Source organism: Drosophila subpulchrella, unplaced genomic scaffold (genome assembly GCF_014743375.2).
Source record: "Drosophila subpulchrella strain 33 F10 #4 breed RU33 unplaced genomic scaffold, RU_Dsub_v1.1 Primary Assembly Seq422, whole genome shotgun sequence".
Taxonomy (NCBI): Eukaryota; Metazoa; Arthropoda; class Insecta; order Diptera; family Drosophilidae; genus Drosophila; species Drosophila subpulchrella.
The window spans coordinates 345,004-417,092 of record NW_023665638.1 but is presented as its reverse complement, the minus strand read 5'-3'; the positions used below and the strand labels follow the sequence as shown (position 1 = coordinate 417,092).

Below are 72,089 nucleotides of genomic sequence, written 5' to 3'. Positions count from 1 at the left end.
ACAACGGACATTAGATATGTCCCTTCCCTGGCTGACAGCCATCTTCCACGGCTGCCTTGCTCTAAACCATATTCCAACAAGGTGGCTGGACGTTAAGGTAATTTTTATACCGAAAGCCGGCAAGCCCTCCCACACCAACCCAAAGGACTTCCGCCCGATCAGTCTCTCTTCCTTCTTGTTGAAGACCCTGGAAAGGCTAATTGACACCCATATCAGACTAACCATCGACCATAGCCTACTCTCTGACGCACAGCATGCGTACCGTAAGGGTAGATCAACCGATACCGCCCTCCACTCTCTAGTGTACAGTATAGAACGAGGCTTCCACAATAAGGAATACTCTCTTGCAGCGTTTCTAGACATAGAAGGCGCCTTCAACAACGTCACCCCAACGGCGATTACTGGTGCTCTGACTGAACTGGGCATTGAGCGGCCCATAGTGGGACTCATACACACCATGCTAACCAGCAGGGTAGTGCACTCCACTATGGGATCGGCCCTCTCGACCAGGAATGTCAGTAGAGGAACCCCACAAGGGGGCGTACTCTCACCTCTTCTATGGCTTTTGGTGGTCAACAAACTGCTATCACTTCTAGAAGAGGCCGGCACAAAAGTGGTAGCCTACGCGGATGACGTGGTTATCCTACTGCAGGGCAAATTCCCGCAAACCCTTTGTAATCTAATGGAGACAGCCCTATCCACCCTTTCCCGGTGGACGGCTGGCTGTGGACTGGGAGTTAACCCGGAAAAGACCGAACTAGTTCTCTTTACAAGGAAGTACAAGGTACCAATTCTAGTTCCCCCAAAACTACACCAAACGCGCCTAACCTTTAGCAACCAAGCAAAGTACCTAGGTGTCATCCTTGACAAAAAGCTCCTCTGGACTGATAACATCCTAGATCGCACACGCAAAGCGGCCATAGCCCTCTTCGCTTGTAAAAAAGCCATAGGGAGGAAGTGGGGTTTCTCCCCCATGATAGTTCACTGGCTATATACTGCAATAGTCAGGCCCATTCTCCTCTACGGAAACATCGTTTGGTGGCCTTCTCTAGATAAGAACTGCAACCTCCGGATCCTTCACAAGAAGGATCTACTTGCCAAAAGCTGGGCATCTGCAACAGCGCTGGGGCTCCGTGAAGCAGCGGCATGGACAACGGGCTCCACGGGTCACTCCATTATCCTATCAAAACATTCACCCCTACCACGTTATACAGACTACGTCCCACCCATAGTCAACTTCGAAAGAAGATACAAAATTTATATACCCACCCGTTCAGACTGGGACAACCTCCCACATCAATTCGTAAACGCCGTCAACATATACACGGACGGCTCCAAGTTTAACTCCCAAACAGGTGGGGGAGTCTTCTCCCCCGAACTAGACATAAAAGTCTCATTCCGCCTACCAGACCACTGTAGTGTGAAGTGAAGTGATGGCAATTCAGGAAGCCACTACCCACCTGAACACGTCTGCACATAAAGACAGTGATATCTTCATATTCTCGGATAGTCAAGCTGCCCTCAGGGCCCTCGACTCCTACACAACGAGCTCAAAAACAATCTCTGAATGCCGCAAATCTCTTATCGAGATGGCCACTCATCTGAGAATCAACCTCATCTGGGTGCCTGGGCACCGCAACATTGAGGGCAACTGCATAGCAGACGAGCTGGCAAGACGGGGGACAACCGCCGATATCCTTCGTGATAAGGACACGGTAGGGATGCCCATGGCTACCTGCAAGCTCCATCTCAGGCAGAGATTGTATACTCTTTCCAACAACCGTTGGAACTCAATCTCAACATGCCACAATTCTAGACTCACATGGCCAAACTATAACACGAAAAGAACAAAAACTCTCCTACAATGTAGCAGGGAGGACATCTCCACTCTCCTAAATGCCCTCACGGGCCACTGTCTTATAGGGACTCATGCGATAAGGCTGGGTCTAAGTAACCACGACTTCTGCCGCAGCTGAAAAGAGATAGACGAAGAGGAGAGCATCGAACACCTCCTATGCTTCTGCCCAGCGCATAACCTAAAGCGCTTTCAAACCCTAGGTAGCTACACACTTCCGAACCTTGCGGCCATTCAGGACGTAAGCATTCAAAAACTACTATGTTTCTTAAGAAGAACAGAATACTTCGCGAAGGCAGAAAACCCATGAGCTAGGGAAACGGATCTTTCAGAGATCATGTGGTATCACAAGGGGCCCATTGTGGCCTAAGTGAGGGGACTTATATTTAGTCTCCAACCACTCCTACCTAACCTAACATATACAATAAAACATTCGACTTCATATAAATATTCACATCTGTAGTGTTAACGCCTCGCATGATATTTGAATATTCGACAATGATGTTAGCAGTCGAAGCACATGGGTCATCCAGGCTTGGCTGTCCATTGTATAAGTTTGCATGGAACCCAAAGGTGTTACAAGACCGGATGCAATTCTTCAAATCAGCAGTATGAAAGAATGAAATCTAAAACCCGAGCCGCCGAGTGATTGGGGAATGCACCGGACACGAGGCGCTAAGTCATCGGACCCACGCTAGTGCTGTTGACCAAAACGGCCGAGTTATGCATCGGGCTATGCAGCGGGTGCGAAGTACAAGGTCAGCATTCTGCCCATAGCCCTGCCGTCTATTCTGACCGTCGCTGCCGACGTCGGGCCTTCTTCCTGGCTTTCTTATAGAAAACTTAAGTTAGCTTTATGCAGTTCTTAACAGACTCGCAAAGAATCCAAACGGATTCCGGGATAAAATTAATTCAAGCAATAAAAATTTATAATTATCCAAACGGATTTCTAAAGAATAAAGATTATAAATTTAAACGGAAAATAGTCTTGTCTTCACTTATATGTCTTAGTGTTTTAATCGTATAAGTCTATTTTCGTAATACGAACAGGTTCCTTTAAATATATGATCACACCGTTTACATACCTGTTTTTTGTGCACTTGGGAAAAGCCCCTGAAAAAACAAGAAAAAATCAAAGTTTTCAGAAACCAGCAACACTGGAAACTCTCCAGAATAGATTTTTATTTAAAAACATTCTCTGGTCACACTCCCTTAAGAATCACGCCAAAATGGCCCACCAAGAAAATAAATTTCACTTTCCAGTAAGTTATAACAAATAGAATCTGAGCATCCCAGTTCTGTGCTTCACTTAAGTGCAGGACTTTACCTTTGCTTGAAGACAACCATAATTGGTGACCCCGACGTTTCGAATATCTACAATTAAAGCGAACGCATCTCGACTTACTCAAAACCTCATCATAACCTCAAACAATGCCTGTAAACGAAGACTTCGCCGAAGCGCAGGAGCCATTGCAATGGGATTCCTCTAGAATTTAGAATTTATAATTTATCAGTATATATTATCAACTATACAAAAATATTTTCCCAAAGTTTCATTGGCTTACTCCAAATATTTTCAAAGAAAAAGGCCCCAGAACCACTACACTTCATTCCGCGGCTGTATACTTTGTAGACTTTAAAGCTCGTGTTCTCGAAACTAACTTTTTTTATCCGGCCGTCAAAATTACGATTGAATTTTTTAACCGATTTACTTAAAGTAAACCAGCCAGGAAGTTGACGGCCGCAAAAAATGTCAGTCAACGGTATTGTTAATTGTTGATTAATATTTCCGCAATTTTGTTTTTTCTGACTTAAAATCAACTTTGGCGTTGGCCCCGCGTCGAAAAGACGAATGGCGTCCTTGTGGTGATTAACGAGCTCTAAATTCCCAAACCACCCCAGATCTGTATTTTTTACCACACATGAATGCACTCATTTTTTTTCGGGAAGCACGTATTTTCAAAGATCGATCTGAGCCATACATACTATCAAACTCCCATCGAGGTTAAGACGTCCCCAAAATGACCATAAATACTCCTTTTCGATTATTCGAATTCACTCACATGACTTTCGGACTGTGCAACGCTGCACAAACATTTCAACGATTCATGCAATCTGCCTTTTCAGAGACGGATTTTGTCTTCGTTTACGTCAATGACATCGCGCTTGCATCAGTTAATATAGAACAGCACCAACTTCACCTCCCCAATATATTTGAACGACTACGGCAATTCAACCTCACCATAAATCAAGGTAAATGTGGTTTCGGAAAGAATTTTATCGATTTCTTAGGCCATCATATCTTTTCAAACGGCATCAAACCACTGCCAGACAAAGTGAAGGCCATTTCGGATATCCCTCTGCCCAAATTCGCTTAGGAGCTACGCAGGCTCTAGACAATGATTAATACGTACAGATTCTTGCTAAATGCAATTTAACACCAGGCACCGCTAAACCAACTTTTTCCAGGAAACAGGAAGAATAACTCAACTCCAACTACTTGGACTGCCGTTACCGTCAACAAATTCGATGAATGTAAACGAACTCTTTAAGAGGCAACATTACTTGTCCACCCAGCACCCACTGCGCCACTGTCTCTCTGCACAGATGCAAGCGATTTTGCCGCTGGAGCGGTACTACATCATGTCGTCGACGGCCAGTTCCAATCAACAGGATTTTTATGTGTAAAAATATCAGAAACGCTACGCAAGTATAGCACATACGATCGGCGATATGATCGAAAAAACCAGACAAAGCCTCTCCACGGAAACTTCGACAGTTGGATTTCAATAGCCAATTCACTACCTCTATCGTGCATGTGGCTGAATTGAAAACACTACCGCTGATACGCTTCCCGCATTTCAACTTATCGATTAAAACACCTCAGCATCACAAGCAAGTTGCGGAGAGCTTAAACGGCTACTGAACGACAACACCACAGAATTGCACTTAAAGTCAATCAGCATTCCCAACTCTAATTTGTAAAACACTGTATCCCTTCTCAAAAATTGAAGATTTCCCGACACGTTCGCTCGCTGCTGCAGTTTACGCTTCCTACACAGAGATTAGACCTTATTAATTTGGACCTCATCGGACCATTACCCCAATATACAATATAAATACTGCTTAACAATTATTGACCGTTGTACACGTTGGACGAAAGACATCGCAATCGAGGACATGCACGCCAACACGGTAGCCTTAGCACTCGGCTCGGCTCGTGGATTTCAAGATTTGGAGTTGCAGCCCGCACCACAACAGACTAGGGCAGACTGTTCGAGTCCCAATTGTTCCATGAATTGTTACGAATGCTAGGAATATTCTATATTCGAACAACAGCATATCCCCCGCAAGCGAAAGTAATTATCGAATGCTGGCACAGACCAGTAAACTTTAATGACTAAAGGCGGTCATTATGAATAAATTAAATATAAATTGGGCACAGAAACCTTCCCTGATTCTGCTCGGGTTTCGTTAAACATTCAAGCCAGACATCAAAACAACATCAGCACAACTTGTGTACGGCACAACCCTTTGCCTTTCAGGAGACTTTTTCATCAAAGGTTTAATTTCCAACCGATCTAGTCGATCTAGCCATGTCCGTCTGTCTGTATGAACGATGTGATCTCGGAAACTATAAGAGCTTCACTAATTGGTTTAAGCATGCAGATTCTAGAGATTCCTGCGCAGCGCAAGTTTATTTTGTCAGTGTGTCACGCCCACTTGTAGTATCCAGCCTTTCAGCAAGCAGCTTTAAGCAAGGCGTGTTTATTTTTAAGAGAACTATTGTTTTAATCTTTCTCTCCTTGGCCTGTCCTCTTTGTCGTTCAGAAGATAACGCCGACAAGAGACAGCACCGTTCAGAACATTCGAGATCTCGCTGCTAACACGCACGACGATTCAAAGCTTGCAAACATACACACAAGCTGCGGTCGACGAATTTCGGCAACGCCCCGTTAGTATTCTGTTACGCCGAAATCTCGTGGCGAATCGAATGATCTGGTCAGCACCAAATTTTCTCTTGAACGTTGCAGACGTGCGTTTATTATTCTCAGCGACATAAGTACACCAAATCAAGAGAATTACCTATTTGTGAACCGAACAAATTTAAATCATAGTGCCAAGAGAAAAAGAAACCAAATATCTAAGCCGACGGTTAGTCTGGCCGACTCTTTTGATTCTGCCTAAGCGGAGAGCTTTACGATCAAGGTGATTACCAAAATTAAGTCTCTGTGAAGCCGTGGTAATTTTTTATAAAAGTTCCCAGCCAGCCGGCAAGCCAGCTTTGCGCTGCTAACGCGCTGCACTGCCACTGCTGACGCCATTCGTTCGGTGGTGAAGTGTAACGGAAGTGTAACCATTGCTTGGTGCAAAGCCAGACCAAGTACAGGTAACTCCCTCTGAAGTGATAAGAAGCTAATTAGTAGTAACAATTCTTTTATAGTACAGGTGGTACCGCTCACCAGCACTTGTTTTGTTGGGAGATATAAATCAAGCGAAATATCATAGCCCTTTAATTCCTGAGGACGGTGGCACTTACATAACAACCACGTGCGAGTCATAACTGCCTACTGCAGATCGGTCCGAGTTCAGGTTCAGCCTAGCGCGCCCTTCGGTGGCGCTTTCAACACATCCACGTGCGATTTATAACCTACAGCGAGTTTCTTTCTAAATCGGCACCTTTCACCCTTGGTCTGTCTGGACCCAATGAATGAGGATCAGGATAAGTTCTAAAAAACTTATGATTACCACCTAGCTTAATATTTACAAACCATCGCCTTAAGCAAACCGGCAACTAGCCGCGCTTAATTCCCCCTTTTGGTCTAAGCCTAAAACGTCAATGGAGATAATTGATCCGCAAACATTATGCTAATCTAAGTTATATTAATTCATTTAGAATGTAAGATCTATAAAAATAATGCTTTAGTACCCCCTGAAATTCAGCTAGATCAGTGGGCCCAGTCAAAAGTAGCTAGGAAGCAAAGTTAAATTTAGAACAGCAACAATGTGCTTCTACAGGGATTCAACTGAATTATAATGAATTACCATATTATGAAACCTCAGATCGAAAGACTCCATTGTAACTTGGAAGGTTAATAAAATGTAATCTGTCAAAAGTACATCATGCAACAAATGTATCATAACCAATAGTCGGAAAGGGAATTCCTTTGGGCCAATTCGAATAGACTCCAACATTGTCATGGTCAGGAGGGTTTAGAGAAGAATGTGAAAGCGACATCTGATTCACATACTAAACGGCCTGTTCTACCTAACAATCTTTAGAGTCCAACCCTTTTGTTTTTTTTTGTCTAGTCCACCAGTATTTGAGCTTCCCAGTGTGCTTATCTTATTATGCAAGCGTGCTAAGGGAAAAAAGAGATAGAAAACAACCCCGACAATTCCGACGAATCTAACTAATCTAACGCCCATAACGCTTAAATCTGTCTACCGCTCTGTTTGTCTGTCGCTTTGCTTTTTGCATATCTCCATTTCCGTTTGGCCCCTTTAGCTGAGTAACGGGTATCTGATAGTCGAGGTACTCGACTACAGCGTTCATCCTTGTCATATTTATTTTTTCTTAGTCTACGGTAACTTTAGGAACTGGTCAGATCTATTCGATACCTGTAACTTGGGGATCACAGTCTTGCATATAGAGATAACCCAACCGGTAAAGATAGGCCTTAGTATTCTTAGAGTAACTGTACGATTTCCTTATCCACAACAACATTTCGAGTAATGTAGGAGATTGTTTTTTTTTAGTCCTGGAATATACGATTACAATTTCATCAATAGAAACTAGTCGACCGGATACAACTAGAAAATCTACGCTCAAAGAGGATTCAATCTAGTCGTTGTAGGAATTACAGGGTTTAACTTGTAGGTTAAGGTCCTGACCATTTAGGATTGATTGAATAGTGGTTTCAAAATAGTTCAATTAGATTATCAGTAGGAAGTAGAGCGGTCAATCCGCTATTGGTTTGTGATATTGCTAGTGGTTATGCATGGAAAATGACAGATTTTATTTTGATGTTTAAAGTTTAAACAAGGAAGAACGCTATAGTCGAGTACTTCGACTATCAGAAACCAGTTACTCAGCTAAAGGGACCAAAGGAAAATGGAGATATGCAAGCAGCAAAGCGAGATTGAAATGCGCCACCTACCGGCGGTAAACAGATTTAAGCGTTGTGGGCGTTGGAGTGGGCGTGGCAAAGTTTTTTGGATCAATCGATAGGTATTGACGAGACCAATACATTTCAGTTAAAATTTTTTATCTAGCATAAGAATTGTGGGCGCCACAGGCTTGGGCGGCTTGTGGGCGTTAGAGAGGGCGTGGCATATTCGCATAAAAAACTTGCGCTGCGCTCAAGCCTACGGAATCTAAATCTGAAAACCCATTTCTCTATCGTTAATATTTTCCGAGATATCCGCGTTCATACTTACGATTTTTGAAGTTTGTGGGCGTTACAGTGGGCGTTAGAGTGGGCGTTAGAGTGGGCGTGGCACTCTGCTAAAACAAACTTGCGCTGCGTAAGAAGCTCAGGAATCTGCACGACAAATCTCAATAGCCTGGCTCTTATAGTTTCCGAGATCTCAGCGTTCATGCGGACAGACAGACGGACAGACGGACATGGCTAGATCGACTCGTATAGTGATTCTGATCAAGAATATATATACTTTATGGGGTCGGAAGCGCTTCCTTCTGCCTGTTACATACTTTCCGACGAATCTAGTATACCCTTTTACTCTACGAGTAACGGGTATAAAAAGTAAAAAAAAATTATTGAAAACAAGACGCCGGTCGATCACAGCCCACCAAATTCTAACCCAGAATACCCAAGAATTTGCAACATATCAACCAATCAAAACTAGATGTAATCATGTGTTTCATAAGCATTGCTTAGACAATTATCTACAAAGTTCTCACCATTGTTCAACATGTCGTGAAAATACTTACAATATGAGAGAGGGCCAAGATTTAGAAAGCGGACTGAGAGAGGCTGAAGAACACAGAAGTCTAGAGGCAAACCCTTACCGGGATACTGGCAGAAATATTGATTCACCCCCGTGTTCATCCAACAACCAACATTTACCAGTCTCAGGAGAAAATCCACCAATCATAGGAGACCAACATATACCACGAGAAACAGTTCATAGCGGAGTAGTTACTAGATCGATGCAACGTAGAGGTCATAAACAGCAAAAAAATAGGGTTGAAAGACCTAGTTCTCGGCTTACTCAGCAATGGAATCAATCAGAAACACATAACTACATCCAATCCCAGATTCATAGACAAGAAGCTAATATGATACATCAATTAACAACTCATAAAACAAATACTATCCAGACTCAACTAGCTTCGATAAATTTAAGAGAGCACGAAAACTTAGATCAGCGTAATCAAGCAAATCGCAACCGAAGTGCGTCTTCGATTGTTAGTAGAAGCGCACTACTGAATCGCCCAGAGGGTAGTCAAAACTCATGACCACAGGGGAATTCACCAAGTATTTCTCGAGACTTCCGTACTAATGTCCCATCGTTGCCCATAGAGAAAGTGGGAATTATTCAAAACTGGCGTCTGAAGTTTGACGGAGCCAAAGAAGGAATAGCAGCTTCTGAATTTATATACCGAGTCCGTTCCTAAACAGCTCAAGCCTTATCAGGCGATTATCAATTACGGCATTGGCCAGTATCGCAGGCAATTGAGAAAATTATGTTTTCCGAAATAGACAGGATGCTAGATCTTGATATTATAGATGAATCGACAAGTCTGTGGAGTAGCAACGTGGTTTTAGTGAGGAAGGGAGATAAATGAAGACTTTGTCTGGATTAACGCGTAGTTAATAGCGTTACCCTCAAAGACGCTTATCCCCTACCCCACACCGACGGAATCTTGAGTAGACTACTACTCTGGGTGGTACCGTCGTTTTGTTATTAACTATGCTGCGTTAAGCTTCCCTCTGGCCGAACTGTTAAAGAAAAATAAACCTCTAGAATGGAACAAGGCCGCTGAAGCTTCGTTTGAAGAGTTAAAAGCTAAATTGAATTCCGCCCCGCTCCTCAGTACTCCAGATTCCGATGGACCATTTTTGCTAATTTGTGATGCAAGTTCGTATGGTATAGGATTTGTGTGCTGGCACAGACCGACGAAGACGGAAGTGAGTTGCCCGTTGCATACAGAAATTCCGTGCCTACATAGAAGGTCAAAAGCTCGGCGTTATCACAGACCACTCCCCTCTGCAATGGCTCATGCGGCAAAAAGATCTATCTGGTCGTCTTGCCAGGTGGGATATAAAATTGCAAGGGTTTTCGTTTCCCATAACACATAGCAAGGGTACGCAAAACGTTGTTGCAGACACTTTATCCAGAGTAAATGAGCCCGAAGTTAACGAGTTTGATGATTTGGGTCCGATAGTAGATTTAACTGAAAAGGAATTCGAATTCTTGCAGTACACCGATCTTATTGAAAACATACGGAACAATCAACCGTAGAACAGGATATACGCCATATTTTTTAGCTTTTGGCCAAAACATGTTGCTCAACGGGAAAGATTACTAACTTCTGCGTAAATTAGATCTGTTAATTGACGTCACGCATATTGACGATCGAGATGCCTTGAAAGTTGCCAGAAACAAAGCTAAAGAATCGGTGGCGCGGCCGCATGATAATAACGCCAAAGTCTATAATTTGAGAAGCCGATTAGTCCAACTTATAGGAGGAGACCCCGTTTTTGCAAGAAACTTTGTTCAAAGTAACGCAGCTAAGAAGTTTAATGCAAAACTTGCAAAAGCATTTATCAAGACAAAAGTCAATCGTAAACTCGGCTCTACTTATTACGAGATTACGGATGAATCAGGTATTGGGTACATATCATTTGAAGGATCTGAAAATACAAGGGGATTATGAAAATATGAAGAAAAATTAAGAAAAAGGCAGTAAATAACATCCCAGATGGCTCATGCGTTGTGTTAACTGTGGTGTAGTATCCAGCCTCTCACAGCAAGCAGCTTTAAGCAAGCCATGTTTCTTCTTAAGAGAACTATTGTTTTTATCTTCCTCTCCTTGGCCTGTCCTCTTTGTCGTTCAGAAGATAACGCCGACAAGAGATAGCACGGTTCAGAACATTCGGGATCTCGCTGCTAACACGCACGACGATTCAAAGCTTGCAAACATACACACAAGCTGCGGTCACCGAATTTCGGCAACGTCCCGTTAGGATTCTGTTACGCCGAAATCTCGTGGCGAATCGAATGATCTGGTCAGAATCAAATTTTCTCTCGAACGTTGCAGGCGTTTATTGAAGTCACATTTTGTTGGTACAGTCCGCTTATTCTCAGCGACATAAGTACACCAAATCAAGAGAATTATCTATGTGCGAAGAAGAAAAGAAACCAAACATCTAAGCCGACGGTTAGTCTGGCCGACTCTTTTGATTCTGCCTAAGCGGAAAGCTTTACTGTCAAGGTGATTATCAAAATTAAGTTTCTGTGAAGCCGTGGTAATTTGTGCGAGTTATAGAAAAGTTCCCGGCCAGCCGGCAAGCCAGCTTCGCGCTGCTAACGCGCTGCACTGCCACTGCTGACGCCTGGACGCCATGCGTTCGGTGGTGAAGGGTAACGGTTACCACTAGCCGATGTTGCATAACTTGCGAAGCACGAGGTTAGACCCCATTGCTTGGTGCAAAGCCAGCCCAAGTACAGGTAACTCCCCCTGAAGTGATTAGAATCTAATTAGAAGTAACAATTCTTTTATAGTACAGATGATACCGCTCACCAGCACTTGTTTTGTTGGGAGATATAAATCAAGCGAAATATTATAGCCCTTTAAATCCTGAGGACGGTGGCACTTACATAACAACCACGTGCGAGTCATCACTGCCTACTGCAGATCGGTCCGAGTTCAGGTTCAGCCTAGCGCGCCCCTCGGTGGCGCTTTCAACACATTCACGTGCGATTTATAGCCTACAGCGAGTTTCTTTCTAAATCCGCACCTTTCACCCTTGGTCGGTCTGGACCCAATGAGTCAGGATAAGTTCTAAAAAACTTATGATAACCACCTAGCTTAATATTTACAAACCATCGCCTTAAGCAAACCGGCAACTAGCCGCGCTTAATTCCCCCTTTTGGTCTAAGCCTAAAACGTCAATGGAGACCACATTCAGATAATTGATCCGCAAACATTATGCTAATCTAAGTAAAATTAATTCATTTAGAATGTAAGATCTATAAAAATAATGCTTTAGTACCCCCTGAAATTCAGCTAGATCAGTGGGCCCAGTCAAAAGTAGCTAGGAAGCAAAGTTAAATTTAGAACAGCAACAATGTGCTTCTACAGGGATTCAACTGAATTATAATGAATTACCATATTGTGAAACCTCAGATCGAAAGACTCCATTGTAACTTGGAAGGTTAATAAAATGTAATCTGTCAAAAGTACATCATGCAACAAATGTATCATAACCAATAGTCGGAAAGGGAATTCTTTTGGGCCAATTCGAATAGACTCCAACATTGCCATGGTCAGGAGGGTTTAGAGAAGAATGTGAAAGCGACATCTGATTCACATACTAAATTGCCTGTTCTACCTAACAATCTTTAGAGTCCAACCCTTTTGTTTTTTTTGTCTAGTCCACCAGTATTTTAGCTTCCCAGTGTGCACTTATCTTATTATGCAAGCGTGATAAGGGAAAAAAGAGATAGAAAACCACCCCGACAATTCCGACGAATCTAACTAATCTAACGCCCATAACGCTTAAATCTGTCTACCGCTCTGTCTGTCTGTCGCTTTGCTTTTTGCATATCTCCATTTCCGTTTGGCCCCTTTAGCTGAATAACGGGTATCTGATAGTCGAGGTACTCGACTACAGCGTTCATCCTTGTCATATTTTTTTTTTCTTAGTCTACGGTAACTTTAGGAACTGGTCAGATCTATTCGATACCTGTAACTTGGGGATCACAGTCTTGCATATAAAGATAACCCAACCGGTAAAGATAGGCCTTAGTATTCTTAGAGTAACTGTACTATTTCCTTATCCACAACAACATTTCGAGTAATGTAGGAGATTGTTTTTTTTGAGTCCTGGAATATACGATTACAATTTCATCAATAGAAACTAGTCGACCGGATACAACTACAAAATCTACGCTCAAAGAGGATTCAATCTAGTCGTTGATAGGAATTACAGGGTTTAACTTGTAGGTTAAGGTCCTGACCATTTAGGATTGATTGAATAGTGGTTTCAAAATAGTTCAATTAGATTATCAGTAGGAAGTAAAGCGGTCAATCCGCTATTGGTTTGTGATATTGCTAGTGGTTATGCATGGAAAATGACAGATTTTATTTTGATGTTTAAAGTTTAAACAAGGAAGAACGCTATAGTCGAGTACTTCGACTATCAGAAACCAGTTACTCAGCTAAAGGGACCAAAGGAAAATGGAGATATGCAAGCAGCAAAGCGAGATTGAAATGCGCCACCTACCGGCGGTAAACAGATTTAAGCGTTGTGGGCGTTGGAGTGGGCGTGGCAAAGTTTTTTGGATCAATCGATAGGTATTGACGAGACCAATACATTTCAGTTAAAATTTTTTATCTAGCATAAGAATTGTGGGCGCCACAGGCTTGGGCGGCTTGTGGGCGTTAGAGAGGGCGTGGCATATTCGCGTAAAAAACTTGCGCTGCGCTCAAGCCTACGGAATCTAAATCTGAAAACCCATTTCTCTATCGTTGATATTTTCCGAGATATCCGCGTTCATACTTACGATTTTTGAAGTTTGTGGGCGTTACAGTGGGCGTTAGAGTGGGCGTTAGAGTGGGCGTGGCACTCTGATAAAACAAACTTGCGCTGCGTAAGAAGCTCAGGAATCTGCACGACAAATCTCAATAGCCTGGCTCTTATAGTTTCCGAGATCTCAGCGTTCATCCGGACAGACAGACGGAAGACGGACAGACGGACATGGCTAGATCGACTCGTCTAGTGATTCTGATCAAGAATATATATACTTTATGGGGTCGGAAGCGCTTCCTTCTGCCTGTTACATACTTTCCGACGAATCTAGTATACCCTTTTACTCTACGAGTAACGGGTATAAAAAGTAAAAAAAAATTATTGAAAACAAGACGCCGGTCGATCACAGCCCACCAAATTCTAACCCAGAATACCCAAGAATTTGCAACATATCAACCAATCAAAACTAGATGTAATCATGTGTTTCATAAGCATTGCTTAGACAATTATCTACAAAGTTCTCACCATTGTTCAACATGTCGTGAAAATACTTACAATATGAGAGAGGGCCAAGATTTAGAAAGCGGACTGAGAGAGGCTGAAGAACACAGAAGTCTAGAGGCAAACCCTTACCGGGATACTGGCAGAAATATTGATTCACCCCCGTGTTCATCCAACAACCAACATTTACCAGTCTCAGGAGAAAATCCACCAATCATAGGAGACCAACATATACCACGAGAAACAGTTCATAGCGGAGTAGTTACTAGATCGATGCAACGTAGAGGTCATAAACAGCAAAAAAATAGGGTTGAAAGACCTAGTTCTCGGCTTACTCAGCAATGGAATCAATCAGAAACACATAACTACATCCAATCCCAGATTCATAGACAAGAAGCTAATATGATACATCAATTAACAACTCATAAAACAAATACTATCCAGACTCAACTAGCTTCGATATTTATCGAACCCTCTGGGTGATTCAGTAGTGCGCTTCTACTAACAATCGAAGACGCACTTCGGTTGCGATTTGCTTAAATTTTAAGAGAGCACGAAAACTTAGATCAGCGTAATCAAGCAAATCGCAACCGAAGTGCGTCTTCGATTGTTAGTAGAAGCGCACTACTGAATCACCCAGAGGGTAGTCAAAACTCATGACCACAGGGGAATTCACCAAGTATTTCTCGAGACTTCCGTACTAATGTCCCATCGTTGCCCATAGAGAAAGTGGGAATTATTCAAAACTGGCGTCTGAAGTTTGACGGAGCCAAAGAAGGAATAGCAGCTTCTGAATTTATATACCGAGTGCGTTCCTAAACAGCTCAAGCCTTATCAGGCGATTATCAATTACGGCATTGGCCAGTATCGCAGGCAATTGAGAAAATTATGTTTTCCGAAATAGACAGGATGCTAGATCTTGATATTATAGATGAATCGACAAGTCTGTGGAGTAGCAACGTGGTTTTAGTGAGGAAGGGAGATAAATGAAGACTTTGTCTGGATTAACGCGTAGTTAATAGCGTTACCCTCAAAGACGCTTATCCCCTACCCCACACCGACGGAATCTTGAGCAGACTACTACTTTGGGTGGTACCGTCGTTTTGTTATTAACTATGCTGCGTTAAGCTTCCCTCTGACCGAACTGTTAAAGAAAAATAAACCTCTAGAATGGAACAAGGCCGCTGAAGCTTCGTTTGAAGAGTTAAAAGCTAAATTGAATTCAGCCCCGCTCCTCAGTACTCCAGATTCCGATGGACCATTTTTGCTAATTTGTGATGCAAGTTCGTATGGTATAGGATTTGTGTGCTGGCACAGACCGACGAAGACGGAAGTGAGTTGCCCGTTGCATACATGTCAGAAAAATTCTCAAAGGCACATCGAAACTACTCCGTTACAGAGTTGGAATGTCTGGCGGTGATAAAAGGAATAAAGAAATTCCGTGCCTACATAGAAGGTCAAAAGCTCGGCGTTATCACAGACCACTCCCCTCTGCAATGGCTCATGCGGCAAAAAGATCTATCTGGTCGTCTTGCCAGGTGGGATATAAAATTGCAAGGGTTTTCGTTTCCCATAACACATAGCAAGGGTACGCAAAACGTTGTTGCAGACACTTTATCCAGAGTAAATGAGCCCGAAGTTAACGAGTTTGATGATTTGGGTCCGATAGTAGATTTAACTGAAAAGGAATTCGAATTCTTGCAGTACACCGATCTTATTGAAAACATACGGAACAATCAACCGTAGAACAGGATATACGCCATATTTTTTAGCTTTTGGCCAAAACATGTTGCTCAACGGGAAAGATTACTAACTTCTGCGTAAATTAGATCTGTTAATTGACGTCACGCATATTGACGATCGAGATGCCTTGAAAGTTGCCAGAAACAAAGCTAAAGAATCGGTGGCGCGGCCGCATGATAATAACGCCAAAGTCTATAATTTGAGAAGCCGATTAGTCCAACTTATAGGAGGAGACCCCGTTTTTGCAAGAAACTTTGTTCAAAGTAACGCAGCTAAGAAGTTTAATGCAAAACTTGCAAAAGCATTTATCAAGACAAAAGTCAATCGTAAACTCGGCTCTACTTATTACGAGATTACGGATGAATCAGGTATTGGGTACATATCATTTGAAGGATCTGAAAATACAAGGGGATTATGAAAATATGAAGAAAAATTAAGAAAAAGGCAGTAAATAACATCCCAGATGGCTCATGCGTTGTGTTAACTGTGGTGTAGTATCCAGCCTCTCACAGCAAGCAGCTTTAAGCAAGCCATGTTTCTTCTTAAGAGAACTATTGTTTTTATCTTCCTCTCCTTGGCCTGTCCTCTTTGTCGTTCAGAAGATAACGCCGACAAGAGATAGCACGGTTCAGAACATTCGGGATCTCGCTGCTAACACGCACGACGATTCAAAGCTTGCAAACATACACACAAGCTGCGGTCACCGAATTTCGGCAACGTCCCGTTAGGATTCTGTTACGCCGAAATCTCGTGGCGAATCGAATGATCTGGTCAGAATCAAATTTTCTCTCGAACGTTGCAGGCGTTTATTGAAGTCACATTTTGTTGGTACAGTCCGCTTATTCTCAGCGACATAAGTACACCAAATCAAGAGAATTATCTATGTGCCAAGAAGAAAAGAAACCAAACATCTAAGCCGACGGTTAGTCTGGCCGACTCTTTTGATTCTGCCTAAGCGGAAAGCTTTACTGTCAAGGTGATTATCAAAATTAAGTTTCTGTGAAGCCGTGGTAATTTGTGCGAGTTATAGAAAAGTTCCCGGCCAGCCGGCAAGCCAGCTTCGCGCTGCTAACGCGCTGCACTGCCACTGCTGACGCCTGGACGCCATGCGTTCGGTGGTGAAGGGTAACGGTTACCACTAGCCGATGTTGCATAACTTGCGAAGCACGAGGTTAGACCCCATTGCTTGGTGCAAAGCCAGCCCAAGTACAGGTAACTCCCCCTGAAGTGATTAGAATCTAATTAGAAGTAACAATTCTTTTATAGTACAGATGATACCGCTCACCAGCACTTGTTTTGTTGGGAGATATAAATCAAGCGAAATATCATAGCCCTTTAAATCCTGAGGACGGTGGCACTTACATAACAACCACGTGCGAGTCATCACTGCCTACTGCAGATCGGTCCGAGTTCAGGTTCAGCCTAGCGCGCCCCTCGGTGGCGCTTTCAACACATTCACGTGCGATTTATAGCCTACAGCGAGTTTCTTTCTAAATCGGCACCTTTCACCCTTGGTCGGTCTGGACCCAATGAGTCAGGATAAGTTCTAAAAAACTTATGATAACCACCTAGCTTAATATTTACAAACCATCGCCTTAAGCAAACCGGCAACTAGCCGCGCTTAATTCCCCCTTTTGGTCTAAGCCTAAAACGTCAATGGAGACCACATTCAGATAATTGATCCGCAAACATTATGCTAATCTAAGTAAAATTAATTCATTTAGAATGTAAGATCTATAAAAATAATGCTTAGTACCCCCTGAAATTCAGCTAGATCAGTGGGCCCAGTCAAAAGTAGCTAGGAAGCAAAGTTAAATTTAGAACAGCAACAATGTGCTTCTACAGGGATTCAACTGAATTATAATGAATTACCATATTGTGAAACCTCAGATCGAAAGACTCCATTGTAACTTGGAAGGTTAATAAAATGTAATCTGTCAAAAGTACATCATGCAACAAATGTATCATAACCAATAGTCGGAAAGGGAATTCTTTTGGGCCAATTCGAATAGACTCCAACATTGGAGGGTTTAGAGAAGAATGTGAAAGCGACATCTGATTCACATACTAAATTGCCTGTTCTACCTAACAATCTTTAGAGTCCAACCCTTTTGTTTTTTTTGTCTAGTCCACCAGTATTTTAGCTTCCCAGTGTGCACTTATCTTATTATGCAAGCGTGATAAGGGAAAAAAGAGATAGAAAACCACCCCGACAATTCCGACGAATCTAACTAATCTAACGCCCATAACGCTTAAATCTGTCTACCGCTCTGTCTGTCTGTCGCTTTGCTTTTTGCATATCTCCATTTCCGTTTGGCCCCTTTAGCTGAGTAACGGGTATCTGATAGTCGAGGTACTCGACTACAGCGTTCATCCTTGTCATATTTATTTTTTCTTAGTCTACGGTAACTTTAGGAGCTGGTCAGATCTATTCGATACCTGTAACTTGGGGATCACAGTCTTGCATATAAAGATAACCCAACCGGTAAAGATAGGCCTTAGTATTCGACTATAGCGTTCTTCCTTGTTTAAACTTTAAACATCAAAATAAAATCTGTCATTTTCCATGCATAACCACTAGCAATATCACAAACCAATAGCGGATTGACCGCTCTACTTCCTACTGATAATCTAATTGAACTATTTTGAAACCACTATTCAAGAGTAACTGTACTATTTCCTTATCCACAACAACATTTCGAGTAATGTAGGAGATTGTTTTTTTTGAGTCCTGGAATATACGATTACAATTTCATCAATAGAAACTAGTCGACCGGATACAACTACAAAATCTACGCTCAAAGAGGATTCAATCTAGTCGTTGATAGGAATTACAGGGTTTAACTTGTAGGTTAAGGTCCTGACCATTTAGGATTGATTGAATAGTGGTTTCAAAATAGTTTAATTAGATTATCAGTAGGAAGTAGAGCGGTCAATCCGCTATTGGTTTGTGATATTGTTAGTGGTTATGCATGGAAAATGACAGATTTTATTTTGATGTTTAAAGTTTAAACAAGGAAGAACGCTATAGTCGAGTACTTCGACTATCAGAAACCAGTTACTCAGCTAAAGGGACCAAAGGAAAATGGAGATATGCAAGCAGCAAAGCGAGATTGAAATGCGCCACCTACCGGCGGTAAACAGATTTAAGCGTTGTGGGCGTTGGAGTGGGCGTGGCAAAGTTTTTTGGATCAATCGATAGGTATTGACGAGACCAATACATTTCAGTTAAAATTTTTTATCTAGCATAAGAATTGTGGGCGCCACAGGCTTGGGCGGCTTGTGGGCGTTAGAGAGGGCGTGGCATATTCGCGTAAAAAACTTGCGCTGCGCTCAAGCCTACGGAATCTAAATCTGAAAATCCATTTCTCTATCGTTGATATTTTCCGAGATATCCGCGTTCATACTTACGATTTTTGAAGTTTGTGGGCGTTACAGTGGGCGTTAGAGTGGGCGTGGCACTCTGATAAAACAAACTTGCGCTGCGTAAGAAGCTCAGGAATCTGCACGACAAATCTCAATAGCCTGGCTCTTATAGTTTCCGAGATCTCAGCGTTCATCCGGACAGACAGACGGAAGACGGACAGACGGACATGGCTAGATCGACTCGTCTAGTGATTCTGATCAAGAATATATATACTTTATGGGGTCGGAAGCGCTTCCTTCTGCCTGTTACATACTTTCCGACGAATCTAGTATACCCTTTTACTCTACGAGTAACGGGTATAAAAAGTAAAAAAAAATTATTGAAAACAAGACGCCGGTCGATCACAGCCCACCAAATTCTAACCCAGAATACCCAAGAATTTGCAACATATCAACCAATCAAAACTAGATGTAATCATGTGTTTCATAAGCATTGCTTAGACAATTATCTACAAAGTTCTCACCATTGTTCAACATGTCGTGAAAATACTTACAATATGAGAGAGGGCCAAGATTTAGAAAGCGGACTAAGAGAGGCTGAAGAACACAGAAGTCTAGAGGCAAACCCTTACCGGGATACTGGCAGAAATATTGATTCACCCCCGTGTTCATCCAACAACCAACATTTACCAGTCTCAGGAGAAAATCCACCAATCATAGGAGACCAACATATACCACGAGAAACAGTTCATAGCGGAGTAGTTACTAGATCGATGCAACGTAGAGGTCATAAACAGCAAAAAAATAGGGTTGAAAGACCTAGTTCTCGGCTTACTCAGCAATGGAATCAATCAGAAACACATAACTACATCCAATCCCAGATTCATAGACAAGAAGCTAATATGATACATCAATTAACAACTCATAAAACAAATACTATCCAGACTCAACTAGCTTCGATAAATTTAAGAGAGCACGAAAACTTAGATCAGCGTAATCAAGCAAATCGCAACCGAAGTGCGTCTTCGATTGTTAGTAGAAGCGCACTACTGAATCACCCAGAGGGTAGTCAAAACTCATGACCACAGGGGAATTCACCAAGTATTTCTCGAGACTTCCGTACTAATGTCCCATCGTTGCCCATAGAGAAAGTGGGAATTATTCAAAACTGGCGTCTGAAGTTTGACGGAGCCAAAGAAGGAATAGCAGCTTCTGAATTTATATACCGAGTCCGTTCCTAAACAGCTCAAGCCTTATCAGGCGATTATCAATTACGGCATTATGTTTTCCGAAATAGACAGGATGCTAGATCTTGATATTATAGATGAATCGACAAGTCTGTGGAGTAGCAACGTGGTTTTAGTGAGGAAGGGAGATAAATGAAGACTTTGTCTGGATTAACGCGTAGTTAATAGCGTTACCCTCAAAGACGCTTATCCCCTACCCCACACCGACGGAATCTTGAGTAGACTACTACTTTGGGTGGTACCGTCGTTTTGTTATTAACTATGCTGCGTTAAGCTTCCCTCTGACCGAACTGTTAAAGAAAAATAAACCTCTAGAATGGAACAAGGCCGCTGAAGCTTCGTTTGAAGAGTTAAAAGCTAAATTGAATTCCGCCCCGCTCCTCAGTACTCCAGATTCCGATGGACCATTTTTGCTAATTTGTGATGCAAGTTCGTATGGTATAGGATTTGTGTGCTGGCACAGACCGACGAAGACGGAAGTGAGTTGCCCGTTGCATACATGTCAGAAAAATTCTCAAAGGCACATCGAAACTACTCCGTTACAGAGTTGGAATGTCTGGCGGTGATAAAAGGAATAAAGAAATTCCGTGCCTACATAGAAGGTCAAAAGCTCGGCGTTATCACAGACCACTCCCCTCTGCAATGGCTCATGCGGCAAAAAGATCTATCTGGTCGTCTTGCCAGGTGGGATATAAAATTGCAAGGGTTTTCGTTTCCCATAACACATAGCAAGGGTACGCAAAACGTTGTTGCAGACACTTTATCCAGAGTAAATGAGCCCGAAGTTAACGAGTTTGATGATTTGGGTCCGATAGTAGATTTAACTGAAAAGGAATTCGAATTCTTGCAGTACACCGATCTTATTGAAAACATACGGAACAATCAACCGTAGAACAGGATATACGCCATATTTTTTAGCTTTTGGCCAAAACATGTTGCTCAACGGGAAAGATTACTAACTTCTGCGTAAATTAGATCTGTTAATTGACGTCACGCATATTGACGATCGAGATGCCTTGAAAGTTGCCAGAAACAAAGCTAAAGAATCGGTGGCGCGGCCGCATGATAATAACGCCAAAGTCTATAATTTGAGAAGCCGATTAGTCCAACTTATAGGAGGAGACCCCGTTTTTGCAAGAAACTTTGTTCAAAGTAACGCAGCTAAGGAGTTTAATGCAAAACTTGCAAAAGCATTTATCAAGACAAAAGTCAATCGTAAACTCGGCTCTTCTTATTACGAGATTACGGATGAACCAGGTATTGGGTACATATCATTTGAAGGATCTGAAAATACAAGGGGATTATGAAAATATGAAGAAAAATTAAGAAAAAGGCAGTAAATAACATCCCAGATGGCTCATGCGTTGTGTTAACTGTGGTGTAGTATCCAGCCTCTCACAGCAAGCAGCTTTAAGCAAGCCATGTTTCTTCTTAAGAGAACTATTGTTTTTATCTTCCTCTCCTTGGCCTGTCCTCTTTGTCGTTCAGAAGATAACGCCGACAAGAGATAGCACGGTTCAGAACATTCGGGATCTCGCTGCTAACACGCACGACGATTCAAAGCTTGCAAACATACACACAAGCTGCGGTCACCGAATTTCGGCAACGTCCCGTTAGGATTCTGTTACGCCGAAATCTCGTGGCGAATCGAATGATCTGGTCAGAATCAAATTTTCTCTCGAACGTTGCAGGCGTTTATTGAAGTCACATTTTGTTGGTACAGTCCGCTTATTCTCAGCGACATAAGTACACCAAATCAAGAGAATTATCTATGTGCCAAGAAGAAAAGAAACCAAACATCTAAGCCGACGGTTAGTCTGGCCGACTCTTTTGATTCTGCCTAAGCGGAAAGCTTTACTGTCAAGGTGATTACCAAAATTAAGTTTCTGTGAAGCCGTGGTAATTTGTGCGAGTTATAGAAAAGTTCCCGGCCAGCCGGCAAGCCAGCTTCGCGCTGCTAACGCGCTGCACTGCCACTGCTGACGCCTGGACGCCATGCGTTCGGTGGTGAAGGGTAACGGTTACCACTAGCCGATGTTGCATAACTTGCGAAGCACGAGGTTAGACCCCATTGCTTGGTGCAAAGCCAGCCCAAGTACAGGTAACTCCCCCTGAAGTGATTAGAATCTAATTAGAAGTAACAATTCTTTTATAGTACAGATGATACCGCTCACCAGCACTTGTTTTTTTGGGAGATTTAAATCAAGCGAAATATCATAGCCCTTTAAATCCTGAGGACGGTGGCACTTACATAACAACCACGTGCGAGTCATCACTGCCTACTGCAGATCGGTCCGAGTTCAGGTTCAGCCTAGCGCGCCCCTCGGTGGCGCTTTCAACACATTCACGTGCGATTTATAGCCTACAGCGAGTTTCTTTCTAAATCGGCACCTTTCACCCTTGGTCGGTCTGGACCCAATGAGTCAGGATAAGTTCTAAAAAACTTATGATAAAAAACTTAGGTATGATAACCACCTAGCTTAATATTTACAAACCATCGCCTTAAGCAAACCGGCAACTAGCCGCGCTTAATTCCCCCTTTTGGTCTAAGCCTAAAACGTCAATGGAGACCACATTCAGATAATTGATCCGCAAACATTATGCTAATCTAAGTAAAATTAATTCATTTAGAATGTAAGATCTATAAAAATAATGCTTTAGTACCCCCTGAAATTCAGCTAGATCAGTGGGCCCAGTCAAAAGTAGCTAGGAAGCAAAGTTAAATTTAGAACAGCAACAATGTGTTTCTACAGGGATTCAACTGAAGTATAATGAATTACCATATTCTGAAACCTCCGATCGAAAGACTCTATTGTAACATGGAAGGTTAACAAAATGTAATCTGTCAAAAGTACATCATGCCACAAATGTATCACAACCAACCGTCGGAAATGGAATTCCTTTGGGGCAATACGAATTGACTCCAATATTGCCATAGTCGGGAGGGTTTAGAGGAGAATGTGAAAGCGACATCTGATTCACATACTAAACGGCCTATTCTACCTAACAATCTTTGGAGACCCACCCTCTTGTTTTTTTGTGAAGTTCACCATTAGTTTAGCCTCGAAATGTGCACTTATCTTAATATGCAAGCGTGCTAAGGGAAAGAAGAGACTTAGAACGATGTAAAGTGCACAGAACTCTATCTTGAATACAAATTTTAACTGCAATGTATTGTTCTCCACGCCCAGTTTAACGCCCACAAACCGCCCGAAAACTTCAAAAAATCGTAGATATGAACGCGGATATCTCGGAAACTATCAATTGGGATTTCAGATTTAGATTCCGATGCCTTGTTCGCAACGAAAGCTTGTTACGCGAGTATGCCACGCCCACTATAACGCCCTTAAGCCGCCCAAGCCTGTGGCGCCCATAATTTTTTTGCTAGATAAAAAATTTTAACTGAAATGTATTAGTCTCGTCAATAACTATCGATTGACCCAAAAAAAAGTTTGCACGCCCATTCTTACGCCCATAACACATATATCTGTCTTTCACCCACATAACCATATATTGAAATCGCGGGTAGGTGGCGCATTTCAATCTCGCTTTGCTGCTTGCATATCTCCATTTCCCTTTTGTCCCTTTAGCTAAGTAACGGGTATCTGATAGTCGAGGTACTCGACTATAGCGTCCTTCCTTGTTAATTAATGTTTTATTTCAATCAATTATTTCGTATCTTTTGCTTCCTTAATTATTTAAAAAACAAAGTAATAACTATCGCAAAGTTTTGTAATGATTTTAATTGTAATTTAAAGCTTCATGATATACATTTTAAACTATGTCTATCTCACTTATTCGTACCAGTTATATAACCCTCCATGTTTAGTTGTAAGACATGCGTTCACAATTATTTACTTTCTTAGCTGGTAACAAAACTGATTATGGGGAAGACAACAAATATGCCACCCTTATATTTATAATTAATATAGACATATGCAGGCTTAGAAAGTAGTTGCTGAATAGATAAGCGACAGCTTTAGTGGTATAAGAAAGAAGGCGAAAGATAAGCAGAGAGCGCAGCAGGTGCCGTCGTACACCTATGCGCGCATGACTAGGCGCTGGCGATCTGCTCCGAACATACTCCCCCCGTTGGAAGAGGTAAGGTTCCAACTATCTCGGAATCGATGGGCAGAACGGCTAGCTTGGCGACGGCTCTCTTGATCAGACCCGTAGCTGTACGGACCATAGCTACTCTGATGACTCCGTCCCCGCCGGGTATGACTTCCTGGATGCACCCAAGCTGCCATCTCAAGGGTGGAACGTTGTCCTCCTTCAGCAAAACTATGCGCCCAACCTTGATGTTAGACGTTTCGACGTGCCACTTGCTCCTCTCTTGAAGTAGGGACAAATACTCGCTGCTCCACCTTTGCCAGAAATGATGCTGCATCTGGGTAACCCGCTGCCATCTGCTGAGGCGGTCTTCTCGGAGATGACTAACGCCAGGCTCAGGAAACTTAGTGTAGCTGGAACCCTTCAGGAATTGCGCCAGTGTTAGCACCTCAAGGCTTTCAGCATTTTCTGAAATTGGACAGAGTGGACGGGAGTTAAGGATGGCAGAAATCTCATATGCAAGAGTTCTTAATTCATCGATGGCTAAGATGGATGCACCGACGACTCTGTAGAAGTGAAATTTAGCTGACTTCACAGCGGCCTCCCATAATCCACCGAAGTGCGGGGCACGCGGAGGGATGAACTTCCAATCGATCCCATCAGCTAAACAGACGGAAGATATCGATGCTGTGTGCTGCTCGCTCAAAAAGAGCTCTTTCAGCTCGGCAAGCTCTCTCTTTGCACCGACAAAGTTTGTAGCATTGTCGCTCCAAATGGTACGTGGACTGCCTCTAAGGCTGATGAATCTCCTCAGCGCTGCGATGAAAGAATCCGTCGTGAGATTCTGGACCAGTTCCAAATGAGCAGCCTTCGTGGAAAAACAGACAAAGACGCCGATATAGCACTTGTGGGGTGCCTTATTCTGGCCTCTGCCTTATGATAGAATGGCCCACAATAGTCCACTCCTATGGTATGAAAAGCTGGATTAGGCTGCACTCTATTTGCTGGAAGGCTACCCATGACGTGCTCCCAAGTAACAGGCTTCATTCGGAAACATCGGACGCATTTGTTGATAACGCTGGCGACGAACTTGCGGCCTCCAATCCGCCAGTACCTTTGCCGTAATGCGGCAAGCAGCGCCTGCGATCGTCCATGCAAATATTTCTCATGATAATAAACGATGATCGTCTTGGTGACTGGATGAACCTTGGGCAACAGTATCAGATGCCTCGTATCGTAGTCCAAGTTTGCGTTCTGAAGCCTTCCACGCACACCTGTTGGATGGTCCTCAGAAGAAGTACAGTTCCAGAGTTGATCTCCTCCACCAAAAGTCGACCTTTCAACGGCGCAGATTTGGCTCTGCAATTTGAAATGAATCGATAAATGTATGCAAATTCGCGCTGCAACTTATCGAAAGAGTTGAGGAACTTGCAGTTTGATGAACTGTCTATGCAAACGGCCCCAATTAGAGCCACAGAACGGCGCACTGGAAGATCCTTTACTGAGTCTAGCAGGGACGGCCAAGTTGACGAGCTTTGCCCGTAAGCCCAAAGGGAATGTTCCAACAATTCTCTTGGGGTACATCCTCGCGATACGACGTCTGCCGGGTTCAAGTTTGTAAAAACGTGATGCCAAGACATGTCTTTCGTCATCTCCTGAATTTTTGCGATTCTGTTTGATACGAAAACGTTTAACTCCCTCGGAGGTTGCCGAATCCACGCCAACACAATGGACGAGTCCGGCGTTTACGATTAGCTCAGCCAATAAAAGCGCTGCGGAAAGTTCTAATCTTGGAATTGTTAAGGCCTTCAATGGAGCTACCCTTGACTTGGCACAGAGCAGATGGACTGTCGATTCTCCATTGGTCTCCGATCGCAAGTATAGACACGCTCCATAAGCTGACATGCTAGCATCGCAGAATCCATGCAACTCAACGGAAGCCCTTGGTTGCAGTACGAATCGTGGGAATTTTAAGTTCTGTACGACCGATAACTGTGAGGTCAACTCCCCCCATGACGAAAGAATGGGCTCTGGCAGTGCATCATCCCAATCCACGTTCGCACTCCATAGAGATTGCAGAAATTTTGTGATATTAGGAGTTATTAAACCGAGTGGATCATAGAATTTGGCAATCGTCGACAATGCAACCCGCTTAGTGGGTCGTTGATTGGTTGGCAGTTGAGAAAAATGAAATAGGAGCTGATCAGAAGATGGATCCCAGACTAGTCCCAATGCCTTGGCGACATCCGATCCATCGTGAAATTTGACTAACTGCTCCTTGTCGCATTCAGACTCTCCTTCCAGGGCTGCTGACTCATTCGAACACCATTTGCGAATTGGAAAGTGGCCTCGCGACAGTAGTTCCATCACCTGACGACGAATTTCTCTCACCTCCTCAACTGAGTCCCCACCAGATATTTAATCATCCACATAGAAATCTCTACGAACAATTTTTGCTCCAATAGGAAATGATTCCTCCTCATCGTAAGCGAGTTGATGCATGGCTCTTATAGCCAAGAAGGCAGCTGGCTTGGTTCCATAAGTCACCCTGTTCAATTTAAAAACACTCAATTCTTCCGTGGAGCTCTCTCTCCAAACGGTGCACTGCAAGAAATCATCCGGGTACGAAACACGCACGCAACGGTACATCTTGCAGATATCTCCACAAAGGGCAACTTTAAAAAATCGAAAGCGAAGCAGTATATTAAAGATTTTTTGTTGAATTGTTGGTCCTGCCAGAAGTAAGTCGTTCAGAGAGCTACCAGAAGTTGATTTAGCAGATCCATCAAAAACAACACGAAGCTTCGTACTCGTGCTCTCCTGCTTATGTACGCAATGGTGGGGCAAAAAGAATTGTGTTTCTGGCGGTTCCTTAGTTACAAGAGACATGTGACCTAGATCGATATACTCCCTCAAAAATGCTGAATACTGAGCTTTCAGGGCTGAGTTTCTATCTAATTTAGCTTCCAAACTCTTGAAACGACGACGAGCCAAGCAATAAGAATCACCTAAAGATTCGAATCCGGAAGTGGACAAGAGACGAACAGAGTATTGGCCGTTTCCAAGTCTAATGCAATTTTCAGTAAAAAGTTGCTCACATCGCAAGTCTTCCGGCAATAAAGATGGCTTAGACGAAGTGAAGTCCTCAATTTCCCAAAATCGCTTTACAATGGCGGAAAGTGTGTCATGGGAATGATGCTGGCTTGTAAAACCGATTTATGAGTTGGCATGTTCGATGATAACCCTCCAGAGACTATCCAACCAAGCTTGGTGTTCTGAAGAGTTGGCAAAGCCCTATCCAAATGAATTTGTCCCATAGAAATTATTTCGAAAAACAACCCAGCGCCGAGTAAAAGGTCAATTCGTTGTGATTGATTGAAATTAGGGTCAGCGAGTGAAATGTTTTGCGGTATCCTCCACGATGTTGCATTTATATTGAAATGGGGTTGATAATCAGTAATACTGTGAGTCACAACCGCTGTGAATGCCGCACGATAGCTTGCATCCCGTGATTGCACAAGAATATCGACAGTCTTATCAGAGATCATGGAAGATTCTCCTATCCCAGAAATCGACGTTTGCGATCTTTTATGATTCAAGTTTAGTTGGCTAGCTAAGCGAGAGGTTATGAAGTTTAGCTGGGAGGCCGAATCTAAAATTGCTCGGCAAGGCATGAATGCTCCCATTCTATTTCTAACGTAGATAATAGCAGTTGGAAGCAACACGTAGTCGATCGGCAAAATATTTAAGGTTTTGGGTGGAGGGCTTGGTAAATGATGATCAGGATGCGATGATGTATGCGAACATGATACTAATGCTGATGAAGTAGATGGTAATGGCTGAGAGCTCGAGGATGGATCGCATGATGGAGATGAAAATGAGGTTGATTTTGCGGATGGGTCATGGTTCATGTGTAATAATGAATGGTGCTTCATGCGACAATACTTGCAGTGAGTCGACTTGCATTGCTGCAAACTATGCCCCTTGCGCAAACAGTTGAGGCAGAGGTGCAACTTCTTTGCATCTCTATATTGAAGATTCGGACTCAAATTTAAAAATCGAGAACACTTTGGCAAATAATGATCCCATGCATCGCAAAATAAGCATGTCAAATGATTTGAGTTAGTAGCAGAAGCAATAAGTGTATTTTGGTTATATTTGTGCAAGTTTTTTCCCACCTGCTGGCCTGGTGTTTGAGTTACCAAGGCTCGATCCAAGTTTTCCATCCTCCTGCACCTCTTTTCCAAAAACGACTCCATAGCATCCCAGGTAGACAGCTCAGTGATTGACAAATCCTCTTCCCATTTTTCCCGCGTCCTCTGATCCAGTTTCCGAGTGACGATGTGAATTAAAAGTCCATCCAAAATTTGTTGCGTATTGGCCAGGGTTCGAATTGCTCGCAGATGCGAATTCATGCAATCGCTCAGCTCCCGTAGACCCTTCGAAGATCCCTTCTCGACACCCTTTAAACCGAATATTGCCTGAACATGTGCCTGAAAGTGTAAAACTTTATTATCAAATCGATTAACCAGCAAATTCATAGCCTTTTTAAAATTAGCATTCGAGGGTTCGAGCGAGCGTATGGTTTGGTCGATAATTTGCTTTTTACATTGGTCATCGCCTTCCTTAAACATTTTTCCGGGTCCTCCGGATCCTTGGCCAACGCTCCTGAAAAAATGTATAAGCATAGGTTTAAAAAAAGCGTTTTACTTGTTTATTTGTATATTTTCCTTTAAGAGCTGTGTATAACCCTTTGCAGAATTTTATTTCGCACAAAGCATTTCATCAACAACTCTCGGCTAACAGCACCCATAAAACACCTTCAAAATTTACGTACACCCAAAAAAAATTCGAGTGTCAATTTGATAAGTGTGGGTGAAAATAACACTACACCTAGGATCAAATTAATGGGATCAATTTGATCCTAAATAAGTATAAAAAGTAAACTACATTGTATGAAACCCTAAATAGTGTCATTTTGACAACAACCGTGGATACTTCGATACCGATAAAAGCATTTTTTGATTGTCCGAGTTTCAATTATCGGTTATCATGGGATTTGAACTAAACATCCGCGAAAAACGTTGTGCGATAGACCAATGGGTAAGGTGTCTGTCTCTGGTGCGAAAGGTCCCCGGTTCAAGTGCGCGCCGATGCTGTACGATTTTTAAGAATAATATCTAATATTTCTCTATCAATTGTAATAAAAAAGTTATACTTAAAACGTTTCCAGATTTCAAATAAAAAAGAAAACAAGGAAGAGCGCTATAGTCAATACCTCGACTATCAGATACCCGTTACTCAGCTAAAGGGACCAAAGGGAAATGGAGATATGCAAGCAGCAAAGCGAGATTGAAATGCGCCACCTACCGGCGGTAGACAGATTTAAGCGTTATGGGCGTTTGAGTGGGCGTGGCAACATTTTGCATTACAACTTGCACCAAATTCTTACGTTCCCCAACACTGAAAATTTAAAATAGTCTTTAACGGCCGCTGCTCCCGAATACTGAACTTGGGTATACACGCTTAAAAGTTTGTAAAAAATCGTTTTACCAACGGATTGTCGTGAATAATAGCGCATATTCTCCGTTAAGGTTCAGCCTTCAAGAAAACAACATAAAACCATTTATGCCAGCGTTTTTGAATTTTTTCCAACTTTTTCAACTTTGACGAATTGTAGCTTTTAAACTAATGAATGGATCTTTATGATGTGTATAAGAAAGTTAAAGGGCATTCTATTACCTGTAAAATGAATCTTTAATGAGCTAATTCGGTTTATCAGATCTCGAGTTAGAAAATAAAAAAGTGCGAAAAACGTTTTATACACTTTAAAAAAAATTGGTACCATAGAAAAAATTTTAAGTGCCCTTTTCTTAATCAGGGAGATGTACCTTACCATAAAACAAAGGTTTCCTTGAAGGCGTATTTCATCAATTTTTTTTGTAAACTGGTCTTATTAGTCTTAAAAAAATGTTGTTTTGGAGTTCTACAAAAAAAATATTCTTGGATGTGTTGTACTTTAGACCCCATGCAATGTAGGCGATATTAAATTAGAAAATCCACTAACCCCCCCTCCAAGAACTAAAAGGCTAGATTAAGCAACGAAAACCCTAGAAAATGAAACTATCAAAGACTAGAACGTGTTAATTCATCAAACTACTGTTCATTGAACCTTGTTATAATATTTATGCATAATACAACTCATTCAACCCCAAAGGTTAATTGTTAGCATTACCGAAAGTACTAGTAAACAAAATTATTTAATATTTAGTAAATTTTAAATATGAATAGCTTTATTATTTTGAAGTTTTTAAAAATTTAAATATATATAAAACAAGGAAGAACGCTATAGTCGAGTGCCTCGACTATCAGATACCCGTTACTCAGCTAAAGGGACCAAAGGGAAATGGAGATATGCAAGCAGCAAAGCGAGATTGAAATGCGCCACCTACCGGCGGTAGACAGACTGAAGCGTTATGGGCGTTAGAGTGGGCGTGGCAACATTATTTTTGGATCAATCGATAGGTATTGACGAGACCAATACATTTCAGTTAAAATTTTTTATCTAGCATAAGAATTGTGGGCGCCACAGGCTTGGGCGGTTTGTGGGCGTTATAGTGGCCGTGGCATATTCAAATAACAAACTTGCGCTGCGTACAAGGCTACGGAATCTAAATCTGAAATCCCAATTCTTTATCTTTGATAGTTTCCGAGATATCCGCGTTCATACTTACGATTTTTTGAAGTTTGTGGGCGGTTTGTGGGCGTTAAAGTGGGCGTGGCAAACTTTTTTTGGGTTAATCGATAGGTATTGATGAGAACAATTCATTTCAGTTTAAATTTTTACTCTAGCATCAAAACTGTAGGAGCCACAGTTTTAGGCGGTTTGTGGGCGTTAGAGTGGGCGTGGCACTCTACTGAAACAAACTTGCGCTGCGTAAGAAGCTCAGGAATCTGCACGTCAAATCTCAATAGCCTAGCTCTCATAGTTTCCAAGATCTCAGCGTTCATCCGGACAGACGGACAGACAGTCAGACGGACATGGCTAGATCGACTCGGCTAGTGATCCTGATCAAGAATATATATATCTTAATTAGTTTTATAATCACAGGACACATCTCTCCCCAACACGATGGAACGATCGAAGATATCAATCTTTGAATATTTTGGGTATGCGACCTTTCTCACGTATCGTTGAGATTGAATTTCAAAAATGGTTTATCAATTCCATAAGTAGAACATTTTCACGAGATCGATCTTGCATGCATTGCCATAAGACAGTTGCCAGCACCCCTAAACAAAACAAATAAATGAAATTTGGAAAATTTATTCTAGGGACTTGACTTCTAAATCCGTTATCGTTGGCTTTGTTTATAAAATATATAGTTTATTCAATCGATTTATAAGTATCGTATATAAAAATAATGTATTTGTAAGTAAAAATATTTAAATATTTTAGTTAAAATTTGTTTATCTTCTGGAATCACCATTTAAGCAGTGTAAGCATCCGTTCCGAAGCCATTGGCTAACATTTGCTGGTCAATCCAATCTCGTGCCAAAGCTACATTGGCATAAGCTGCTGGCACTTCATCATTGCAACCAATTCCCCATGCAACTGTACCACTCTGCTGATATCGGTTTTCTGATGTAATCCCGATTGGACACGCTAATGGAGCTCCACCGTCACCTTGGCATGTATCAATTCCCCGCTGCCCACCTGCGCATATAAATGACCTATCCAAGGTAAATTTGGGTCCAAGTCGAGTACTTCTGAGCCGCGATTGACAAGCATTAAATGCGACAATAGGCAAGGGCACACGTTTCATTATGACACTATACTTTCCAAAAGAACCGAAAACATCCTTTCCCCAGCCTGTGGAAAAACATGTGGTAGAGGGTTCTGGAATAGCTTCTTGTTTTGGTAAACATATGACATTAATGTGATCATCCAAAACAAAGCTCTCACTTAAAACTATAAGAGCAAAATCATTAGCTATGTTTCTGCTCTTGTATTGTGGATGCTTAATAACCGTTTGCACTGTTCTTTCTTGATAGGGTAGACGCTCTTTCGTTGTTTGTGTATCCCACTCTCCTGCACGGACAATAAATGTTCCTGGTCCATGCGCTTCAACACAGTGTACCGCAGTCAAAACCACTTTTTGATGTATTAGTGATCCAGCACAGAAATAGCTTTGGTTTCCGAAGTGTAATAAAGCTACTGTCCATGGAAACTCGCCAAACCCAGCTTCATTTTGCGTCACTCCAGAAAGAACAAAATCTAAACCACCTGTGTTGCGAACACCGCAGCCTCGTGTTTGGTTTTGTCTTTGATTTAAAGGTGTGGGATTTAGGGTTACATTACGCGTCTTATTATCCGCACAACACACGTCTACAGATGCAGGACATACCGGATCATCGGCGTTAAAACGAATATCAATCACACCAAATCCATCAAATGACCCATCCTCAGTCACACTATTCGTTGACGGGTCGCACATATAATAAGGTACACAATTGCAAGCTGTACTTTTGCCACTAATTGAGTTAAAGTTTTTTTGTGTACCTATGTCATCTAAAGGTGTAACGACTAATCCAATTCCGCTGATTTGTGACGCAAGACTGTTAATTTTAGTGTTAAATATTTCTTCAATGTTTTTCTGAGCGTTTAAGTTTTGTTGAGGAGCAGGTACTGAAGGAGCTACTGTTATGATCGCAAATAATGCGGTCATAATACTTTTGTAGCCAATCATCTTAGTCTGCAAGAAACAACAATTCATTACTTTTTTTTTGTGGCATATGGATTTGGTTTACTTGATACTAGCAGTAAAATAAATGTAATATTTTGAGTACCTATACAATAAGTAAGTCACTGTGGACCAGGACCAGGAGAGTGTGCTAAGGCGACTGCTATACATATACATATAGCCGCAGAATTTAAAATTCTTTTTGGTCTTAGGGTCTTCATGGTTTTTAAAAATCTATTCTGTTAATTCTTATCGATATTTCACTAATCGAGCAGAAATATATCATATATCGCGAAAAGGGAGCGAACTGTTTTACGCTCCTTTTTATACCCTTGCAGAGGGTATAATGATTTCAGTCAGAAGTTTGCAACGCAGTGAAGGAGACGTTTCCGACCCCATATATATATATATATATTCTTGATCAGCATGACTAGACGAGTCGATCTAGCCATGTCCGTCTGTCCGTCCGTTTCTACGCAAACTAGTCTCTCAGTTTTTAAGCTATCGGGCTGAAACTTCGCTAAAAGTCTTATTTCTTTTGCAGGTAGTATTTAAGTCGGAGCCAGCCGGATCGGACAACTATATATAGTATAGTATAGCGAAGGAATGTCGATGCTTACACATTTATATTCTCTACATCTTACACTCTTCACTTTTATATACTGGATGTGGCCGTCAATGGCGATGTTCTTGCTACATACGGGTGTATGGTTATTACTTATAAACTAATGGTCCGATTTTAAAAATTGTGCAGGTGTGTAGGTAAGTATTGACAGGCGTAATTAAATACAATTTATTGGATATGTGGGCACCACAGCTTTGACCAGTTTGTGGGCGTTAAAATCGTACCATTAGTTAATAAGTAATGATTGTACTCCCGTATTCAGAAAGAACATCGACAATGACGTCATAGCCAATTATGAAAGTAAGGCAGATGCATACCCGTTACTCGTAGAGTAAAAGGGTAAACTAGATTCATCGGAAAGTATATAACAGGCAGAAGGTAGCGTTTCCGACCCCATAAAGTATATATATTCTTGATCAGGATCACTAGCCGATTGATCTAGCCATGTCCGTCTGTCGTCTGTCTGTCCGTCCGGATGAACGCTGAGATCTCGGAAACTATAAGAGCTAGGCTATTGGAATTTAGCATGAAGATTTCTGAGCTTCTTGCGCAGTAGCGTGCCACGCCCACTCTAACGCCCACAAACCGCCCAAAACTGTGGCTCCTACAGTCTTAATGCTAGAATAAAAAATGTAACTAAAATATATTGGCCTCATCAAAAGCCATCGATTAATTCAAAAAAAAGTTAACCACGCCCACTACAAGGTGAGTTCCAAGGTAAACAGGACTTTTTGAATCTAGCGCCCTCTAGTGGCGCCATCTATAAGTCAACTGGTGCGTTAGAATCTGCTATCGTTTATCGACTTCCAGTAAAAATTTCATGACATTTCATCTATTGGAAGTGAGGTTATTGCGTTTTAAGTGTCAGTATGTTTTTGTCATCGGTGCGAAAATGAGCTTCGAACAAAAAGCCAACATTAAATTTTATTTTAAAATTGGTAAAACTTTTAGCGAAAAGTTTCAATTGATGAAACAAGTTTATGGCGATGATTGCCTATCCCGTAGCAGAGTGCACGAGTGGATTCAATGTTTTCAAAGTGGTCGTGAGGACATAAATGACGGACGAGCCGAAACCCAAAAAATCGCGCCTGGAGAAGTCAAAAGTGAAGACAATGCTGATTTGTTTTTATGATTCCAAGGGTATTGTCCACAAAGAATTTGTTCCAACCGGCCAAAACGTTAATGCGGTATTCTACCTTGGAGTTTTGAATTGTTTGGTGCGCCGTATTCGACGTGTTCGGCCCGCGAAGATGGGAGTTGGCGTTTGTTGCACGACAATGCGCCGTCTCATCGATCGACGCTTATGTCCGACTATTTGACCAAAAATCACATTTTAACCATCAACCACTCCCCGTATTCACCTGATATGGCACCGTGCGACTTCTACCTTTTCGGAAAAATGCATTTGCCGATGAAAGGAAAGCGTTATGCAGACGTAGAGGCCATTCAAAAGGCTTGCACCGGCATACTGGCGGCCATACCGGGCAACGAGCTAAAACACTCGTTCGACATGCTTTTGGACCGTGCAAAACGCTGTATTTAAGCAGAAGGAGACTATTTTGAATAAAATAAATTGATTTTGCCGAAAAAACTATTTGTTCTGTCTTTTTTTAAAAGTCCTGTTTACTTTGGAACTCAACTTGTATAACGCGCACAAGACGCCCACAAACTTAAAAAAATCGTAAATATGAGCGCGGATATCTCGGAAACAATCAAAGATAGAGAATAGGGACTTCAGATTTAGATTTCGTAGCCTTGTACGCAGCGAAAGATTGTTACGCGAATATGCCACACCCACTCTAACGCCCACAGACCGCCCAAACCTGTGGCGACCACAATTTGCATGGTAGATACAAAATTTTTGCTGAAATGTATTGGTCTCGTCAATACCTATCGATTGATTCAAAAAAAGTTTGCCACGCCCACTCTAACGCTCATAACGCTTAAATCTGTCTGCCGCTCACATAACTATTTATTTAGATCGGTGATAGGTGGTGCATCTCTCTTTCTGCTTGCATATCTCCATCTCCCTTTTGCTCCCTTTAGTTGAGTAACGGGTATCTGATAGTCGAAGCACACGACTATAGCGTTCTATCTTGTTTTTACTATAATATAGAATGCTTTGCTCCAAAAAATAACTAGTATTCTAAATAGGCTTTGCTCCAGGCTTAAAAAAATTTCTCCCGTACAAATAGCAAAATATTTTTGTAGTTACTATTGCTGCTACGTCATAGTATTTTCGAAACACTGATATTATCTCACATATAATAAGGTACACAATTGCAAGCTGTACTTTTGCCACTAATTGAGTTAACGTTTTTTTGTGTACTCATGTCATTATCTCTTTGTTTCCTTGCCCAGTTCCCCATGGTTTATTTTTTATTGTTAGAAAATCGTCGTTAATAAAACAATTTAATTTTTATTATTATGAATATATCTTGCTACCTAATGTATCTTCTTAACTTAAACATTTTGAATGCACTTTGCAACCAAATAAATTTGTTTGTAATTCAGAATTAGTTTTGCCGTTTTAAGAATAACATTATGTTTTTAAAATGATAGGAGAAAAGTAAAATTTGAACTGGAACCAAACCTTGTTTTCTGTTTATAAAAAGCGGCAAGCTGCAATTGAAATTAGTTATTATAATACCTTCGCACACAGCCGCTTAAATTGCTGTTGCAACTTTAAGCGGATTCCTGTTCACATAAAGAATCGTTGAGGCGAAAAGCTGATCGGCATAAGTAAACCGATTCCGGAGGGAAAGGACGTGCAATTTCAGTTGCTCCGAAAAAATGCAAAGCTAAAAACAAATTTTATCGCTAGCATGTGGAATGTTTTCAGCGCCAAACGGTTATTTCATTGCAATTGGCATATTGATTAAGAATGAGATTTACATTTAGGCAAGCAGTGACGCCACGAGGGTCCGTTTGGACTCTGGTAAGTATTTATAACACCTTCCTCGCATACTCTTCTTTGACTATATGAATTTTTAAGCAACCGTTTTGGCGGGTGGGTTCAAATGCCATTTTTTATACCCTGGCAGAAGGTATATTGATTTCAGTCAGAAGTTTGCAACGCAGTGAAGGAGACGTCTCCGACCCCATTAAGAATATATATTCTTGATCAGCATGACTAGACGAGTCGATCTAGCCATGTCCGTCTGTCCGTCAGTCCGTCCGTTTCTACGCAAACTAGTCTCTCAGTTTTAAAGCTATCGGGCTGAAACTTTTCCAAAAGTCTTATATCTTTTGCAGGTAGTATATAAGTCGGAACCAGCCGGATCGGACAACTATATCTTATAGCTCCCATAGGAATAATCGGAAAACTTTTATTTTTAAATTATATCCTTGGTGTTTTTTAGCTTATAACCTCCTTAGCTTGGAAATAAGATTTTTTAATTAGTTTTGAATTTCGAATTAAATTTTATCGAAATCGGACGACTATATCATATAGCTGCCATAGGAACGATCGTAAAATCGGTGGGAGAATAATATGAAACAAATTATAGCTTCGGTGTTTTTTAACATATAACCTCCTTCGCTTGGAAATAACATTTTTTAATTAGTTCTGAATTTCGAATTTAGTTTTATCAAAATCGGACGACTATATCATATAGCTGCCACAGGAACGTTCGGAAAATTGGTGGGAAAATAATATGAAACAATTTATAGCTTCTTTGTTTTTTGACATATTATCTTATACTATTGGGAAAATTTTTTGTATTTTGTATTTTAAAATTTAATAATTATAGCTGCAAGGGTATACAAACTTCGGCTTGCCGAAGTTAACTTCCTTACTTGTTTTAGAATAATATTGTAAGTTTTGGTGCAACAGGTGCCAGGTTTTGCTAAGAAGGGCTTAAGCTGGAGGTTGGTGATTTCCTTAAAAAAGAGCATAGCAATATTTCGTTTTAAGATGAGATCTGTTGCTGGGTTCCGAGCAGTTGAAAGGCTTTTTGGGACTGCACTAACATAAATTTCCTAATAACGTTGAAATACATGTCCTCAAAAAATCCCGAAACGCCAAGCAAAAAAATCACAGTTCATTCACATAAGCGCAAAAGAAATAGACGGAAGATCGTTTACCCAGTGTTAAAATGCACTAAAAGGCAGTGAAAAGACCGAAAATGTGTGCACGTAGCAGCGCTGTAAATTCTTCAGTTTTCCCGAGTAACTCTCTTATGGCGAAACCCGTGTGTCTGATGCGATTTTTAGCGAATCTTCAAAGCGAATTCTAATTTTAAAAATCTAAACTTAACATTTATTAATTTTCACTTTAAAAGCTGAGTAACGGGTATCTGATAGTCGAGACACTCGACTATAGCGTTATTTCTTGTTTTTCTTGGACATAATGACAGAGTGCTGTTAATCACAACTTCGAGCTGTTGAGAGAAATCATAGGGCTTGCTTAATTATTGCATATCCTTTTTGTTTATATAATTTCATCTTAGTAAGCTTTGTGAAAATAGCTATCATAAATCGATTTAGCGTCGCTTGTGAACAGATGTGTTTACTTTTGTGCTCTAAGTTTTTGTCTTATTCAGTGATTTTTTGTGAGTGTCTTGTGTTTGTTTATTTACAAAGCTTAGCCTAACAGTTGTGTTAGTGTTTTTGACTAGATCTCCCAATAAACGGGTATGTGGTTATAGTTATTTTAACATTTCTATTAGTATTGTTTAATCTCTTTGCTTTGTTAGTGTAATTTTACACTCACTAATCTTGCTAAAACTCTTTTATTCCCACTCTCCCGCTCTATATTACAACTGTAATTTAAACTCTCTCTGAACCTGCCGAATTTCTGGTAGACTTTTTGTGTGCTATTCTTTTATTCTCTCTCTCTTGCTTGCTTTACATTGTAACTGTTCGTGCGTAAAGTTGTCAGTGTCCCACAAGCAACGCGCAGTCGATAGAAGATTTATTTTCTCGAGCTCTCTTACAAATAAATTAATACGCGATCTCGCGCTCTTATTTTTCTTCGTGTTTTGTGCCTTTGTGGTTTTGGAATTTGATCCCAGTGCCAAATTTACTTGAGGTATTTTTCATATTTTATTTTATTTTATTCCATCTCCTTTAAATGGCTCTTGTCTTGGCTCTAAGAAAAATTGTACTCTTTCGTCTTCAACTAAAGACCCTTTTATTTTCTGCTGGCTCTGCGAATCGATGATGCACGTTAAATGCGCAGGATTTACTGGCAGAGTCAAAGACTTCATTGATCTGAATTCTGGTCTCAAGTGGTCATGTGGATCCTGCAAGGAAATGGTAGTTGAGATGAGCGGCTTTATGAAGCAGACTCGAGACAGCCTTTTGAATCCCTCAGGTGCTTTTAAAAAGCTAAATGAGGGGTTCAATTCCGTTTGTGCCCAATGTAATAATAAACAAGAAAGGAAGTTAACTTAGGCAAGCCGAAGTTTGTATACCCTTGCAGCTATAATTATTAAATTTTAAAACACAAAAAATTATATTCCCAATAGTATAAGATAATATGTCAAAAAACACAGAAGCTATAATTTGTTTCATATTATTTTCCCACCAATTTTCCGATCGTTCCTGTGGCAGCTATATGATATAGTCGTCCGATTTTGATAAAACTAAATTCAAAAATCAGAATTAATTAAAAAATGTTATTTCCAAGCGTAGGAGGTTATATGTTGAAAAACACCGAAGCTATAATTTGTTTCATATTATTTTTCCCCCAATTTTCCGATCGTTCCTATGGCAGCTATATGATATAGTCGTGGGATTTTGATGAAATTTAATTCGAAATTCAGAATTAATTAAAAAATGTTATTTCCAAGCGAAGGAGGTTATATGTTAAAAAACGCCGAAGCTATAATTTGTTTCATATTATCTTCCCACCGATTGTACGATCGTTCCTATGGCAGCTATATGATATAGTCGTCCGATTTCGATAAAATTTAAGTCGAAATTCAAAACTTATTAAAAAATGTTATTTCCAAGCTTAGGAGGTTATAAGCTAAAAAACACCAAAGATATAATTTAAGAAATTTTTTTTTTCCGATAATTCCTATGGGAACTATAAGATATAGTGGTCCGATCCATCTGGTTCCGACTTATATACTACCTGCAAAAGATATAAGACTTTTGGGAAAGTTTCAGCCCGATAGCTTTAAAACTGAGAGACTAGTTGGCGTAGAAACGGACGGACAGACGGACATGGCTAGATCGACTCGTCTAGTCATGCTGATCATGAATGTATATTCTTTATGAGGTCGGAAACGTCTCCTTCACTGCGTTGCAAACTTCTGACTGAAATCAATATACCCTCTGCAAAGATATAAAAATTACTGACTGAGTCGCCTAAACGCAAAAAAGCCAGCTTAGCGGCAGTTAATACGGTCACGGTATCCTCCCCAAATCCGAACTTTGTAGCTGCAGCAGTACATACAGCTGATTCAGGTGGAGTCACTGTTTCTCGAAGTCTGGTGGTAAAAAAATCTTCAGTGCCGGCTACGGTGCCGACCGTACCTATAGGTATAGAAGGTACCGTTTCTGGCTCTCAGCTTAGTGTGGTTCAATCTGCTGATGGGGGACGTAAGAAACTGTCAGTTGTTCCACATAGGAAGCAATTATTTGTTTTTCGATTCACCCCAGATACCACATTTGAGGATGTATTGGAATTTATACGTGAAAAATTCCCATTTCGGAATATTTCAGTTGAACAATTTCGATTTTCATACGCTCGTAGTATCCTCATTTAAAATATTTTCTTCGCCTGATGTGTTAAAGGTACTACTTTCTGAAAGCTTTTGGCTTAATGATGATTTAGTAATAAAATAATTTATTCCCAAGAAACCGAGAACAATTAACAGACCTTCCACTGCGCCAAAAAACTAAAAAGTTTATTTTTGGCTTATCAAAATGTTAGGGGACTAAATATGAAACTACCCTAGCTTTATGCTGACTCCTCTGCATTTACTGCAGATATTTTGGCTTTTACGGAAACTTGGCTGAAACCAGAGATATCTGACTCTGAAGTTCTGTCAAATAACTTTAATGCCTATAGGACCGATCGCTCCTCACGTAGGGGAGGCGGTGTGCTGATTGCCGTTACCACTAGCCTAACATCCGAGAGAATTCACCCTAACGAAATTGAATTTGTTAGTGTGAAAGTTTCCTCGCAATCCTTATCTATTTTTGTTACATGTTCCTATATTCCACCTGGCTAGATCGACTCCGCTAGTGATCCTGATCAAGAATATATACTTTATGGCGTCGCATACGCTTCCTTCTACCTGTTACATACTTTACGACGAATACCCTTTTGCTCTACGAGTAACGGGTATAAACGTTTTGAAATCTCTTTGAAATAAGTATCTATTAATCACGCCATTTGGCCATGCGCTTGAACATTTTTAGAACCTAATATCCGACTGTCCTTTTATTACCATTTGTTTTGTTATTACACCCTTGCAGAGGGTATTATGATTTCAGTCAGAAGTTTGCAACGCAGTGAAGGAGACGTTTCCGACCCCATAAAAAATATATATTCTTGATCCCATAGGAATAATCGGAAAAATCTTTTTTATAAATTATTTCTTTGGTGTTTTTTAACATATAACCTCCTACGCTTGGAAATATCATTTTTTAATTAGTTCTGAATTTCCAATTTAATTTTATCAAAATGGGACGACTATATCATATGACTGCCATAGGAACGATCGGAAAATTGGTGGGAAAATAATATGAAACAAATTATAGCTTCGTTTTTTTTTAACATATAACCTCCGACGCTTGGAAATAACATTTTTTAATTAGTTCTGAATTTCGAATTTAACTTGATCAAAATCGGACGACTATATCATATAGCTGCCATAGGAACGATCGGAAAATTGGTGGGAAATAATATGAAACAAATAATAGCTTCGGAGTTTTTGACATATTATCTTATACTATTGGGAATATCATTTTTTGTATTTTTCAGAGCTCGAATTAAATTTAAAACCTATAACTGCAAGGGTATACAAACTTTGGCTTGCCGAAGTTAACTTCCTTTCTTGTTTTTAATTTTTTTTTCCGATTATTCCCATGGGAGCTATAAGATATAGTTGTCCGATCCGGCTGGTTCCGGCTTATATACTACCTGCAAAAGAAAGAAGACTTTTAGGAAAGTTTCAGCCCGATAGCTTTAAAACTGAGAAACAAGTTTGCGTAGAAACGGACGGAGAGACGGACATGGCTAGATCGCCTCGTCTAGTGATGCTGATCAAGAATATATAATTTGTATGGGGTCGATAACGTCTCCTTCACTGCGTTGCAAACTTCTGACTAAAATCATAATACGCTCTGCAAGGTTATAAAAAAAGAAACGTTCGACACTATACTCTAAACTTCCACATTCATAAACTAGAAGTTACTCTACAAATTTGAAAGTGTACTGAAACTGCGGCTTGACAAAGCTAGTTTCATTACAAACATATTTCTCCACAAATGTTCAATTAAAATGTGCGTGTCAATTTGTTTTCGACTTTAACTTGAACAAGAAAGGAAGTTAGCTTCGGCAAGCCGAAGCTTATATACCCTTGCAGCTATAATTATTAAATTTAAAAACACAAAAAATGATATTCGCAATATATTAGATAATATGTCAAAAAACACCGAAGCTATAATTTGTTTTATATTATTTTCCCACCAATTTTCCAATCGTTCCTATGGCAGCTATATGATATAGTCGTCAGATTTTTATAAAATTAAATTCGAAATTCAGAACTAATTAAAAAATGTTATTTCCAAGCGTAGGAGGTTATATATTGAAAAACACCGAAGCTATAATTTGTTTCATATTATTTTTCCCCCAATTTTCCGATCGTTCCTATGGCAGCTATATGATATAGTCGTCCGATTTTGATAAAATTAAATTCGAAATTCAGAACTAACTTAAAAATGTTATTTCCAAGCGTTGGAGGTTATATGTTGAAAAACACCGAAGCTATAATTTGTTTCATATTATTTTTCCACCAATTTTCCGAACGTTCCTATGGCAGCTATATGATATAGTCGGCCGATTTCGATAAAATTTAATTCAAAATTCAAACTAATTAAAAAATGTTATTTCCAAGCTTAGGAGGTTATATGCTAAAAAACACCAAAGATATAATTTTTAAAATTCGTTTTTCCCATTATTCCTATGGGAGCTATAAGATATAGTTGTCCGATCCGGCTGGTTCCGACTTATATACTACCTGCAAAAGATATACGACTTTTGGGAAAGTTTCAGCCTGATAGCTCTGAAACTGCGAGACTAGTTTGCGTAGAAACGGACGGACAGACGGACAGACGGACATGGCTAGATCGACTCGTCTAGTCATGCTGATCAAGAATATATATACTTTATGTGGTCGGAAATGTCTCCTTAACTGCGTTGCAAACTTCTGACTGAAATCAATATACCCTCTGCAAGGGTATAAAAATTCCTTCTGATTTTACGAACTTAAACTTGTAAAACTTACAAAGTGCATATTGACAAGCTTTTGTACCCTGACTAAGGGTTATCATAAAAATGTCAATAGCTTTCAAGCTTCACAAAATGTCAAAACAGCATAATTTCGTTCATATGTTAACCGATTGTTCCTTTGGGAGCTATGCTTAACATATATAACATATATAGAACTATAATGCCCTCAGCCAGGGCACAAAAATGTGTTTTATGGAAGTGGTTCTACCGGAACTACATAAAAACGAATGCACCCGTTGATTTACATATGTACATATGTACATATATATAAGTATTTACTTTTGGTCACAATACTGGCTACATTTGTACATGTCTTTTGGCCATTATTCACTCGTTATTATAAAAAATTTGTTATTTATATAGTGGTGAATTTTAATTAGCTGCAAAATGTAACAATATTGAACTTTAAGAATTACTATGTATATAAATGTGGCTGGTTTCCTTTAGTTGCTCTGAACACGAATAAAGCTTGTTGACTACTGCCGACGAGAGCTTAAACCGAATAAGACACGTAAGTTTTTTGAAAGTTTACATATATACAGATGTACATACGCGCTCAAAGCTTGCAGCCATAGTCACAAGGTTGAATTGGTACTTAATAATGAAAACTTTAGTGAAAAGAACTGAAACCCATGCTTATAGTATAAATCGACATATGTTCTTATTTAATAAGTTTATTAAAAAAAGTAGACCCGAAAACAAGAAATGAAGAGAGTTTCGGCAATGCGAAGAAACTATATTTTCGTTATAATTTTGTATCATTCCTATTGCAGCTAGGTTTATTTTTTAAACATTAATTATTATACCCGTTACTCGTAGAGTAAAAGGGTATACTAGATTTGTCGGAAAGTATGTAACAGCTAGAAGAAGGCGTTTCCGACCCTATAAATTGTATATATTCATGATCAGGATCACTATTGCAGTCGATCTAGACTGTTCGTCTCTTGTCAGTCCGTATGAACGACGAGAACTCGGAATCCATAAAAGCTAGAAAGTTGGGATATGGCATGTACATAGATTCTTGAGATTCTTGCGCAGCGCAAAATTGTTTTAGCAGTGTTCTACGCCCACTCTAACGCCCACAAACTCCCATAATGCAAAACTCGTTTAGCACCCACAACTCTTATTATTTTTGAAAATTTTAAAGAAGATTTTGTTTTGATTATCAACGTCCAATCTTGGGAATAGTATCTGATTGCATTTCTCCATCTCCCTCGCACTCCCCTTATCTGAGTAACAGTCGATGGCATCGACTATAGCATTCTCTCTTTTTTCCGTTCCTTTGACAGCAGTTTCATATAGTCCTTCCCTTTTTCAAAAGACTTAAACCGTAATTTGAAACTTATAAAGGAATATTCATCCCAATCAAGAAGAAAAAAGGATGAAAAACAACGATACTTTCCTATTCAGACATAAATACTACCTAGTAGATACTTCCTAGTAGTAGTGACTTGAAAAAGTTTCATGCAGATAACTTTAAATCTGATAGAATGGTTTAAGTAGAAATGGCAGACGAACATGGCAATATCGAGCAAGTGTATATATTAAAAATATATATATAATATAATATAATAATATAATAATAATAATAAAATGTAATAAATAATAATATATAGCATAGGCTACATTTAATTTTTTGCTTGCCAAACAGGTTGTAAATGCAGTAATAATGTATAATCTGCTTTTATCAAGGGAACACATGTTATTTTTTCGCTATTCAATGAAAGTGCTTAACCGATGCGCTGTAAAAAAATTAAAAATTTAAGGTAAACATTTTACTGCACAGATTAAAGTTCGGTTGACCGATGTATTTTGATTAATTTGGTATTCACTTACAGGATTGTTGAAAATGAAAAACTTTTAGCAATATTAGTCCTTAAAAATCAAAATTGTGTTACAAGGACTCAGCATAAACAAGAAAGGAAGTTAACTTCGGCAAGCCGAAGTTTGTATACCCTTGCAGTTATAATTAAAGGTACATCTCCCTATGGTATTTTTAAAGAAGCCATTTATGCCAGCGTTTTTGCATTTTTTCCAACTTTTTCAACTTTGACGATTTGTAGCTTCTAAACTAATGAACGGATCTCAATGATATGTATAAAAAAGTAAAAGGGCATTCTATTACCTGTAAAATGAGTCTTTGATGACCGAATTCGGTTTATCAGAACTCGAGTTAGAAAATAAAAAAGGGCGAAAAACGTTTTATACACTTTAAAAAAAATTGTTACCATAAAACAAATTTTAAGTGCCCTTTTCTTAATCAGGGAGATATACCTTACCGGAAAACAAAGGTTTCCTTGAAGGCGTATTTCATCGATTTTTATACCCGTTACTCGTAGAGTAAAAGGGTATACTAGATTCGTCGGAAAGTATGTAACAGGCAGAAGGAAGCGTTTCCGACCCCATAAAGTATATATATTCTTGATCAGGATCACTAGCCGAGTCGATTTAGCCATTTCCGTCTGTCTGTCCGTCCGGATGAACGCTGAGATCTTAGAAACTACAAAAGCTAGAGAGTTGGGATTTGGTATGAAAATTCCTGAGCTTCTTGCGCAGCGCAAGTTTGTTCCAGCAGGGTGCCACGCAAACTCTAACGCCCACAAACCGCCCAAAGCTGCAGCTCATACAGTTTTGATGCTAGAAAAAAAATTTTATCTGAAATGTATTGTTCTCATCAATACCTATCGATTGATTCAAAAAAAGTTTCCCACGCCCACTCTAACGCCCACAAACCGCCTAAACCTGTGGCGCCCACAATTTTCATGCTAGAAAAAAATGGTATTAGTATCGTCAATACCTATTGATTGACCAAAAAAAAGTTTGCCACGCCCACTCTAACGCCCATAACGCTTAAATCTGTCTACCGCCCACATAATCATATATTGAGATCGCGGGTAGGTGGCGCATTTCAATCTCGCTTTGCTGCTTGCATATCTCCATTTCCCTTTGGTCCCTTTAACGGGTATCTGATAGTCGAGGTACTCGACTATAGCGTTCTTTCTTGTTTTGATCTAAAATAATAGTGATTTCTAAAGAAATACGTAATTGAACAAACTATAGTTTCGTTTATCAAAAAAAGTTGTATTCGTGCATCAATGGCAAGACAATTCGAGTTTAATGTTTGATGTAACTTTTTTTTGGTGGAGTACCCAGAGGTATAGCCGTCATCTTCGGTATTTTATTTAATATCATGCAACGCCATTAGCGTTTATTAGAGCACACTATGAATGGTTATGGTCTTATGGTTGTCTTCAAACTAAGGTAAGGTCCTGAATCACAGATGCTTAGATCATATTATTATTATTATTATTATTTATTGTTTTAGGCTTCCTAACGCTACAAGTTCTAAAACTTATAAATTACAGCGCTAGTCACAACTGGTAAACATATTTAAATTTGGACAAAATTGGTTCTTAAATCTAATGACTTACATTGTTACATTTATTGTTGAACATTTAGATAAATAGATATGAAGTTAAATCGAAATTAAAAAAACTAAGGAAAAGGTTTTGGGGATAAGTCGCAATGTTAAAATAGGATAATATACCTTATAGTAGACTAGAACTGCCATTTTTTAGGTGTGAGAGAAGTTTTGTCTTAAATAGTGTTGCGCTCCTAGTTTCTTTTATGTAGTTGGGAAGCTCGTTCAACGTCCTAGTCGCATTTATAAAAAATTGTCTATTTGAAAGCAGAAACCTGTGTCGGATGCAGCTAATATTCTTTGTTCTTGTAGATCTGGAGAATTGTAATTTTTCAAATAAGTACGATGGCTCCCTGGTGTATATAACTTTGTGTAAAAAGATTATTGTTCTACTTTTCATATAATCTGCCAAGCTTATATCAAATATCTTGTAAGCAAATTGAGTTACATGGTCAGATCTATGCAAATTAAATATAAAACGCGCAATACTATTGTATGCTATTTTCAGCTTATGTTGACTTGCTATATCACAATTTGCATAGATCTCTAGACCATAAAAGAGTGTGGGTATTATACAAGACTTGGCAATTAGAAGACGCACACTAACAGATAAGGAACATTTAACTAGTGACAAGGATCTTATTAGTCCGTATGTTTTGCCAACAGCTTTGTTTACGTAGTCATTCCAGTTCAAAGTTCTATTAAATGTGATACCCAAATTATTGACGGTTTCCACGTACTCAATTGGTGTTTTGTTAATATTCAAGGGGAATAGTTCAATATTGCATAATTTCTTCTTAAAAATGATTAAGCACTTTGATTTCAATGGATTGATGGCAAGACCGTTGTTTTTTGCCCATTCATTTACTCTTCCAAGCTCCATTCTACAAATATCTAAACACTCACTAATTCTGTTTAAGGGACGACTAACATACATCTGAACATCATCAGCATATAAATGGACATTACATTTCGACAGCACAGAAGGAAGATCGTTTATATATAGTGTGAATAAGAGTGGTCCAAGAACCGAACCCTGGGGTACACCACGCTTCAGATAGACAAACGAAGAACAAATATTTGACGATACAACATATTGACGACGATTTTTAAGATACGAACACAAAAGTTTGCCGGCAGTATTGGAGAAGAAATACAAACTTTTGAGTTTTGAGCACAGGATATCATGATTTACTGTGTCGAACGCTTTGCTGTAGTCCAGCAATAGTAAGAAGGTGACATACGAGTTGTCCGTCTGTTGACAAATATCTTCGGTTATTTTTAAGATGGCTGAAGTACAGCTACGATTTTTTCTAAATCCAGATTGATGGTCATTTAAGAGGCTATTGACAGATATAAAATTATTTATTTGTGATGCGACAATATTTTCAAACACCTTCGAGAGGTACGGAAGAATAGATATCGGCCGGTATTCTTTGTTTTATTTTGGTATTGGGATAATTTTGGCGGTTTTCCAGCAATCAGGGAACGTAGACGTGGTAAGAGCCGTGTTAAATGTGTGCGTAAGGTAAGGGATAAGTTTAGGAAGTAGGATTTTTATAAATTTAGGATGAATATCGTCAGGTCCAATTGCGTTAGACTTAATTTTAAGAATATTATCTAAAACATCACATTGGTCAACACACATAAATCTAAACCTAGTATCACAGATGTTTTCAGGTACTGAATTCAGGTACGTGTTGGTTGTGACCTCAGGAACCTGACATTCTGCTAATTTAAGGTTGAGTTCATCTATGTCAACATCTAGTTCCTGTGATGTCTTTTGTTTACCTATCCCTAGAGCTTTAATCTGTTTCCATGTTTGACTCGAAGAGGTTGAGTTTTTAAATTTTTGGCTAAAAAAGTTTGATTTTGCAGAGTCGATTAGTTTGATAACCGTTTTTCTCAGAGATACAAACATGCTGTGGTGTTGCGGTGTTTTGTATCTTTTCCACTTCTGGTATGCTTCATTACGTTTTATAATTGCCAATTTTATATTATTGGTAAACCATGGTTTTTCGGACGGTCGAATTGTTTAACTTTTAACTGGAACAAAACTATCGTATAAGTAGCTAATATTATGTTGTAGAAGTTTAAGTTGACGATCGACTGTTGGAAGACTGTAATTATTGTTCCATACACACAGGTCAAATGCTTCGTTCAACAGTATGTAATTAATATTAATAAAATCACGATAAAATATTGTATGGTCCGTGTAGTTTAGGTCAAAGTTATAGGTCAGGTATACAAGGTCATGTTTTGAAAAGGACAGAACGATTAGCTGATCATACAAACATATTTTATTAACATCACTCACAAGATACAAATCTAATTATGTGTTACGTGTTCTGCTTAAGTGGGTTGGAAATGAAAGATTCACTGGTTTCAGACCTAGCGATTCCATGTTGCTGGTAAGGTGAGATTCCCTCAGAATATCACTATTAAGATCGCCTGCAAGGATTACATCAGTGAAGTTTACTGTAATGTCTGTCAGAATATTGATTAAATCATCATAATTTGTGTTGCAATGCGGACGATAAATGCAGCCAATTAACAGATTTTTCTCCATAATCGGGTTTTGTATTTCAAGAAAAATATATTCTATTGCACTGTTTATTGTGTGTTGGCTTATAATTTTAACTAATAATTTTGGATTTTAATTTTTTGTTTACATATATAGCAACTCCTCCCCCATGACTAACACGATCAAAACGGTACACATTATATCCATCACACGATATTAGCACATCACATAGACTCTGGACAAACCATGTTTCAGACACGCATATAACATCAATTTCCGAATTTACAAACATGTACCTAAACTCTTCAATTTTCTTTGGCAGGCTTTGGGCATTTATATGAAAAATCTTGAGATCAGGTCTCTGCTTTGCCAGGATGCACAGAAGGGCACGACTATTTGCTGTTGAATTATTCAGGTTTTCTTCCATTGAATAGTTTTAAATTTCAAAATAAAAAAAACAAGCACTGACAAAAAATGAGGCAGACTACTAAATTAACAATGCGACTGATCCTAAACATTTGAATAACAAGAGATAAAGATATTAAACTAATTTAAAATCCTAATATAGAGATACAAAATATTTTAATTACGAAATGAATTATTCTCTAAAGCGGCATCTCTGCTTGAGTTGATTTCGCCCACATTACTACTGAGATCAGAATGCTTATTGGAGCTTTGCACGTAGTAACCCCTCCCTTCAGTTCTGCAGTAGGGACGCGGTGACATGGCTCAAGGCAAAAAGCTTTTTTTGTTTTTTTTTGTGCCTAAAACGCTGTGCCGCTGTTGACGTCAGCAGAGCAGTCGGCGCAGCGTAGAAGACTGCCCACGAAAACGATCGTGCAACAAAGAGAGGCAGATATTCGGATATTTCCCTCTCTTTCTTATCTTATAATCTGCCTGCACTCCGCGCTCGCAAAGACAAATTTCGGCCGGTCCGTTATTTTTTTTTTGCGTCTGCGTTATGTTCGGCTAGCGAAGAAAGAAAGAAATCAAGTAAAGGGGTGAGAGGACTTGGTGCATTCTGTTTGAGTGATTGAAAGGGAAGCATCCATTTTAATTGTGCGCAGCAGATTTACTTTAGTCGTTTCTTTAAGTTAATATTATAAAGTCAGGTAAGTGCTACGTTAAGTTTAAGATGTTGTGCATTGATCTTAGTTTAAAGTACGTATATTTGGAAAGTATTCAATGGGTTCCGTTAGCCGAAAGTGGACGACGAAATGTTTTGTGCCAATAAAAATCCTGCAAAGGGTTAAACACAGCTATAAAAGGTAAATATACAAATAAACAAATAAAACGCATTTTTTAAACATATGTTTTTCCAGGAGCGTTGGCCAAGGATTCAGAGGACCCGGACAAAGGTTTAAGAACGGCGATGACTAACGTTAAAAATAAGCTTACGAAACAAATAAACAGAAATAATAATTGTCCAATTTTTGAAAATTTAAATTTAAAATGAAATTAAATATGTATGTATTTTAAATTCTATATTTTCATAATTGAAAACTCATAGGAAAAATTCTGATTTTCACAAGTGATTTTGGGACGTGTCACTTGCAAGTGATTTCACAAGTAAAAACTCATGGAAAAATTCTGATTTTTCCAAGTGATTTCACTTGGGACGTGTCACCGGCACGTGACAGGCCATACGAAAAATGAGTATAAGGAACAAGTGAAATCCCGTAGGACTTCGAAAAATTTTCATTTGAATTTTCACTTGTGAAAATGCGGACATCCCATACAATTTTCTATATGGACCCTTCAGTTCTGCAGTAGGGACGCGGTGACATGGCTCAACGCAAAAAGCTTTTTTTGTGCCTAAAACGCTGTGCCGCTGTGAACGTCAGCAGAGCAGTCGGCGCAGCCGTAGAAGACTGCCCACGAAAACGAACGTGCAACAAAGAGAGGCAGATATTCGGATATTTCCCTCTCTTTCTTGTCTTATAATCTGCCTGCACTCCGCGCTCGCAGAGACAAATTTCGGCCGGTCCGCTATTTTTTTGCGTCTCTCCGTTATGTTCGGCTAGCGACTAAATTTCGGCGGAAAAATGTTCGTGGAGCAGCGACATGTGAATGCCCTAATATTTTAGGCTCATTATTGTGTATCGAAAATATACAACTTATATTGTTTTATAAAAGTAAATTATTTGATTATAGTAAAATTAAGTAATTTTGATTTACTTATAATGTTATGTTTACTTATTATACATTTTTATTACAATATATTTTTTTAGTGTAATTATAGAAAATTAGTCCGTTAAAATTGATTTCAATATTTAAAACATTAGTAGTATTAGTATTAACATTTTTTAAAAATTCGTATTGTATTTTTTACTGAAGAAGTACAAATTATATAGTCGGATATATTTCGCCTTAGAAAGGGTATAAGTACAGTGGCACGCGCCAACAGCGAAGAGAAAACAAAGGAAATCGAGTAAAGGGGTGAGAAGACTACTTGGTGCATTCTTTTTGAGTGATTGAAAGGGATGCACCCATTTTAATTGTGCGCAGCAGAGTTACTTTAATCGTCTCTTTAAGTTAATATAATAAAGTCAGGTAAGTGCTACGTTAAGTTTAAGATGTTGTGCATTGATCTTAGTTTAAAGTACGTATATTTTGAAGGTATTCAATGGGTTCTGTTAGCCGAAAGTGGATGACGAAATGTTTTGTGGCAAAAAAATCCCGCAAAGGGTTTATACACAGCTCTAAAAGGTAAATATACAAATAAACAAGTAAAACGCATTTTTTAATCATATCCCCATACATTTTTTAGGAGCGTTGGCCAAGGCTTCGGAGGACCCGGACAAAGGTTTAAGGAAGGCGATGACCAATGTAAAAAGCCAATAACGTAACATAAAACTAGGCTTACTATAATAATTGTCCTTTAACAGACAACCTAAATAACACTATTTAATTAAAATGAATTTAAAAGTAAATTAAATGTATGTATTTTAAATTCTATATTTTCATAAGTGAAAACTCATGGAAAAATTCTGATTTTCCCAAGTGATTCACTTGGGATGAGTCACCGGCACGTGACAGGCCATACGAAAAATGAGTATAAGGAACAAGTGAAATCCCGTAGGACTTCGAAAAATTTTCATTTGAATTTTCACTTGTGAAAATGCGGACATCCCATACAATTTTCTATATGGAGCGTCACTTGTTCTTCACTTGTGCACGAGGACATGTCCCAGGTGATTCCCAAGGTGATTCACAAGTGAAACTTTTTTTTTGGAACTGAAGGCTAACGGAACCCATTGAATACCTTCAACACTTACGTACTTTAAACTAAGATCAATGCACAACATCTTAAACTTAATGTAGCACTTACCTGACTTTATTATATTAACTAATCGATTAAAGTAACTCTGCTGCGCACAATTAAAATGGATGCTTCCCTTTCAATCACACAAACAGAATGCACCAAGTCTTCTCACCCCTTTACTAGACCTCTTTTGTTTTCTCTTCGCTGTTGGCGCGTGCCACTGCACTTATACCCTTTCTAAGGCGAAATATATCCGACTATATAATTTGTACTTCTTAAGTAAGAAATACAATACGAATTTTTAAAAAATGTTAATACTAATACTACTAATGTTTTAAATATTAAAATCAATTTTAACGGACTAATTTTCTATAATTACACTAAAAAAATATATTGTAATAAAAATGTATAATAAGTAAACATAACATTATAACTAAATCCAAATTACTTAATTTTACTATAATCAAATAATTTACTTTTATAAAACAATATAAGTTTTATATTTTCCATACACAATAATGCTCCTAAAATATTAGGGCATTCACATGTCGCTGCTCCACGAAAATTTTTCCGCCGAAATATTAGTCGCTAGCCGAACATAACGGAGAGACGCAATAAAAAATAACGTACCGGCCGAAATTTGTCTCTGCGAGCGCGGAGTTATAAGACAAGAAAGAGAGGGAAATATCCGAATATCTGCCTCTCTTTGTTGCACGATCGTTTTCGTGGGCAGTCTTCTACGCTGCGCCGACTGCTCTGCTGACGTCAACAGCGGCACAGCGTTTTAGGCACAAAACAAAAACAAAAAAGCTTTATGCCTTGAGCCATGTCACCGCGGTCCTACTGCAGAACTGAAGGGAAGCCTCTTCTCCGTCTATAGGCTTACCAAATACGTCTCCACGGCGAGTAAAGACGGCCGCTACGCGCTTTTGTTTTTTGAGGCGCATGGCATGCTTAAAAATTTCGTAATTTGTTTTCGTTAATTGTTCGTTTAAGTATATAAATGCCAGGGAGTCAAAACCGATCAGCTGTAAACTCAGCTGCGATTTGGTTGTTTGTCGGTGCCCTTCAGTTCCAAAAAAAAAGTTTCACTTGTGAATCACCTTGGGAATCACGTGGGACATGTCCTCTTGCACAAGTGAAGAACAAGTGACGTTCCATAAAAAATTGTATGGGATGTCCGCAAGTCTCACGGGATTTCACTTGTTCCTTATACTCATTTTTCGTATGGCCTGTCACGTGCCGGTGACACGTCCCAAGTAAAATCACTTGTGAAAATCAGAATTTTTCCATGAGTTTTCACTTATGAAATCACTGGCAAGTGACACGTCCCAAGTGAAATCACTTGTGAAAATCAGAATTTTTCCATGAGTTTTCACTTATGAAAATATAGAATTTAAAATACATACATTTTTAAATACATTTAAATTCATTTTAATTAGATCGTATTATTCCGATTTTCAGTAAGGGGACAATTATTGTTAGTATTTCTGTTTTTTTGTTTTGTTAGTTTGTTTTTCACGTTCGTCATCGCCTTTCTCAAACATTTGTCCGGGTCTTTGGAGGGCTTGGCCAACGCTCCTTAAAAAATGTATGGGCATATGATTAAAAATTGCGTTTTACTTTTTAATTTGTATATTTACCTTATATAGCTGTGTATAAACCCTTTGCGGGATTTTTTTGGCACAAAACATTTAGTCATCCACTTTCGGCTAACGGAACCCATTGAATACCTTCAAAATTTACGTACTTTAAACTAAGATCAATGCACAACATCTAAAACTTAATGTAGCACTTACCTGACTTTATTATATTAACTAAGCGATTAAAGTTACTCTGCTGCGCACAATTAAAATGGATGCTTCCCTTTGCACCAAGTCTTCTTCTCATTTCTTCTTGATTTCTTTTGTTTTCTCTTCGCTGTTGGCGCGTGCCACTGCACCTATACCCTTTCTAAAGCGAAAAATATCCGACTATATAATTTTTATTTCTTGAGTAAAAAATACAATATGAATTTTTAAAAAATGTTAATACTAAAATGTTTTTAATATTGAAATAAATTTTAACGGACTAAATTCTATAACTAAACTAAAAAATTATATTGTAATAAAAGTGTATAATAAGTGAACATAACATTATAAATAAATTCAATTTACTTAATTTTACTATTATCAAATAATTTACTTTTATAAAACAATATTAGATGATTTCTTTTTATATACAATAATGCTCCTAAAATATTAGGGCATTCACATGTCGCTGCGCGACTAAAATTTTTCCGCCAAAATATTAGTCGCTAGGCGAACATAACGGAGAGACTCCAAAAAAAAAATAACGGTCCGGACGAAATTTGTCTCTGCGAGCGCGGAGTGCAGGCAGATTATAAGACAAGAAAGAGAGGGATATCTCCGAATATCTGCCTCTCTTTGTTGCACGATCGCTTTCGTAGGCAGTCTTTTACGCTGCGCCGACTTCTCTGCTGACGTCAACAGCGGCACAGCGTTTTAGGCACAAAAAAAAAACAAAAAGCCATGTCACAGCGTCCCTACTGCAGAACTGAAGGGTGCACTCCAATCGCCCGCAGCAGCACAGCTTTTTCGCGCACGTGATCCATTTTTATATCCTTGCAGAGGGTATATTGATTTCAGTCAGAAGTTTGCAACGTTTCCGACCCCATAAAGTATATATATTCTTGATCAGCATGACTAGACGAGTCGATCTAGTCATGTCCGTCTGTCCGTCTGTCCGCCTGTCCGTCCGTTTCTACGCAAACTAGTCTCTAAGTTGGAAAGCTATCGGGCTGAAACTTTCCCAAAAGTCTTATATCTTTTGCAGGTAGTATATAAGTCGAAACCAGCCGGATCGGACAACTATATCTTATAGCTCCTATAGGAATAATCGGAAAAAAAATTTAAAAAAATTATATCTTTGGTGTTTTGTAGCATATAACCTCCTAAGCTTGGAGATAACATTTTTTAATTAGTTTGAATTTTGAATTAAATTTTTTCGAAATCGGACGACTATATCATATAGCTGCCATAGGAACGATCGGAAAATTGGTGGAAAAATAATATGAAACAAATTATAGCTTCGGTGTTCTTAAACATATAACCTCCAACGCTTGGAAATAACATTTTTTAATTAGTTCTGAATTTCGAATTTAGTTTTATCAAAATCGGATGACTATATCATATAGCTGCCATAGAAACGATCGAAAAATTGGAAGGAAAATAATATGAAACAAATTATAGCTTCGGTGTTTTTTAACATATAACCTCCAACGCTTGGAAATAACATTTTTTAATTAGTTCTGAATTTCGAATTCAATTTTATCAAACTCGGACGACTATATCATATAGCTGCCACAGGAACGATCGAAAAATTGGTGGTAAAATAATATGAAACAAATTATAGCTTCTGTGTTTTTTGACATATTATCTTATACTATTGGGAATATCGTTTTTTGTGTTTTTAAATTTAATAATTATAGCTGCAAGGGAATATAAGCTTCGGCTTGCCGAAGTTAACTTCCTTTCTTGTTATTATTATTATTGGGTCAACAAGTAAGTTTCTTTGGCGCGGTCGGACTCGAAAAATAGACCTAACTCGCGGAGGAGGGGTCAGGTGTTGTGAGAAACAAAGTCGATTGAAAAGGTTGTTCAAACTTTCGCCCTCGACTTGCGGTACACCATGCCAGCGCAGGTTGCAAGCAACATCCGCGACCTCCTGTGCATTGCACTTTGCTGCCAGTTGAGCATCCAGTTCACACACTTGTTGTTTCAGTGTATTCACCTCTTTTGCCTCGGTTTCCAGCTGTCGCACTCGTTTCGTAAGGTTGTGTATTTCGGTGTTCATTGCATCGAATTTAGCCTGTAGAGTGTTGAGAAAGCCGGCCTCGCTCTCTCGATACTCTCTACCCAGTGACTCCCTTTACTCCGCAAATTTATCGTCGATCAGCTGCAGCAGTTCCATGTTGATTTCCTTCCGTCGACTCGAGAATTTTGCATCAATTTGTTGCAGCAATTGTGTGTCCGACGTGCGAGCTACCTTGATTTCGGTATTCGACTTTTCATACTGTTGTTGTTTTGATCAATTTTGAGTTTGAGTGATTTGTGTAATTGTATAAGTTATTGATTTGAGTGTGCTTTTGGTAGTATTCAGTCTTTGTGCACTGCAGTATATGTGTGTGAATGTTTCCTTTCTTTTATCTTTACACTTTTGACCAAAAGAAATGTGTTTTAAGTGTTTTTATACAAAAGTATGGAGATTACACGCACGATTTGAACGCTAAATGATCATAGACCACAGGCGGCTTATAGTCCTATAGAAATTGTTTAAGTTTCTAGATTTAATAGACTTTTTGAGCGACTGTTTCGGGAGCTCTGCAAAAACGCGACTTTCCTTTTGCTACATTAGGTTTTTCATATGCGGGGGATATGCTGTTGTGCGAAGGTAGAATATTCCTAGCATTCGTAACAATTCATGGAACAATTGGGACTCGAACAGTCTTCCCTAGTCTGTTGTGATGCGGGCTGCAACTCCAAATCTTGAGATCCACGAGCCGATGAGTGCTAAGGCTACCGTGTTGGCGTGCATGTCCTCGAATGCGATGTCTTTCGTCCAACGTGTTTAACGGTCAATAATTGTTAAGCAGTATTTATATTGACCTGATTGGGGTAATGGTCCGATGAGGTCCAAATTAATAAGGTCTAATCTCTGCGTAGGAAGCGTAAACTGCAGCGGCAAGCGAACGTGTCGGGAAATCTTCAATTTTTGAGAAGGGATACAGTGTTTTACTAATTAGAGTTGGGAATGCTGATTGACTTTAAGTGCAATTCTGTGGTGCTGTCGTTCAGTAGCCGTTTAAGCTCTCCGCAACTTGCTTGTGATGCTGAGGTGTTTTAATCGATAAGTTGAAATGCGGGAAGCGTATCAGCGGTAGTGTTTTCAATTCAGCCACATGCACGATAGAGGTAGTGAATTGGCTATTGAAATCCAATTGTCGAAGTTTCCGTGGGGAGGCTTTGTCTGGTTTTTTCGATCATATCGCCGATCGTATGTGCTATACTTGCGTAGCGTTTCTGATATTTTTACACATAAAAAGAAATGTGTTTTAAGTGTTTTTATACAAAAGTATGGAGATTACACGCACGATTTGAACGCTAAATGATCATAGACCACAGGCGGCTTATAGTCCGATAGAAATTGTTTAAGTTTCTAGATGTAATAGACTTTTTGAGCGACTGTTTCGGGAGCTCTGCAAAAACGCGACTTTCCTTTTGCTACTTTAGGTTTTTCATATTCATATTTATACCCGTTACTCGTAGAGTAAAAGGGTATACTAGATTCGTCGGAAAGTATGTAACAGGCAGAAGGAAGCGTTTCCGACCCCATAAAGTATATATATTCTTGATCAGGATCACTAGCCGAGTCGATCTAGCCATGTCCGTCTGTCCGTCTGTCCGTCTGTCCGTCTGTCCGTCTGTCCGTATGAACGCTGAGATCTCGGAAACTATAAGAGCTACAATACTGAGATTAGGCATGCAGATTCCTGAGATTCCTGCGCAGCGCAAGTTTGTTTCAGAAAAGTGCCACGCCCACTCTAACGCCCACAAACCGCCCAAAACTGTGGCTCCTACAGTTTTGATGCTAGAACAAAAATTTTAACTGAAATGCATTGTTCTCATCAATACATATCGATTGACCCCAAAAAAAGTTTGACACGCCTGCTTTAACGCCCACAAACCGCCCACAAACTTCAAAAAATCGTAAATATGATCGCGGATATCTCGGAAAATATCAAAGATAGAGAAATGCGATTTCAGATTTAGATTCCGTAGGCTTGAGCGCAGCGCAAATATGTCACGCGAATATGCCACGCCCACTCTAACGCCCACAAACCGCCCAAGCCTGTGGCGCCCACATTTTTCGTGCTAGATAAAAAATTTTAACTGAAATGTATTGGTCTCGTCAATACCTATCGATTGATTTAAAAAAAACTTTGCCACGCCCACTCTAACGCCCACAACGCTTAAATCTGTCTACCGCCGGTAGGTGGCGCATTTGCTGCTTGCATATCTCCACTTTCCTTTGGTCCCTTTAGCTGAGTAACGGGTATCTGATAGTCGAGGTACTCGACTATAGCGTTCTTCCTTGTTTTCATATTAAATATTTTATACTTTGTTAAAACTGAGAGATCTCTTTTCTTCGTGGGCTTTTTAGCGTGGTTCTTAATGGAGTGTGACCAGAGAATGTTTTAAGATAAAAGTTTATTCAGGGGAGTTTCCAGCAATGCAAGATTGCATAAACATGATCGCCACAGTACTATCCCCTAGGGTCTAGGGCCTAGACTTTCTCTTGTGAAACGAACAGGGAGTCTTATTGTAAGAAGAGGTCTAATGATTGGTTAACAGCGGGGGTCGTTACGGTGTCTTCGGTACTGTTGTTAGAGTCCTGGATGAGTTTGGAAGTAGAATTGTTGGCTGCTTAGTTTCGATGAAGACGGGCTTGAGTCGGTCACTTCAAAGGGTCCATTGTAAGGCGGTTGAAGGGATCCACGGACGGTGTCGTTCGTGGGAAGACGTGAGTTGCCTGATTCAGCAGGCAACAAATGGTCGTATTTCTCGCTTATTTTTTCTCCAGATTCTTTGCGAAGACAGTTTGCGGTTGGAAATTGGACCCTTGATGAAAAAAGTCTCATGGAAGGCAAAGGGTTGTGCCGTACACAAGTTGTGCTGATGTTGTTTTGATGTCTGGCTTGAATGTTAAACGCAACCCGAGCAGAATCAGGGGACGATTCTGTGCCCAATTTATATTTAATTTATTCATAATGGCCGCCTTTACTCAGTAAAGTTTACTGTTCTGTGCCAGCGTTCGATAGTTACGTTCGCTTGCGGGGGATATGCTGTTGTTCGAAGATAGAATATTCCTAGCATTCGTAACAATTCATGGAACAATTGGGACTCGAACAGTCTGCCCTAGTCTGTTGTAGTGCGGGCTGCAACTCCAAATCTTGAAATCCACGAGCCGAGCCGAGTGCTAAGGCTACCGTGTTGGCGTGCATGTCCTCGATTGCGATGTCTTTCGTCCAACGTGTACAACGGTCAATAATTGTTAAGCAGTATTTATATTGTATATTGGGGTAATGGTCCGATGAGGTCCAAATTAATAAGGTCTAATCTCTGTGTAGGAAGCGTAAACTGCAGCAGCGAGCGAACGTGTCGGGAAATCTTCAATTTTTGAGAAGGGATACAGTGTTTTACAAATTAGAGTTGGGAATGCTGATTGACTTTAAGTGCAATTCTGTGGTGTTGTCGTTCAGTAGCCGTTTAAGCTCTCCGCAACTTGCTTGTGATGCTGAGGTGTTTTAATCGATAAGTTGAAATGCGGGAAGCGTATCAGCGGTATTGTTTTCAATTCAGCCACATGCACGATAGAGGTAGTGAATTGGCTATTGAAATCCAACTGTCGAAGATTCCGTGGAGAGGCTTTGTCTGGTTTTTTCGATCATATCGCCGATCGTATGTGCTATACTTGCGTAGCGTTTCTGATATTTTTACACATAAAAATCCTGTTGATTGGAACTGGCCGTCGACGACATGATGTAGTACCGCTCCAGCGGCAAAATCGCTTGCATCTGTGCAGAGAGACAGTGGCGCAGTGGGTGCTGGGTGGACAAGTAATGTTGCCTCTTAAAGAGTTCGTTTACATTCATCGAATTTGTTGACGGTAACGGCAGTCCAAGTAGTTGGAGTTGAGTTGTTCTTCCTGTTTCCTGGAAAAAGTTGGTTTAGCGGTGCCTGGTGTTAAATTGCATTTAGCAAGAATCTGTACGTATTAATCATTGACTAGAGCCTGCGTAGCTCCTAAGCGAATTTGGGCAGAGGGATATCCGAAATGGCCTTCACTTTGTCTGGCAGTGGTTTGATGCCGTTTGAAAAGATATGATGGCCTAAGAAATCGATAAAATTCTTTCCGAAACCGCATTTACCTTGATTTATGGTGAGGTTGAATTGCCGTAGTCGTTCAAATATATTGGGGAGGTGAAGTTGGTGCTGTTCTATATTAACTGATGCAAGCGCGATGTCATTGACGTAAACGAAGACAAAATCCGTCTCTGAAAAGGCAGATTGCATGAATCGTTGAAATGTTTGTGCAGCGTTGCACAGTCCGAAAGTCATGTGAGTGAATTCGAATAATCGAAAAGGAGTATTTATGGTCATTTTGGGGACGTCTCAACCTCGATGGGAGTTTGATAGTATGTATGGCTCAGATCGATCTTTGAAAATACGTGCTTCCCGAAAAAAAATGAGTGCATTCATGTGTGGTAAAAAATACAGATCTGGGGTGGTTTGGGAATTTAGAGCTCGTTAATCACCACAAGGACGCCATTCGTCTTATCGACGCGGGGCCAACGCCAAAGTTGATTTTAAGTCAGAAAAAACAAAATTGCGGAAATATTAATCAACAATTAACAATACCGTTGACTGACATTTTTTGCGGCCGTCAACTTCCTGGCTGGTTTACTTTAAGTAAATCGGTTAAAAAATTCAATCGTAATTTTGACGGCCGGATAAAAAAATTAAGTTTCGAGAACACGAGCTTCAAAGTCTACAAAGTATACAGCCGCGGAATGAAGTGTAGTGGTTCTGGGGCCGTTTTCTTTGAAAGTATTTGGAGTAAGCCAATGAAACTTTTGGAAAATATTTTTGTATAGTTGATAATATATACTGATAAATTATAAATTCTAAATTCTAGAGGAATCCCATTGCAATGGCTCCTGCGCTTCGGCGAAGTCTTCGTTTACAGGCATTGTTTGAGGTTATGATGAGGTTTTGAGTAAGTCGAGATGCGTTCGCTTTAATTGTAGATATTCGAAACGTCGGGGTCACCAATTATGGTTGTCTTCAAGCCAAGGTAAAGTCCTGCACTTAAGTGAAGCACAGAACTGGGATGCTCAGATTCTATTTGTTATAACTTACTGGAAAGTGAAATTTATTTTCTTGGTGGGCCATTTTGGCGTGATTCTTAAGGGAGTGTGACCAGAGAATGTTTTTAAATAAAAATCTAGTCTGGAGAGTTTCCAGTGTTGCTGGTTTCTGAAAACTTTGATTTTTTCTTGTTTTTTCAGGGGCTTTTCCCAAGTGCACAAAAAACAGGTATGTAAACGGTGTGATCATATATTTAAAGGAACCTGTTCGTATTACGAAAATAGACTTATACGATTAAAACACTAAGACATATAAGTGAAGACAAGACTATTTTCCGTTTAAATTTATAATCTTTATTCTTTAGAAATCCGTTTGGATAATTATAAATTTTTATTGCTTGAATTAATTTTATCCCGGAATCCGTTTGGATTCTTTGCGAGTCTGTTAAGAACTGCATAAAGCTAACTTAAGTTTTCTATAAGAAAGCCAGGAAGAAGGCCCGACGTCGGCAGCGACGGTCAGAATAGACGGCAGGGCTATGGCCAGAATGCTGACCTTGTACTTCGCACCCGCTGCATAGCCCGATGCATAACTCGGCCGTTTTGGTCAACAGCACTAGCGTGGGTCCGATGACTTAGCGCCTCGTGTCCGGTGCATTCCCCAATCACTCGGCGGCTCGGGTTTTAGATTTCATTCTTTCATACTGCTGATTTGAAGAATTGCATCCGGTCTTGCAACACCTTTGGGTTCCATGCAAACTTATACAATGGACAGCCAAGCCTGGATGACCCATGTGCTTCGACTGCTAACATCATTGTCGAATATTCAAAAATCATGCGAGGCGTTAACACTACAGATGCGAATATTTATATGAAGTCGAATGTTTTATTGTATAGAAAACTGACATTAAGATCAAGCGTTGCTAATGTAATTATTGTTTGTACTTCTACATTTTAAAACATTCGGCGCACGTTCGAATAACTTTCCGCTTCCTCTATCCACAGAGGTCCAATGAGAAAAAAACAGAAAATTCTTACTTTCTCATAATGACGTTTTTTGAATGTTCGATGAATAGTTTTAAATGCACTTGTAAAAAAATTAATACACTAGCAGCGCACTATAGGCTGGCTGATTTTGTGGCCAAAATTAATAACTTCAAGCAAAAGCAAATATTTGAGTTCGGTTTTTATATTTGGGCTTATAATTAGCAAATTAACAGAAAAAAGGCGTGGCACCACCCCTTTTTGGAAGAAATTTCTTGTTATTTCATTAAAAAAAATATAAAAATAGATAAGAAAATACTTACCCTAAAAACAAAACTTAATATAAAGGTGTATATTTTTAATTTGGATTTATATTGATATAATGAACATATATTTTTAAAAAAGGTGTGGCACCGCCCATTTTTTACATGTTACCGCCCTTACGCGCAGCACCACTAGGTGAATTTATTAATAATTTCATATTCCCAGCCGTGGATTTGATTAAATTTGAAGCTGCTCTTCTCTGAGCCCTTGCTCACGACAACAAATAAGGCAATTTTGGCCTGCCAATCATGCAAGCCTCAACGTCGGATGTAAGCCAAGTTAAGTACTTTCTTTAGAAATTATTCAAATTTATTTTGCAAGATGTCCATTTGCGGGACAATCTATAACAAAAAGCTTCGCTTTGTTTTTTAAAACATCCTCATAAGCATCTGAACCAGATATCGAAGGTCTAAGTCTGTCAAATATTGCCTGCTTTGTCTCTCCAGAACTCCAAATCCCTAACAATTTTGTATTGGCCAATCTGAGGTTGTGACCTAAAAAGGTAAATTGCGACGAAAGTGCGCAAAAGTGCACTTTAGGATTGCATTCATATGAACAAGAACTGAACTTCTGACAACACAGTGTAAATATTAAGGCGAAACTAGGTGAAACTCACTTTATATCTCTATTTAACGTTAGTTTTTATTGTAAATTTGTGCACGTATAGCGTCTATTAAAAACACTCAATTAAAGGGACAACACAAACAAATCCAACTTGTGACGACCACAAACATATAGTACAAGCTGCTCTCTTTCAATGCCATTACAACTTTTTTGATAAAAACATAGTTTGGTGCCTTATTTTTATAATTTTAAGCCGACTCTTTTTTTCGCAAAGTAGCTTTCGTGCGCCCGTGACACCGAACAGCTGTTTTAACAGCAGATATTTTAACAGATCGTGACTCTGTTAAAATTTCTGTTACGTAACATTGAGGTTTGATGTATTCCCAACACTTTGACGACATTAGATTTTAATATTAACGACTTTCGAAAAATGGATTTTTGGCCACAAAAAGTGGTCAGCTTTCCAGAGTAAGTTGTCTATAAAATCGATTGTTTAAAAGCCGTATCTGTACACGCAGTTACAATTACTTTAATAATATAACTTTATTTACGATTTGTCACTCACGGGTATTAACACTGTGTATTGCATGCGCATTATACACCAAGGCCATTCAGAATAAACAGTTGGGAACCTTTATAGTTGTTAGATATTTAAATCCGAAATGTGCTCAATGTAACCCCTTTTCAGTACGAACGGTCTTAAAATGGTAAGCATGAAATCGTTCTTTAATCAAGACTGTTTGATTTTTTATTTGATTTTTGAATATTAGACAATGATGCAAGCAGTCTAAACCAATTATTAGCATAGAACGAGGTAACACATGCGAAAGTGCAAATACTTTACATTTGCGCTTTTAGACTCTGATGCTGATGATTCACTAACCGGAAGAGGTGGAGAAACATCGATGTTTCTGCACCTCTACCAACCGGACAAGGTCTTAAATAAAGCCTACTCGGCGTTACCATATTATTGTTTGGTTGGTGCTGCTATATTAGCCTACGTGGCCCACTAAATTTGGCGGCAGTCCTGGCGATTTAAATTACGGCGGTAACATTCCCCCGATGATCCTATTAGCCCTTAACCGTCTGCTGTATCTACGGAAACAAAGGTTAATGGTCTGGAGTAAATGATGTTTTCAGCTTACATGAGAGCTGTACGTAGTGTTCATCATTAAAATTATCCGCCGGGGATATTGATTTTAGTACTGTTTTTACTGATTGAAGTAGTCGCTCCCACGCTCCTCCCTTGTAGGGTGCAGTTGGTGGGTTGAAACGGAGAAAATTTCTTTCAGAGTTCCACGGAGCGCAATTGAGACGCATTATCTTCTATGTATACAGCTCTAAGTGTAAGGCGCGCAAAAAGGACTCCCCAAAACTACTCCTCTTGAAACCACAATCGGTCTACCGCTCGCCCTTTCTGGCAAGTAGTGTGATCTTGGGCACTTAGTTTCTCGATCAGTTGCCGTTCTGGGACTTCGCCGGTCAAACCGCTGGGCTTTTCGGGATTACGCCTCTTAAAACCATAAACGAATGAACTCTCGCGCTTTCTGACTAGTCGCGGCAGAACCTGCTCAATTTCCACTTAGGCACATTGGGTTTAGACAACTTTCCCCCCGAGCTCACGGTTCCTCGTAGCTGGCATCACTGCTTAAACTCTAATGGACCCGCTGTGCCCTGCGCCAGAGCTTAGTCATGGCAAGAGGAGAAACAAATTGCCTTACTTTAGCCGGGTGATGCTCACAGGACATCAGTTACCAGTGTCTTACTTCGGAGAGTCCAGAGTCCAAAGTCCAGTGCCGTTCCATTATACAGCACCCTCGCTCTGCTTTAAAAGTCTCCACTCTCTCTCTTTCTCTTTCCAAACTCTCGATCTTCAAACTTTCTTTCTCCAACTTCTCGTTCTCCGATCTCTCATTCTGAGAAATTAGTTCAGTTCAGAGAAGTTCTCTCTCCAAACTCTCTTCGCCTTGCCGTAACTACGCTCTAACTCGTCGCGTATCTGGTAGCCGGCCGGCCATCAACGGATTGACGGACATGGCTAGATCGACTCGGCTAGTGATCCTTATTAAGAACATATATACTTTATAGGGTCGGAAACGCTTCCTTCTACCTGTTACGTGCTTTCTGACGAATCTAATACACCCTTTTACTCTACGAGTAACGAAAATAAAACGAATTTTCGAAAATAAGTCTATGGTTTTAAGCGTCTGGCCTCTCTGCATTTAGCATTTTATAAACGGCCATCGTTAAAATGAAATGAGAAAACTAATGTCTATTGCCGCTAAGTGGCAAGGCGGGTTTGTTAACTTCTTGCGACGAAGGTTAAACATGTAACGGACGATTGAATTACAAGTAACAGTTAATTTTTACGTATCCTGAGTGTAGCAATGCCCAAAAATCTCAACACCGTAAAACAGGGTGGGAACCAAAATTGTTTTGGCCAGTAGCATGCGTAGCTGAGTTGGCAAGAACGACTGAGAAGTAGAAAGCTGTCTCAGAAGCCCATATGTTCGCCCAGCTGCTATGGAAATATGTTTGCTCCATGGTAACGTGTTACCCAAGTTGCCTGCAGGTTCTTCACATTTGATTGGGCTATTTCCAATTATTAAATTCGGGAGTTGCGTAGTGTTGAAGGGTTTTTTGTAAATAACTATACACTGGCGTTTTTTTGGGTTTAGACATAGTCTAAATTAATTTAATTATTAATTTTGAAAAGCAGGGTATTACACATATTAATACAACCATTAACTTGACATAGAGGCTTACTAACATAGAACTGCACATCATCAGCGTATAAATGGACTTCATCAGGGGACAGAACATTAGGTAAGTTATTAACATAGATGGAAAATAATAAGGGCCCTAACACAGAACATTGGGGAACACCTCTAATCACCGCTGTTATCAAGTAGAGTCAAAAACGTTATCCAAGTTTTATCTAGCCTTGATCGAATGTCCTACATCCGTAGTGGCACTAATACAACTCCTATTTTTTTCTGAAACCAGATTGCTTCTCACTAAGCATGGATTTGATATCCATAAAGGGTTGTATCTTCAATTCACACTTTGCAGATCTGATGATCTGCCGAACATTATCACGCGCCCCGAGTGTATTGCATTCTATAAAAAGCGGTTTAATATCGCTTCCACTTATTGTAGGATGCGTCACGGATCGCTATATTTGTTTTAATATTATGGGTAAACCAAGGATTTTGCTTTGGATGAATAGTTTTTTCCCGTATAAACGCACATTTGTTATAAAGGTAGTCAATGTTGCTGTTAAAAATATTCAATTGATGCCCGATGTTGGGAGACATATATATGGACGTCCAATCACAATTGCTATATTCTACTTCCAGTTCAGTGTAGTTAATATTGTATAGTCCCTAAATTCGAAAGTGTCAGAATTATACGCTAAGGTCAAATCATAAGTCAGAAAGATGAGGACATGCTTAGAGAAAACTGGTACAGAGACTTGGGACATTAACAAAGAAAAGGTCAAGAAGAGTATCACAGGTAGTGGTAAAATGTGTCGGAGTATGTAAATTAACTGAAAACAAGCCAATAGATTCGAAACTATTAAGCAGATGTTTTTTTCTTAAGATATTGCTATTAAGGTCGCCAGTATTAAAAACATCTGATTCGGCCGGTAAATGCAGCCAATCAGTGCTTTCGAAGAAAGATCTTTGCCTGAAAGTTCTAAAAACAAATATTCGATTTCGCTATCGATTGGGTGCTTACATTTAACGGTAGAATTCAATTTTTTTTTTTACATAAATAGCGACACCACCAGCATGACTAAAACGATATGCACGATAAAAAACGCAATCATCACACGCAATAGACAAATCACTAAAATCGGACAAGAAATAAGTTTCAGACACACAATTAACATCAACATTAGACTGAACAAACAAGTATTTAAAATTATTAATTTTCTTCATCAGACTCTGTGCATTAATATGTACGACCTTAATACCAATTTTGTGCTTAAATAAAATTCTAATTAAACTCGCAGTTATGGAACTACCTTTTTCAGTCTGGTCGAACATGTTAAGGACCTACTGGGAAGCGCTCTTTAGTGAAAATCAGGAAGTCAAGAGACAAAGAGATATTTGAAAACTTTTTACAATGAACAATAATTAAAAATAAAGACAAGAACACTACAGATGAATATATAAATAAATATAAATATACAATTTTAGGGGCGAAAGCCCTTTCATGCGATCCAGATAAAGCAGCAGAAGTTGTAGCCAACGAAGATAATGAAGAGAGGGGCAGAGCGGTTTGTGTTTGTACTCCCAGATCACGAGAGAGCTCTGAAAGCTCATCCATCCGCTCGATGCGGTATAACATATTGTCCCCGCAGCGGACATGCACAAGGCCTCTGCGAGTGAAAACGGCGACAATATTTTATGCTTTTTAAGCTTCATGGCCTCTGTAAAAATTATATCGTTCTCTCTTAAAGGCTGTTCATTAATATAGAGAGCGGCTTGTGTGTCGAACCCTATCAGCTGTAAGCTAAGTTTTTGTTTAGCCGTACGCCGGTAAGCTCCCATGCAACGTAATAGCGTCATTTTTTCGTGGTAGTTTTCCATTTTTATAATGACCACCGGGACCACTAAAGATCTATGTGTTTTTCTGGACCGGAAAATTTCGGTAAATTTCGGCGGCCGAGTGGGCTGCAGCGAAAAGCAGAGGATTCTGTGCATGCGTAATGCGCAGGCCTGAGTTGCCATTTGCTGAGACGAAAGTTTGGCTTCTAACTCGCCCATACTCTCCTTCAAAGTGTTCAGCTCGCAGACCTTATGCTCCAGATTGTTGACACGCTCGTTCACCTTATCCATGTCGGATCGTATCACGGCCACCTCAGCCTCCACGCTCACGACCCGCTCTCCCACCAGCTTTAGATCAGCTGCGATTCCATCCAAACGATTTATAAGGCCACCGAGAATACGCTGCTCCGCGTCCTGGACCAGGCCAGTGAGTTTTAGGGTTTGCTCTTGGAGACGCAAGTTGAGCATCTCTAGCAGCTGAGATCACGGCGGTTGTTGTTGTTGCTACGCAAACGCTTCCCTTCCGTTCTTCAGTAGGGACGCGGTGACATGGCTCAAGGCAAAAAACTGTTTATACCCGTTACTCGTAGAGTAGCAGAGTGCCACGCCCACTCTAACGCCGAAAAACCGCCCAAAACTGTGGCTCCTACAGTTTTGATGCTAGAATAAAAATGTTAACTGAAATGTATTGTTCTTATCAATACCTATCGATTGACCCAAAAAAAGGTTTCGTAAGTATGAACGTAGATATCTTGGAAACTATCAAAGATAGAGAATCGGGATCTCAGATTTAGATTCCGTAGCTTTGTACGCAGCGCAATTTTGTCACGCGAATATGGCGCCCACAATTTTCATGCTAGATAAAAAATTTTAACTGAAATTTATTGGTCTCGTCAGTACCTATCCATTGATCCTAACGCCCACAATGCTTAAATCTGTCTTCCGCCGGTAGGTGGCGCATTAAAATCTCGCTTTGCTGCTTGCATATCTCCATTTTCCTTTGGTCCCTTAAGCTGAGTAACGGGTATCTGATAGTCGAGGTACTCGACTACAGCGTTCTCCCTTGTTTTATATAGTTACATTAGTTGATTATAGTAAAATTAAGTAAATTGAATTTACTTATAATGTTATGTTTACCTGTAATATTATTACAATATAATTTTTTAGTTTATTTATAGAAATTTAGTCCGTTAAAATTGATTTCAATATTTAAAATATTTAGGTATTAACATTTTTTAAAAATTCAAATTGCCTTTGTTACTCAAGAAGTAAAAACTATGTAGCCGAACATGGATGATGAAATGTTTTGTGCAAAAAAAAATAACGCAAAGGGTTTATACACAGCTCTAAATAGTAAATATACAAATAAACAAGTAAAACGCATTTTTTAATCATATGCCCATACATTTTTTCAGGAGCGTTGGCCAAGGACTCCGAGGACCCGGACAAATGTTTGAGAAAAGCGATGACGAACGTGAAAATCAAACTAACAAAACAAAAAAACAGAATTACTAACAATAATTGTCCCCTTATTGAAAATGTGAATAATACGATTTAATTAAAATGAATTAAGATGTAATTAAAATTGTATGTACTAAAAGATCTATATTTTCATAAGTGAAAACTCATTAGAAAAAAACTGAATTTCACAAGTGATTTCACTTGGGACGTGTCACTTGCAAGTGATTTCATAAGTGAAAACTTATTGGAAATATTCTGATTTTCACAAGTGATTTCACGTGGGACGTGTCGCCGGCACTCTCAGCAATTAAAATATATAGACCTTTGTGCACCTTTGCCTTTTAAATAATGCGACATTTTTTCGTAAACGTTAAAACAACCAATTAAAATAAAAGGTTTAGGTTTTAAATTATTTGTATATCTTAAAAAAATGTGTATGTTTATTAATATGTGAAGATTTAAAAATATATTTTTATTTAACGATTTGCATAGTCGTATATGTCTATAAATACCCTGCTTTTATGTGCAAGGTGCATAGACCAAACGGGACACGCCAAAAAAACAGAGCAACAACAGATTAGCGGAACCGTTGTTGTTGTTGCTTGTTGTTTTTCTGGAAGGCACGCGCTTTTTTTTGTATTTTTCACTTGCGTTTACTTATGTGAAGGAATTAGAATTGCACACAATTAACGTAGTTAAATAAAATTAGCCAGTGGCATAAAAGTGATACCCATACGATTCCCAGGTAAGTCTGTCGCAGACCAATATTTATTTAAACAGTGAGAGTAAAAACAAGCTTATGTACATAAATTAAAAAAAAGAAAAAAAACTGTGGCTCCTACAGTTTTTGGGTCGGTCGATAGGTATTGATGAGACTAATACATTTCAGTTAAAATTTTTATTCTAGCATCAAAACTGTAGGAGCCGCAGTTTTGGGCGGCTTCTGGGCGTTAGAGTGGGCGTGGCATATTCGCGAAACAAACTTGCGCTGCGTACAAGGCTACGGAATTTAGATCTGAAATCGCAATTCTCTATTTTTGATAGTTTCCGACATATCCACGTTCATATTTACGATTTTTGGAAGATTGTGGGCGGTATGTGGGCGTTAAAGTGGGCGTGGCAAACTTTTTTGGGTCAATCGATAGGTATTGATTAGAACAATACATTTCAGTTAAAATTTTTTATTCTAACATCAAAACTGTAGGAGCCGCAGCTTTGGGCGGTTTATGGGCGTTAGAGTGGGCGTGGCACCCTGCTTGCACTGCGCAAGAAGCTCAGGAATCTACATACCAAATCCCAACTCTTTAGCTTTTGCAGTTTCAGAGATCTTAGCGTTCATCCGAACGGACAGACAGACGAACAGACGGACGGACGGACATGGCTAGATCGACTCGGCTAGTGATCCTGATCGGAAACGTCTCCTTCACTTCTTATTTATATAAACCTAAAAAATATGAATCACATGAGTTGATAAGAATAATTTATGCTTTGTTTTTCTTGGAATTTTGAATAGCGGGAGTGCAATCTTTAAGGTCACAAATTTCCAGATGCAAAAAAAACAAGTAGATTCAAGAACAATAATGAGGCTATTAATGATAACCATTTTTCTTAAATTTTTCATTTGAACAAAAAATAAGTAAATGGTATATTCATAGACTTTATTTTAAAGGTAAATTGCCCTTAAAGTATAAGCGTTGTTATAAATTAATTGTAATATTTTTTTAATTTAATTTATAAATGTAAACATAATAAAAAACAAAAGAAAACGCTATAGTCGATGGCCTCAACAAATTTATTATTATTATTGATTATTATTTGTCTTTTTTTAGTGAATGGTCCGTTTTCATTATCGGCATCTATCCTTCAAAAATTGTGATTATCTAAGAAAAGTGTGACATTTTATTATTTTTATGGCTAATTATACTCGTTAATCGTAGAGTAAAAGGGTATACTAGATTCGTCGGAAAGTATGTAACAGGAAGAAGGAAGCGCTTCCGACCACATAAAGTACCATAAAGAACAGGGATTAGTTAGTTATGAGATAACTTATAGAAGCCATTAAATTTTATATAAAATTCGCTGAGTATGCGTTCCAAAAATAATTACTTATGGTGATTGTACACCATCATCACTAGAATAATAAAAGTAAATATAAAACGCCTAATGAAAAGTAAAAATTAAACAACCTGCAGTATTGTGTATAAATAGTATAGTAGTATTTCCCCCCGTGCACTCGCTGACAAAGAGCGTTGCGTTAGTCGCTGATGACGGTAATGATGATGATGGTCAATGGCCATTGGCCAAGTGGGGAATAGCACTTCCCATTTGACCAACACCGGAGCAGAGGAAGTGCACGGTTTCAAAGACGCGGAAATGGAGCGAGGGTGGTGGCTGCAGGTGTGGTAATCCGTAGAGCACTAAAATCATTGAAGAGCACAAATTTATTGGCGCAACTTAAGCGAAACGGTGATAGTCAGACGAAAAAAATAAAGTAAAAAGCATGATATTTTAGAGAAAACAGAAAAGATTGTTGCAGCTAAGATTGTGAACGAAGAAGGCTCCAGAAGTCTTAAATAACAAAGACGCTGTGCGCGTTCGTTGATTAACATATAACAATTTACTTCAAAAGTAATTGAATAAATGCCGTGTTGCCAAGTTCATTTTTTTCACAGGTACTTGCTGCGCTAAGCAAACCCTAATACCTGCTCATAATAGCTCTCTAAGACGAATGA

General features: G+C 39.5%; 1 protein-coding gene and 3 long non-coding RNA genes across 9 annotated transcripts; 3 read left to right on the top strand and 1 right to left on the bottom strand.

Annotated features, from left to right (window-relative positions):
- The first annotated feature begins 11,166 nt into the window (after positions 1-11,166).
- LOC119562343 lies at positions 11,167-12,307 on the top strand. Its single transcript, XR_005221807.1, has 3 exons — positions 11,167-11,318; positions 11,373-11,554; positions 11,609-12,307. It is a non-coding gene; the product is annotated as an uncharacterized LOC119562343 (long non-coding RNA).
- Positions 12,308-16,553: 4,246 nt separating this feature from the next.
- LOC119562342 lies at positions 16,554-17,849 on the top strand. Its single transcript, XR_005221806.1, has 3 exons — positions 16,554-16,798; positions 16,853-17,034; positions 17,089-17,849. It is a non-coding gene; the product is annotated as an uncharacterized LOC119562342 (long non-coding RNA).
- Positions 17,850-22,037: 4,188 nt separating this feature from the next.
- Positions 22,038-23,550, top strand: LOC119562341. Its single transcript, XR_005221805.1, has 3 exons — positions 22,038-22,300; positions 22,355-22,536; positions 22,591-23,550. It is a non-coding gene; the product is annotated as an uncharacterized LOC119562341 (long non-coding RNA).
- Positions 23,551-28,756: 5,206 nt separating this feature from the next.
- On the bottom strand, positions 28,757-43,828 carry LOC119562334 (phenoloxidase-activating factor 2). Of its 6 annotated transcripts, XM_037875501.1 has the most exons (3): positions 43,609-43,815; positions 29,098-29,156; positions 28,757-28,981 (listed from the first exon to the last, which is right to left on the bottom strand). In XM_037875501.1, exons 1-3 carry the CDS (start codon positions 43,638-43,640, stop codon positions 28,767-28,769), a joined length of 306 nt encoding a protein of 101 aa, XP_037731429.1. In that variant the 5' UTR covers positions 43,641-43,815; the 3' UTR covers positions 28,757-28,766. The 6 variants fall into 6 exon arrangements, 4 of the variants coding, with proteins under 4 accessions (XP_037731429.1, XP_037731426.1, XP_037731428.1 ...); XR_005221801.1 differs by having other exon boundaries at positions 28,757-29,156; positions 43,746-43,824; XM_037875498.1 differs by lacking the exons at positions 28,757-28,981; positions 29,098-29,156 and adding an exon at positions 31,850-33,244 and having other exon boundaries at positions 43,746-43,828.
- Positions 43,829-72,089: the final 28,261 nt, after the last annotated feature.